Here is a 72089-nt window from a genome sequence, read left to right as displayed (position 1 = left end):
TGAGCATTATGAGTAAGAACCCCCATGATAGGTATGCAAGGAGAAGGAAAAGGAGAAGGTAGTTGGCAAGGCCAAATAAGTGAGAAAAGGGAAATTAACAGTTGGTAAGTTAAACAAATTAGTAAAGTAATTTTGTAGTAAAATAAATTCGAAGTTAGTTATAAAAGGGAAAGAATATTGCATGTGGCTCTGATAGTGCTATTCAGATAGAGGAAAAGAAGTTACTGCAATTTTTTTTTTTTTTTTTTTTGCGGGGCAATGGGGGTTAAGTGACTTGCCCAGGGTCACACAGCTAGTACGTGTCAAGTGTCTGAAGCTGGATTTGAACTCAGGTACTCCTGAATCCAGGGCTGCTGCTTTATCTACTGCACCACCTAGCTACCCCTGCAAATTTTTTTAAACACTTATTTTCCTCCAATTACACGTAAAGACAAATTTTAACACTCATTTAAATAATTTTTGAGTTCCACATTCTCTCCCTCCCTTTCCCTCCTTGTTCCTTGAGATAGTAAGCAATTTGATATAGGTTATGCATGTGTAATCATACAAAACATATTTCCATATTAGTCATGTTGTGAAAGAAGACACAGAAAAAAAAAAGAAGAAAAACATGAAAAAATAAAGAAAGTGAAAAATAGTATGCTTTTATTTGCATTCAGATTCTATCAGTTCTCTCTCTGGATGTGGATAGCATTTTTTATCATGAGTCCTTTGGAATTGTCTTGGATCTTTGTATTGCTAAGAATAACTAAGTCATTCACAGTTGATCATCATACAATATTGCTACTACTGTGTATGATGTTCTCCTGGTTCTGCACACTTCATTTTGCATCAGTTCGTGTAAGTCCAGGTTTCTCTGAAATCATCCTGCTCATTATTTCTTATAGCACCATCATATTCCATTACGATCATATGCCACAACTTGTTCAGCCATTTCCCAATTGATGGGCATCCTCTCAATTTCCAATTCTTTGCCACAACAAAAAGAGCTACTATAAATATTTTTATACAAGTAGGTCCTTTCCTCCCGCTTTTTAAAAATCTCTTTGGGATATAGACCTAGTTGTGGTATTGCTGGATCAAAGGATAGGCACAGTTTTATATCCCTTTGGGCATAGTTGTGAATTTACTGTAAACTTTTCCATGTTTTCCATACTCTTTTAGAGTCTTGTTTTTTGGAATATCTATGGATAATCACATCTTACCTTCTTTGTTTTTATTGTTCATCTTTTTTCAGTTATGTCCATCTCTTCTTTGGAGTTTTCTTGGCAAAGATACTGGAGTGGTTTACCATTTCCTTCTCCAGCTCATTTTACAGATAAGGAAACTGAAGCAAACAGGGTTAAATGACTTGCCTGGGGTTACACAGTTAGTAAATGTCTGAGGTTGTATTTGAACTTGATGTAGGAGGTGAAAAAAAGGGTTAACAGAAAAACCAAAGACCCAAGCTTTAATTCAGATATTAGCTCCAAAAGGGAGTTAGACCCCAGTTAATGGATAACTTACAAGTCAGCATACCAGGTTCTCGTACCCACTGTGATCAGTATCCATAAAAACGGGTCAGGTCAAATAACAAAGGAAATGACAAGGGTATAGAAATTCTAAAGAAAAATTATTATATTTTGAAACTAGCCATGGGAATCAGAAAGACATGTGCAGAAAAGGCCAAATTTGCCCCAGATTCACCTTATGACATGTAAACCCCCAAAACATACCTCCACTGAAAAAAGTACCTGCCTTGGGGGTTGGCTTAGGACCCCAGGAGCTCCAAATTAGGATAAGCCCTCCCTTGTAAAACTCCTAGGTGGAAAATATTATAATGAATAGGACAGGCCCTCCCTTGTACCTCCCCAAGGTGGTGATTATTATAATGAGACTGATAATCAATTTATCTATACTATAAATATAACTGTCTTTTCTTTCACTATTCAAGAGATACCTTTCCACTTTTCTGGTTCTCTCCCTGTGATCACTCACTGCATTGCAATAAAACTTGGTAAACTGAGTCACTGAGTCTTATAATTCTTTTGGGACGACTCATGATCAATTTGACCCCAAATTTCCTGCCCACATTATTATTTGGTGCCCCATGTGAGGACATTTTAGACTCAAACTCTTCTTTTTCTTTTTTGTGAAATTTGAGGGGTGAGATCTTGCTAAGGTAAGTTTGGTATTTGCTTTTAACCTCCTGTACACGGGGGGGGGGGGGTTGCTCATTTGGGAGTCCAGCTGGCTCACCAAAGCAAGTGGGGGTATTTCTTGTTGGTCCAGAATCAAGTGATTTACCCTGAGGGGTTTCTTTTTTTCCTGAAAAGGGAAAAAAGGAATTGCCCTGTTAGCAAGACCCAGCAGTCTGGGGGACGCCCTGCATTGGGTTCTTTGCTGTTTTAGGGACACCCACATGGATGCAGGTGCAGTGTTAGTAACCTCTGGGAGGTTACAGATGGATTAGGAGGCTAGCATCCCTAATGACTCCCCATTGGGGTGTATCTTGAAAAATTGGGATTTGACAGATTTGAAAAAGAAGTGTTTGGTGTTTTATTGTAACACTGTTTGGCCACAGTATCAGCTGGGTGACCAAGAAACCTGGCTCCTGAATGGTACATAGACCTATTTTGCAGGAGGGAGGGGAAATGGTCAGAAATTCCCTATGTATTGGCTTTTATGTCTCTGACACAGGATCCAGAACTAAGGGAGCAATGCTGAATGTGTTTGGTAGCTTCACAGGTCACTCCACCAAAGCAAGGCTCCACGGACAGGGGGTCTGGAGATCTTTTTGGGTGGAAGCAGATCCTTTGTCTAGATTCAACCCTGGGGGTGGTCTGGGTGTAGAGATAGTCTCTTTGTCCAAGAGTGATGTGATGTCACTCTGCCAGCCCTTCATTGGAGTGAGCTTACTTTTCTTTGTAAAGTTCATCTCTCATTAATTGTTAATCAATCAGAGTTGATTGCCACCTTCAGGAACACCCACTTTTCCAAAAGCATATAAATCATGACCCCACCACCATGATGGTCTTTGGTCCCAGAGAGACAGTCAAATGACCATTTCTTTTATTAATAAAATGCTAGAATTATTATTAAAATTATTGGTTACCCAGAAACAATGTCTCAAAGTTTTTAAACATCATATTAGAAAGTAGTTGTTGGGGCCGCTAGGTGGCGCAGTGGATAGAGCACCGGCCCTGGAGTCAGGAGTACCTGAGTTCAAATCCAGCCTCAGACACTTAACACTTACTAGCTGTGTGACCCTGGGCAAGTCACTTAACCCCAATTGCCTCACCAAAAAAACCAAAACCAAAAACAAAAAAACCAAACAGAAAGTAGTTGTTGAAGTTGATGTTTTATTGCAATACTCTTGAGAAGGAGCAGGTTATAGTGAGAACATCGCTTCATCACTTGCCTGGGGTGTTGCATAGGGGTGCACTGTTTCAGAGAACAGAACTATAATGTTATGACTAGGAGTTGGAAGGTTTAGTTCCAGACCTATGTCTGACACTTACTAGCTGTGAACCTCAGGCTTAATCATTCTTTGTAAAAGTGAGGTAATACATAGTTTACACCATGCCTGTCTCTCAGGGTTGTGAAGATCAGTGAGGTCCTAGAAGTATAGATTTATTCTGGAAGGGGACTTTAGAAGGAAAGGGAGGGAGGGGAATAAGCATTTATATAATGTCTACTATGTGCCAGGTACTGTGCTAAGCACTTGTTAAGGGCTAAAATTCTAGCTTGTCTGTCTAAAATATCTAATGAGTGGTCGCCAATAAATTATAAGCTTTAGCAAGAGTTAGACTTTTAAGCATTTATTAAGGAGAATAAGAATTTGGTAAAGAGAGAGAAAGGCCTAGATTCCTATCTATTAAAGGGAGAGCACATTTCTAGTTCCGCTCTCCACCAGAGTCCAAAGGAAAGAGAGTGTGACCGAGCCTCCAGTCTCTTCCTTCTTCCTCCCACTAGCCCGCATCACTTCCTGATGCCAAAGAAAAGACTCCTGGTCTTGCCCTCAAAGACCTTCGCTTCATGGGTGGAACTCTTCTACAGTAAGTCTCCAGCAGGTGGCGTCATTCCAATCATTACACACTTTTTGCAAATATTATTTTGTTTGAGCCTCACAATAACCCTATGAAGTAGGTGGGATTATTATTCTCACTTTACAGTTGAGGAAAATAAGGTAAACAGAGGTTAAGTGACTTGCCCAGAGTGACACAGCTAATACATGTCTAAGGTTGGATTTGAACTTAGGTCTTCCTGACGACAGGCCTAGCATTGTATTAATTGAATTATCAGCTTCCTTAGAGGTCATCTAGTTGATTTACCCTGCCCCCCCATTTAAAAAATAAATGAACAGGGGCAGCTAGATGGCGCAGTGGCTAGAGCACTGGCCCTGGATTCAGGAGGACCTGAGTTCAAATCCAGCCCCAGACACTTAACACTTACTAGCTGTGTGACCCTGGGCAAGTCACTTAACCCTCATTGCCCTGAAAAATAATAATAATAATAATAATAGAAGTACAATGACTTGTTCAAGGTCACACAAGTTACTTTGGATGTGGCTAGTCTAGGTCTTGACTGTGGTTTAGCTTTGGAGGAGTCATGTAAATAAATCCTTTGTTCCTTATACTTGGTTAAACAAGAGCAGAGAATAAGCTCTAAGTTGGACAGAGATCTAGGGTAGATGCAAAAATATATGCATGTATATACACACAATGAACACAAGAGATATGCACACACATATGTATGCACACACAATGCACACAGGTATACTTGCATACATGCATGCATAAATGCACACATCACACACACCTATGGATATATGCACACACATACACACATGCATGCATACATGTGTACATGAACAGCTCTTTCAGGTCCTCAGAACCTCCCTAGTCCCACTAGGGCCAAATAGTGAAGCCATGATTAGAACCCAAGTCATATTTGTCCCCAAACTAGGGTTCTTTGCAGCCCCACCCTGGGACAGATCCCCAGATAGCCCATATGAGTGTGAATGTTATCATTTCCCTCTCTAGGGCTGGCCCTAAGCAGCCACTCAGTAAGGTGCCATCCCTATGGTGTGACATGAAGGCAGCTGTTAAAATGAAAACATCCCGTGGGAGGAGGGTGATGCTGAAAAAAGGACAAACGCGGCATTCTTCACAGTTTCACCCGGGAGCTCCCAGGGAACTATCTCCTGATTGCCAGGGAGCCTGATGTTCAGCATTAGCAATTCCAAATAGACAGCCAGATCTCCCCCCGAAAGAGAGGAGAGGGGAGACACTGGCAGCCTCTCCGCCGGCTTCTGTCCGGATGCCAGATCGGGCCTCTAGTTCAGGCTGGTGGCGCACACAGCCTGGATGGCCCGTTGGAACAATAGGCGGAACACTGTGGAAAAGGGAGCTGCTCTGGGTCCCGCTCCCTCGCTGGAGATCTTGCCAGCCTTAGCCAAGGAGCCCCGTGAGCTCCCAGCCCAGAGGCTCCTCAGTCATCTGACAAAACTCAGCAGACATACACAAATCACTGCACACCCGCATTGGGTTCGGTGTTGAACTGTATCCGATTTCAATTGCTTGTAGGGATTTATATTCCAGAATAAACACACTCATAAAAACTGAGGAGAAAGAACAAAGAGAGGTTTACTGAACGCTTGTACTCAGTGAAAGAAGGGAGCCCCCAGACCCCCCAGACCCCCTGTACAGAAGCGGCATAGAGCAGAAAGGGGGAGTGGCACAGTTGGAGAATATCTGGGAATAAGTCCAACCTGGGCTCTGGCACAGACAGGGCTGGACCGGGGGCATGAAGGTCATGCTGGAGTCACCGTGTCCTGGTAACGGGCTGGGGCAAGGGCTCAGTGAAGCCTGGCCAGGGGAGGGGAAGCTGGCCAAAATGTTCCCTTTGGGGCTTGGGTTGTAAACCTAACTCCCTACGTGGTGCAAGAGGGGAAATGTAAACATGTTGTATGGAAGTGATCCCCTTGGCCAGTTAGGGCCTGAATGAAAATTAATAGCTGTGGGAGGCTCCCTGGTGGAGCTTTCTCCTTTTTTTTTGGACTTTATTATCCGTTTACAGTGGGAGAGGTTTCTTTACTCAGGACAGTATTCTTGTGCCACAGTACTCTGTTTTATTTTTAAATTTAGGTTTGGTTTTGTGTTTTTCCCAATTGAGAGTTTGTGATGGACTGAGCCATAGCTCTTGGGATTGCCCCTGCAAAAATCGCTTTTTCCTTTTGCTCATATTCACTGCAGCCATGATTTGGAGTTGGGTTTCTGCTCTGAGCTTGGTACTGAGCTTGCCAAACAAAGCTTTGGTTCATTTCTAGTTTCTTTTGTTGTTCTTGCACTCTAGTTTCTTGCAGTGCCTTTGAAAATCGAGTGACTCGGTCTTAAAAGGCATGCCACTAATTGCCCACTTTCCAATCCAGCTTCTTCCCTCCTCTTACTTGGTTGTGAAAGGAGCAATTTCAGTGAATAGGCACACAGGTTTTTAAAAATATCTCTTTAAGTGAATTCTCTATGAATTTTGTGTTTGTGAAAGATGAGTTGCTGCCCTGTGGACTTCCCTTGCTTGCTGTGTGACAAAAACACTTTCATTCTCTTTCCAGTTCCGGTGTGGACGGTGTTTTTAAATGGTTTGTTGGGGGCAGCTAGGTGGTGCAGGGAATAAAGCATTGACCCTGGGTTTAAGAGGACCTGAGTTCGAATCCAGCCTCAGACACTTGTGTGATCCTGGGCAAGTTACTTAACCCTCATTGCCCCCCCACCAAAAAAAAATGCTTTGTCTTGGAAGAGATATTATAGACTCTTAGAAGTTAAGTTCTGATATAAATTAAAGATCTTTTAAACTTCATAACCTGCACCTTGTAATACCATAACCTGTGGCAATGAGATGGCACAGGTGGATAGAGTACTGTACTTTGGTGGGAGTGAGGGGTCAGAAAGACCTGAATTTAAATACTGCCTCATAGATGTGTGACTGAATAAATCACTTACCTTCTCAGTTTTCTCCTCTGTAAAATGGAGTTGATATCAGGGTTCCTGCCTCTCAAGTTGTGACAATGAGATAACTTATATAAGGTGCTTTGCAAACTTTTAAATGCTATATAAAAGCTAACTATTGTCATTGTTATGACCACCACCACCACCACCACTGTTATTACCAGAAATAACTTGCAAATGTTACTGGTTGCTTAGAGCAACTATTTGTACTTAGAGTAAAAGTATCTCCATTCTCACTAGAATAAATGCACCGGCCCTGGATTCAGGAGGACCTGAGTTCAAATCCAGTCTCAGACACTTGACACTTACTAGCTGTGTGACCCTGGGCAAGTCACTTAACCCTTATTGCCCCACAAAAAACAAAACAAAACAGAATGCAATCTTTCCTTGTCTTCCTATGCTGCACTGTTTTTATCTATGTCTTTCTAGAAAGCTTTCATAGAACATCCATATAGTGAACTGGAGGGTTTTTCTCCCATTCTTTTGATACCTCAGAAATACCAGCATAGCAACTCAAACTTTCCAGAGAATGGTTTCCCTCACTCTTGTTCATGTAACTGATCCCCCTCCTTTACTAGGACCATGCTTCCTTGATGAAGTTTTTTAATGGCACACCAAAAGTCCTTGTTGGTAATATGTGGCAGCCTCCTTATACCCAACATGGATCCTTTCATTTTTGTTTGGGTGACCATCAATTTTGAGGCAGCTATGTGATATAGTGGATAAAGCACTGGGCCTGGAGACAGGAAGACCTGAGTTCAAATTGAGCCTCAGATACTTATTAACTGTGACTCTGGGCAAGTCACTTACTCTCTGTTTGCCTCAGTTTCCTCATCTAAAAAGGGGAAATAATAATAGCAGCTATTTCACTGGGTTATTATGAGGATCAAATGAGAAAATATGTATATGTAAAGGGTTTTGTAAATGTTAAACGACTACAGAAATGCTGGATATTATCATTAATAGCTAGGTGGCCCAACTAAAGAGAGCCCCAGACTTAGAGTTAGGAAGATTTTAGTTCAAAATCAGCCTCAGAAACATAGTAGTTGTATGAGCCAAAGAAAATGGAGATAATAATGATACTTACCTCCCAGAAGATAAAATGAGATAATAAAGCACTTTACAAACCTTAAAACCCTATTATATTATTAATCCTCTGAGGTCATGTTTATTGGGAAATGTCACATCCTACAAGCCTCAGATGGGATGAGAGTTAAGGAAGTAGGTGCTGTTCTAGTCTTTTTTCTAAAACAGTAAGCTGAAAGGAAGGTTTCGATTTGGAGATTAATACTCATGGGGACTCATCCTACTGAGGCAGAGCTATGTGACTACACAATCTTGGTTACTGCCATTTGTAGCAAGAGAAGACAGCAGAGAACCCACGGGAATTTCTAAAGTTAATTAACTCTACCAACCAAGCAAGGTAAATAGATTGCTTATAAGAATTAGAGAGAAACCACTGGGTGACTGAAGTAAAAACAAACAAACAGACAAATTCCAAAAAGCACTTTTGAGGAAATTCTATAGACTCTAATATTAGGAATTGCAATGTGTTAGAAAGACATAGCCTTTTCAAACCATGGGATAAAACCAAGGTTCAATCACTAAGTGATTGGTAACAGCTAAGGATCAGTGAATAGAACACCTAATTGTACCTAGACATTTGCTTTCTTTAAAACCATGTTCCGTATGATTATCTAATTTCCACATTATTATTGGGCTTAGCTGTTTCAATAAAGTATTACAGCTTTCATTTTAAAATATTGAGTGGAAAAGTATGTTAATCTGAAGCTTGCCTATGCTGACCACAGACCACATAAATAAGGTCCCACCATTTTACCTGGTGGCAGTTTACCTTAATTGCAGAAAAAGTACCCTAGGGAAAATAAATGGACGTAAGTGCTAAATTTTCCAACTTAAATATGTAATATGATAACATTTACATTCCACACAGTCAAACAGATGTTTCTCTGTCTTTTCTTAAGAGAATAATACACCTAAGAGAAAGTAGATATTGTCAGCCATTTATTGAAGAAAAAAAAATCTTTTCCACAAGTTGCCTTTAGCAGTTAATAAACATTGACCACAGAATCCCCCTAATACCTCTGTGATGTGAGGTAAGAGACAGACAGTGTAACTCCATATTACGGTTAACTTCTGCTTTCCTATGACATCTCAGCCATGTGTCTTAATGCCAGTTAGTTCAGCACAGTTCCAGGAGATCCAGGGTCATTAAATTGCTGTGGAAAACTTATTATATTGTTACAGAGCCTGAGTCCATATCTGACACAGGTATAACTAATATTTATACAGTCATACTGAGATGTGTCACGGAACCTCTAGAAGAGTATCTAATAACTATAGCAGGCTTAGAATCAAGTACATGGAAAACAAAGTTAAAATGGTTGTAGCTGCCATCCAGTTAAATGTTTTTTCTTTGAGAAGTTATGTGGATTTAGATACCCAAATGAAGAAAATGTAAATATAATAGGATACGTTTTTCACAGTAGCTTAACAAAAATTACTTAACCACGTTTATATGTTGTTATTCCTCTATTTGTGTAACTCATATCAGAGGAAGGGTCTGAGAACACTATGGGGAGTAGAGTGTGAAAGGAGAGAGGAGGAGACCCTCTCACAAATTAGACTTATTTCCCCCCCATAGAGGGAAGCTTGGGAATGTAAATAATTCTTCCAAGAGTGGTCATCAGCCCCCCCCGTACAGGAACTCAGTCTCACAAGATATCAGATATAGAGGAGGTTTTATTGCTGCTAAAATAATGTACCCTAGACCTCATAGAGAATCAAGAGAACCTATCTATTTTACAAGTAAGCCTATGTGTCCTCCCAGAAGCCCATATAGTCCTCATTTCTTATGGTATCATCTTAGGTATGGCTTCCAGAAAGGACAAAGAGAGATCTCTTTCCCTATCGCTGTGAATCATGCCCCTCCCAAAGGTAAAGGACTAGGGATTCACTAGAACATCACGACTGGTCATTCTAGTGAGCCTGTCTTCTCTAAGGACCCATAGAGTTCATGTGATTTACAGTAATGCTCTGGGTAAGGCTCAAGCAAGGGTCAAGTTCAAGGTTTTCTCATCATTTCCCTGGAATAGCTATGTTTCCCAGTCATTTGCCATCATGGCTCTATATTCTGTCAGGTTCTTTTTCTTTCTGGGGAATGAAGCATTTCCCTCCACAGATATTATCCAGCAGTTACCTCCATAGCAGATGCCTATAACTCAGAGCCAGAAGCAGCAAACTATTGCTAACTTTGAAATCTAGAAAGATTTGCATTTATTAAAAAATTTAGACAAACTTTTATACTTCAGAAGTCTGTGCTGACAAGTCAAATGAAAGAAAATGGTTTCAGAAAAAATCAAAATATTATGAAAAGAATCCAGAAATGTTATAAATGTTCTTTCTCATTTGAAAGGTAATCACGATCTGAAATGATGTGAAAAGAGTGTGCCTGATCAAAGTCAAGTCATTGTCAACCAAGTTAAAGGATGGGATCTTTGTTCTGATGTTTATGGTGACTTCTTTTTTTGGGGGGCGGGGTGAGGCAATTGGGATTAAGTGACTTGTCCGAGGCCAGATTTGAACTCAGGCCCTCCTGAATCCAGGGCCTGTGTGCTCTATCCACTGCGCCACCTAGCTGCCCCGTTTATGGTGACTTCTTGATGGGCTGTGAATTTTCTTTCCCCTGAGTGTTTATTGGTTCATTGACACCAACTTAACAGTAATTGATTGATTCTGATGAGTTTCTGAACCATTGTGCTATACTCTTTAAAAATAAAAGCTAGAGACAGATATCCAGAGCTGAGAAATACCAGTGTGGGAGGAGGAATTGTACAAAGTCACTCAAACTTGGTTCTTTGGAAGGGAAGCCGACCCATCTGTGAGAGTCCCTCCAAGGAACCATATATCCCCAGATTTGGACTGGGCAAAACTAGGCATGGCAAAGGCATGAGTTGGCAGTGGTGGAGCAACAGTGGTGGAAGATAGAGGAATTTCTAGACAAGCTGAGGAATTTGAAAGAGACCTTCTAGACCTGCACTTGTAACATGAGTCATGTGGACTATACAGTCCTAAAGGGAAATGGGACAGCTGAAGTTCTCAGTTCCATCTCCAATAAGAGCTCCTCAGTAGGGGGCAGCTAGGTGGTGCAGTGGATAGAGCACTGGCCCTGGATTCAAGAGGACCTGAGTTCAAATCTGGCCTCAGACACTTGCCACTTACTAGCTGTGTGACCCTGGGAAAGTCACTTAACCCCCATTGCGTCGCCCCCCCCCCCCAAAAAATGCTTCTCAGTCCTAGGGAAACAGAATTCTGGATGTCTATATAAGCCCCTATTGGAGGCAGTGTGGAGAGGGATGTCTCCATAGAGGTGAATTGCCTAACTTCTTGGCAACCCTGGGGGCTTCTTTCTTGGTTCAAGTCTAAATATATAGGTTTCAAGGATAATAGAAGTCCTTGGGGACAACAGAGACTCACTAGGGAAGAAAAGAGAGGTTTTTTTTGGTTTTGTTTTTAATTTTTTTTTTACTGTTTCTGGGGATTCTCTTTGAGTCCTTCTGAGTCTTTGCATTTTGTGTCAGGGCAAAGGAAACCTCTCCTTTATTCATTGTTTTATTAGGCTGAGTGCTCTCATGGAAAGTGAAGATTCTTTTACTTTTAAAAAAGAAATATGTAGACATAAACTCAATCATGTTCTACCTACGGGGGAAATTCTGGAGCATGAGTCAAGGACACATTAAAAAAATTTTTGTTTCAAGGACACATTTTTGAAAGATAATTTCAAGATTGAATGAATCCAACCTGTATAAATATAGTGCTTTGGTTCTAGGTCATGGATTATAAGTAGGTACGTGTATTTATACATACATGTATATAGATTTACACATATATGTAGATAGAGAAATAGAGAGATAGATATGGAAACTCTGAGGAATGTATATGTATCCCTCTATAACTGGTTTGGTACAAGGAGTCAGTCCTAGCTCAAGGACGATGTCCCAGGAATGTAGTTTCTGGCAATAAACTGCTACTTCAATCAAGAAACAAACATTTATTATGTACTTATTATATCCCAGGTTCTGGGGATTCAAAATCAAAAGGAAACCAGTTTCTGACCTTCGGAAGCTTGTGGTCAGTGGGCAGACAACATGTACATAGATAGATATATGCAAAATAGATACAAGATGATTTTTTTGTGTGTGTTTGGAAAGTCACTAACTAATAGGGAGACGAGGAAAGGCTTTTTTTAGAAGATGGTACTTGAGATGAGCTTTGAAGGAAGCTAGAAATTCTAAGAGGCAAATTTGAGGAGGGAGTATATTCTAGACCTTGAGATCTGAAAGGGAATGCTGTATGAGGAAAAGCAAGAAAATCTATAATCTAGGTGTAGGGGTGTCATCTCCAAAGCTGGAAAGGTAGGAAGGATAAATGCCAAATAGAAGAGTTTATATTTTATCTAATATGTAATAGGGAGCCATCAGAGTTTACTGAGTAGGGGAGTGATGCCCCTCAAACGTGCCTGGGATTATGAGAGGAGGGTGTAGGATTTTGCTAACCATAGGGAAATAATCTGGGCAGAGGGGAACAACTCCATTGATGATGGCAAGTGAGTTCTCTGTCTTGGTGGTGTCTTGGTGGCTCAACTCAGTGGTCAAGTGACTATATGTCTGCTCACTCAGTGGTCATGGGTGCCTTTGCTAGGCATTTTCTGACACATGTGATGCTTTCTTCTCTGAAGGCTAAATGTTTTGTATGACCTCTTCACAATTGCTTAAATCTTCCCATTGGGGGCCCAGAAATTAAATACCTCTTCCTTTTGGGGAGAAATATCTCTACAAGATTAATCAGCTATACACTATACAGCTAGGGCAAATTATAACTGGCTTCCAAGTGATAAAATTGACTTCCATCTTTTGTTCAGTTCTTTTCAAAAACCACCGATAAATGAAGCTTGTAGTGTTACTCACAACCCCACCTTCCCCAACGGACACAGAAGAGATTCTAGTATCTTGCACAGACTCCCAAGAGAGCCACAAAACTCACAGAAAAGGGGTAGGAACCCAGACCCCGACATGACCATAACTTGTGGTAGTTCACTAAGCACCATATCCGAGGTCTCTATTCACCACTGATAAATAGCCCCAAAATGATGCCCTTTGGGCTCAGTCTTGGAAAAACTCCAGCAGCCTGTTTAAATCATGGGGGCTAGCAGACTCCTGCTGCTTGTGTTTTATATGATGTGTATAATTACCTACCTGGAGGGTGTAATCGCTTGCAGGTGGCCTCAGGCATTTCAAACCCATATGTATTGCTTCCTTATCCCCAGTCACTCCATCATTCAGGGATAAGGCTACTTCAGCATTTTAGCTGTCCTATCATTGCTGACACTGGGATCTGATGAAAAGTCAGACTTTAAAGCCAGACTATAACAGCAGGCAAAGGAGGGGAAAATCTGAAGGAAGGCCCTCATGTCACAAAGTTCAATACTTCCAAGAAGGATTCAGCTGTGCTTGTACCTTATGGATTAACTTACCTATCTTAGCTTAAAAAAAGCTTTAGCTAGATTTATAAAAAATCTCTAATACTGTTGGCCCACTTGACTAGAATTGAATGAACAAATCTAACAGGGACTGTTCTGTGTTTCCCTTGTATTCTCATAGAGCCTAACATGGCTCTCTACAAATAGTAGACACTAGGTGGTGCAGTGGATAGAGTGCTGGGCCTAGAGGCTGGAAGACTCATCTTTCTGTGTTCAAACCTGGCTTCAGACACTGGTTGTGTGACCCTGGGCAAGTCACTTAACCCTGTTTGCCTCTGTTTCCTCATCTGCAAAATGAACCAGAGAAAGAAATGGCAAACCACTCCAGTATCTTTCCCAAATGGAATCATGAAGAGTTGGACACAAGTGAAAAACAACTGAATAACAATAATAAATGATTATTCAATTAAATCAAAGGATTTTTAAAAATCTTTTGTGTAAACAAGGACTAAAGGAACTTAAATGGAAATTAGGATTTTAAGATAACTGGAGTTTACTTGGAGGAGGGAATGGACTGAAACAACCTCTGTCCAATAAGTATAAGCCAGATATTTTTTTAAAAGGGATTCTGAGGGGCAGCTAGGTGGCACAGTGGATAGAGCACTGGCCCTGGATTCAGGAAAACCTGAGTTCAAATCTGGCCTCAGACACTTTACACACATACTAGCTGTGTGACCCCGGGCAAGTCACTTAATCCCAATTGCCTCACCAAAAAAAAAAAAAAAAAAAGAGAGAGAGAAATAAAAGGGGTTCTGAGTTGTCAACTCACGGTAATGAACTAATGTGTTGATTTACCAGCAATATTTGATTTTATGATTTTCGTCTATTGTGAGTATGTTCTGTATGCTAGTTTCAGTGCAAGAGATTATTGATGGGTTGCCAGTGTGTTGTTTAAAAATCTAAATGTGGGTTCTAATCTCTCCCCACCCCCCAGTTTTGGGGGGAAACTGGCTAAAATCACTGATAAATTCACCAAGAGTTTAGGCTTTTAAGATATAAGATAGTAAAGAGAGAGAAAGATTGAGAACAGATTTCTTATAGCATGGAAATCCTAGCCTTCCTAACCTCCCATGTGAATTCCTGCCACCAAGCTGATGTCTCAAACCCAAAGAGAAAGTAAGCCCTCCACCAGCATCCGCTTCCTACTTCCTGTCTCCTCCCAGAAATGGGAGGCTCCTCAAGTTGATTGACTGGTAGCTTTGATAGACAGTACCCGTGAGCAAACGTCACTTCCTGATGCCAAGGAACTTGACCACATGGCTTGCCCTCAGACGCCTTCTCCTCATGGTGGAGCTTTCCTACAGTAACTCTCCAGCAGGTGGCGTCACTCCAATCATTACACCAGGGAGAAGGAGATAAAGAAGAAGACAACAGAGAAGGTGAAGAATGGGGGAGGCAGTGAAAAAACAGAAGAAAGAATTTACAAACAGAATGAGAGAAAGTAGATGAATGTGGTGAAGGAAAGCAGTCTTCTAAACTCATGTCCTTTTACTAAGACTGTACAGAAATGATTTGCTCCAAGATGGTTTAAGGATTGGGGGGCGGGAATGACGGGTTAGGATCTCTGTCCCTTTGATGGAATTAATGAAAATTCCCATCTGTTTTACAGGAAACATTGCCAAAATAGAGGAAGGCATAAAGACAGCACAATATAAGATGATATAGTAAAAGGGCACATTTTGGGGAGTTGAGTTCAAATCCCAACTCTGATACAACCCATGTTACTTGGGCCCTAATCATTAACCTCTATGAGCATGTTTTCTTATCTATAAGATGAAGGAGGTGGACTTGATCATCTCTAAGACCTTTGTCAGCTGTAAATCTAGTAAAAAGAACCCTGTCTTCATTTCAAAGAGAACAAGCCTCTTTCTGGTAAACCTCCACCTTACTGACATTCTGATGTCCCTAAGTAGCCATAAGACCTTGGGCAAGTCATTAGGGCCTGGGTTTCCTTGGGGCATGAGATTAACACTGTAACTTTAGGCCCCTTCCAACTCTGGAAGCCTATGATTCTTCTTCTATTTTACCCTGTCTCCAGCCCCCAAACTCTGGAAGCTGAGTTCCAAGGCAACAAGTGTGGTGAGAGACCACAGCTGGCCTGCTATAATTAGGTTTGAGGAAGAAGCAGACCCAACCTTCTTGAGTTCAATTGTGCTTCTGTTGCCTTAAATTATTCTCATGATGGGATGAGGTCATTTACGTAAAAAGGCTTCACAAACATTAAAGCATAACGTAAGTGGGAGTTATTATTATTCTTACGGGGATTTGATGGGTCCCCATGTAAATTGTGGCCTAGTAGGAAATGATTTTGCTCTCAACAGATGCTGGTTGGTATTCTGTGATTTTTTTTTTTTTGCAAGCTAACTTGCTGTTAAAGAAACCTCTAGGCAGAAGCAAATATCGAACTGTTATAATAAAATATGTGCATATTTTAGGATGGGAAGGAGATTTCTTTATTTTCTATTTATTCCTTTGTTTGTTTTGATATACATTCCAAACACCAACATAATATACTCAAATGAGTTTGCAAATTCTAACCAATTTTCATTTGTGTGATCCCAATAAACAAAAGATGCCACTGAGGGAGGCCCTAACTTGCTTTTGGATGAGGAGTATGGATGGCATATGGCAAGGAAGAATGAATTTCCTCATACTAAGTAGCAGTGGGTTATTAGCAAGAGATAGTACATGCTCACTGATGGCGCTGTGGATAATGGAGAAGTGGGGGAGGGGAACTGAGTTCCTGGAGCTCTGAAGTATTGCCCTGCTGGCTTGGCACAGGAAACAGTATTCCTGAAAAGCCGATGATCATTGGATAGTGCTTAGAGCGAGTTACCACAGCCCTCAAACATTAGCTCGTCCCATGGAGGTTTAGAAAGAGGCTCATCTTGAATTGGCTGGGGGACATTCTGGCAATTGCTGCTAAAACATCTCGCCAACCTGAGCGGCAACAGAACGGGAGCAGTGCTTTAACTCAGCCACAGGATTATACCAAGGGGAACGCACAATGCCGATGTTGTTCATTTCCAAGCTTGAATTAGAATCAGATAGTGAGGGCTAGGAGGGATGCCGAGGAGGCGTGTTGTTTGGTCTTTTCAGTCATGTCTGACTCTCTGTGACCCCATTTGTAGTTTGCTTGGCAGAGACACTGGAGTGGTTTGCTATTTCCTTCTCCAACTCATTTTACAGATGAGGAAACAGAGACAGACAGGGTTAAGTGACTTACCCAAGGTCACAAAGCTAGTAAGCTTCATAGGCCAGATTTGAACTGAAAAGTTGCTATCTAGCTATACTGTCTAAAAATCTAATGAGTGGTCGCCAATAAATTAGAAGCTTTAGGAAGAGTTTTAGACTTCTAAGCATTTATTAAGGAGCATAAGAACTTGGTGAAGAGAGAGAGAGGCCGAGATGCCTACATCTATCTATCTCAGGGAGCCAGCATTTTTGCTCCACTCTCATGAGACTCCTAATGAAAAAGAGAAAACCACCCCTTCTTCATCCCACAAGCCTCCTGTGAAAACTGGAAACGTCCCATCCCCACACACACAGCTCCAAGCTAATTGGTTGGTAGCTTTGATCGACAGTACCCACAGGCAAACATCACTTCCTGAAGCCAAGGAACTAATCTTCCAAGCCACATGGCTTGCCCTTAGACATCTTCTCCTCATGGCGGAGCTTTTCTACAGTGACTCTCCAGCAGGGGGCGTCACTCCAATTGTCACAGAACTCAGGTCTTCCTGATTCTAGGACTAGCATTCTATCCACTGAGCCACCTAGCTGTACATAGTAGGTGCTATATATGTGCTTATTCCCTTTCCTTACTGCTAATCTAACTCTGAAGCTCATTTGGACATTTACAAAATAGGACTACTTACTTAAGAATTGTGTTATCTAATTGAGTTTTTGTCAAATGATAACCTATATGTAAAGAGCTACAACATCAATGTAAGCCCTTAATGATTAATAGTCATGGCTAGCATGGCCTGATTGTTGGTGGATGATTCATCATGTTAGGCTTCAGGAAGGCTCTGCAGACACCACAATTATCTCCAGACCTTATAGATGTTAGAAATTCCACATGAATACTCTATTATACTAAGCATAGAGGTTATTGGCCTTTTCACAATTTATTGGTTTACTCACTTATTCTATAACAATTTGCCACACCAATTGCCTTCTCTATGCTGATGGAGTTTTGTTTTGTTTTTTGTTCAGATAGGTGATTTCACAGACATAAGAAACTTCCATTGTGGACACTCCTTCCACCCATTCAATTTAACAACTCCCATATCTTAAGCTAGGTTGTACCATGTACAGTGTCAGCCTACAATCAGAAAGACATCTTCCTGAGTTCGAATGTGGCCTCAGACACTTGCTGCATGACCCTGGGCAAGTCACTTAACCCTGTTTGCCTCAGGTTCCTCATCTGTAAAATGACCTGGAGAAGGAAATGGTAAACCACTCTACTATCTTTGTCAAGAAAACCCCACATGGGGTCATGAAGGGTCAGACATGACTGAACAACAAAATAACTTAGGAACCTTCAAGAATTGTCTAGAGTGGGGGTCTAGAGTGTCTTTCTAGTTTGGCTCTCTAAGTACCAAATGATGCTTCCGTTCATGAAGATTCAAAGATAAATAAGACACACTGAAGGGGATGTGAGGATAAATAGCTGGTTGAAGGGGGCAGTTAGGTGGCTCAGTGGATAAAGCACCAGCCCTGGATTCAGGAGGACCTGAGTTCAAATCCAACCTCAGACACTTGACACTTACTAGCTGTGTGACCCTGGGCAAGTTACTTAACCCTCATTGCCCCACCAAAAAAAAAAAATAGCTGGTTGAAGTTTGCCACAAGGAGTTCAGCCAAAATGCTGGAGAACTGATGCTTTCTCCTGATGTTGTGAGGATGTCCAAGAATATGAATCCCTCTGTGAGGCATTTAAAGCTCTTTGCACCCTGGCTCCTCCCTGTCTTTTTAACCTAATTATCCACCACTCCCCTCCATGTACTCTAAGATCCAGGAAGTCTAGCCTATTCACGTTTCCTGTTCCTATTCCGTCTGGGTGTGTCCAATTTGTGGTCTCTACTTGAAGGCTGGACAGTAGACTCATTCTTTTTTTTTTTTCCCCACATTGCCTCAAATCCAATAGATCTGGGCAACATTCTTGTTATTTCTAAAAATTTGGCTCCCAGGATTTTTGTTTGGTTGTGGTTTTCAAAGATTCCAATGATTCTTCAATTATCTCTCTTTGTCCTCTGTTCCAGGGTCATTGTTTCTTTTTCTTTCTTTCTTTCTTTCTTTTTTTTTTTGGCAGGGCAATGAGGGTTAAGTGACTTGCCCAAGGTCACATAGATAGTAAGAGTCAAGTGTCTGAGGTCAAATTTGAACTCAGGTCCTCCTAAATCCAGGGCTAGTGCTTTATCCCATTTGTTTCTTATAGTAGATGTCTAATAAGTTCTGCTAATCCTTCAGTCTTTTGACTTCCTTCTAATATTTCTTTTTGCCTCATTGAATCATTGAATTCTGTTTGCTTCATTTTATTTTTTAATATGTTCATTACTTGGGTAAGGCTTTCTACCTTTGCTTGTAAATTGTTTATTCTCTTTCCACCTGCTTCAATTTCATTATTTATTTTTTTGCTCCAGCTAGTCCTTCATTTCTTCCTTCCACTATTGGAGACATGGTGATTAATTCACTTTTTTTTTTTGGAGAGAGGTGTTTCTACTTAGAGTTACTTCCTTTGAATTTTTTTTGGGGGGGCAATCAATCCTTTATTCCATAATAATTCTCTGCACACTAGGAGTTTTGTTTTTCCTGTTTACTTATGTCTTCATCTTCAGTACTTGGACTGGGACTTTATGCCAGGGCCAGGTTCTGTCCCCACCCGCACTCTTGGTTGAGGTTGTTAAGTCTTGGTCCTATCTCACTACAAGCAAAAGACACCGCTGTACTGGGGCTATGTCCTCTCCCACCTAAAATCTAGATGCTGCTGTTCAGCTGCATTTCTAGATGAGGGATCTGATCCTGGGCCTGTCTCCTGTACTATTATCCCTGGTAGACAATCTGCATGGGGCAGCTACCACAGTGTGCAGCTTCCATCTGCCCCCTGGGCCATTCATTTCTTGTTCTCCCCCCTACCCCCTTCTAGGTCCCTATTTACTTCTTTTTTTTTCTTTCTTTCTTTTTTTTTGGGGGGGGGCAGGGCAATGAAGGTTAAGTGACTTGTGCAGGGTCACACAGCTAGTTAAGTGCCAAGTGTCTGAGGCTGGATTTGAACTCATGTCCTCCTGAATCCAAGGCCAGTGCTTTATCCACTGTGCCATCTAGCTGTCCCTCCCTATTTACTTCTGCAGGTTTAAACTTCATCCCTTAAAGTGTTCCCAACCAGAGATCATGATGGTTTCAGGCTCATTTCCTGGTGCAGTCCCTTATGAGGTTGGGGAGATCTCAGTGGTATTTCTCCTCAGTTTTGCTGAATCTTTATTTCATATAGTTTTCTTCTTTATCATTAGTCCTTATTTCTCAGGAGAGCCATACTTGCCCAGGATTTCTTACAGTTATTTATACCAGAAGTCTCTTCTCAAGCATTCTTAATCACCTCCACCTGCAAAACTCACCTAATTATGAATGAATTAATCCAACAAAATAGTGAATAAGAAAGCCCTGGTGCTTTTGGTAGGACTAAGGAAGAGGTTGTGTGTGTGTGTGTGTGTGTGTGTGTGTGTGTGTGTGTGTTGCATGTAGAAAGACAGAGACAGACAGAGATAGAGAGACAGAGACACAAAGAGACAGATTGGAGAGATGAAGAGACAGAGACAGAATAGAGACAGAGTCCTTCCCTTATTGGATTCTTTTCACTTGCTGATACACTTCAAGGTATCTACAGCTTACCTGTGTTTTATTTCCATTTCTTGCAAAGTAGAAATGTGATTTCTGGCATTGTGTTCATTTTTACAAAATTCTGCTGTAATAAAGCATAAGAAACTGCTGTGCTATAATAGAAAGAACACTCTACAAAGGGAGTTGAAATCTGAATTCAAGTTCCCACCCTGCCACTAATTGGCTTTGTGACCTCCTTGACCTTTCTGGGCCTCAGTTTCTTCATTTATAAAATTAAGGGACTTCAGTTAGAGCCTTAAGGTGTCTATCAGCTCTGATATTCTTAGAAGACTATTTTATTGTGGCGATGCAGCTACCATTCTTACAGTGGAATTTTTACCGTGATGAACTTATCAACGTTAGCTTTTCAATTGATCAGCCCCTACGTTGGGCCAGTGAAGGGCTCTTCTCTAGCGGCCTTCCATCCTGCCTTCTATCCTTCCTGTACTATCTGTTGGGCCTCCTAGCCTTAATATAAAGCTATTTCCTTTCTCTCCCCACCATACGGTATAAAGCATCTGGGAGAATAGTGATAGATGTTGTGTATATAAATGGAATGACATTTACCAGCAGAGAGGTAGGCAGTGGCCTTAGATTACTAAATCTTCATTACTTTTACGAAATATGCCATGAAGTAAAATAAATAATTCATGTGAAGCTGCACTTATCAAAACATACAAAGTTCGTTTTGTGATACAACCGTCATTGATTTTTATCATTGCTAATTCTTAATTATTCATTGAATGTCCATAGACAATGCTCTCTGACACTACTGAGAACTAAAGAGGCTTCTTAACTGAAACAGATCACAGAGTCTCAAATGAAACTGTTGTCTGGAAGGAGAAACTAAGGTAAAATTGTTTGTAAGTGACATTTTAGACACAAATGTTTGAGATCAAAGGCCTCATTCTTTTTCAATAGGACACCTTCCGGTTTTGCTCTTCTCTTTTCCCCTGGTAAGGTTAAATCTGGTGGTGACAAATTGACACAGGACAGGGAGAGTGTTCTTATGTTAATGAGTTGAGAGCTAACAAGGAGAAATCACAATTATAGATTTAGAACTGAAAAGGACTTTACAGGATAGCTAGGTGGTACAGTACATAGAGCTCTGAGCCTAGAGTCAGGAGGACTCATCTTCCTGAGTTCAAATAAGACACTTACTAACTGTGTGACTCTGGACAAGTCATTTAATCGTATTTGCCTCAGTTCTTCATCTGTTAAAAATCAGCTGGAGAAGGAAATGGCAGACCACTGCAGCATCTTTGCCAAGACGATTTCAGATGGGGTCACAAAGAGTCAGACACGACTGAAACAACAACAATAATAATTGCATAACTTAGCTCACAAAGCAGCTACAAGGTTCAATTGAGATAATAAAATACTTTGTAAACCATAAAGTATCATCCAAGTATCAGATGTTATTAATATTATATAAACTACAGATTCCAGCCCATAGAAATCAGGGCATGATGGGCTTTCATCCCATCTAGGGGGATATTGATGCAGCCTCTTTGTGGTTCCAGCACCTCTCTCCCATTTTGTGACCCATAAGCATATGGATGGAGAAGGAAGAAGATAATGAGTTCTGTTTCAGACAAGTTGTTTTGCATTCTTTGTTTTCTTAGCACTTAGCTAAGCGGGAGCACTTTATAGGGAAAGGATTAAGATGAAGGAAGACTGGGGAGGGCTTCTAAAGAAGCCAGGACATTGGCTAAAACTTGAAGGAAGCCAAGAAAGCCAGGAGATGAAGATGAAGAGACAGAGCATTCCAGACATGGAGGACGGCCAACAAAAATGATGAGTCAGGAGATGGAAGGTTATGTGCCAGGAACAAGGTGGAATAAGGGGGGAAGAGGAAGGTATAAGAAAACTGGAAAAGGTAGGAAAGGGGCCAGGCTCTAAAGGCCTTTCAAAGGCCAGAGAATTTGACCCTGGAGACAATAGGGAGCCACTGCAGTTGCTTGAATGGGGAGGTGACATGGTCAGACTTGCACTTTGGGAAAGACCTGGATTTGAATCTTGGCTCTACCACTTACGAAGTGTGTGATTCTAGACAAGCTACCTGCTTAACCTCAGCTTTCTTCTCTGCAAACAGGGTAAATAATATTTGTTTACTACCTACTTTATAGAGTTATGGTAGGGAGAGCTTTTTCCTGAACCTAGAGTCTGGATCAGAGGATCATGCACGTAAGGTGGAAGGAGTCTTAGAGGTCATCTAATCCAACAGCCTCATTTTCCATAATTAGCAAATGGGAGAGCTAGGATTTGAACCAGGTACCCTGATTCCAAATACAGTGATATTTTAGGAGTCATTTGTTGTTGTTGTTGTTGCTGTCATTTAGTCGTGTCCCACTCTTTGTGACCCAATTTGGAGCTTTCTTGACAAGGATACTGGAGTGGTTTGCCACTTCCTTCTCCAGCTCATTTTTACAAGATGAGGAAACTGAGGCAAGTAGGGTTGTGACTTGTCCAGGGTCACACAGCTAGTAAGTATCTAAGGCCAGATTTGAACTCAGGAAGATGAATCTCTTTTTACTTTGTCACCTAGTTGCCCTATGTAGGCACCTTCCATCATAGATCTGCCATGTTGCCCTGGTCCTAGTTGCAATGAGCCCTCAGTGACTCTTATTGGTAGCATAGAATCTTTGTCTACCTTTGATAATCCTAGCTGGGCAAGAGAAATACGCAATCTAGGAGATCCTACACTCAAGAGGTGCCCAGGCACTTTCATCATAGTAATCTCTTAGAATTAGAAGTAAAGCAGCATGTAGTGGTAGGTACCAGAGCTGGTTGGTGAAGGCCAACCACCAACACTATGTCATCAAGCCATGACCTTGCCTGGGAGACATTCTTTGGGGAGGTTCGGTATCCTAGCCCACAAGGATGCTGACATGGCAAGGTGTGGTCAAAATTAGCAATAGGGGTATGTAGGTGGCACAGTGGATAGAGCACCTGCCCTGGATTCAGGAGGACCCAAGTTCAAATCTGGCCTCAGACACTTGACACTTACTAGCTGTGTGACCCTGAGCAAGTCACTTAACCCTCATTGCTCTGAAAAACAAAAACAAAAACAAAATTAGCCATAAAAATGCCTCTTCTCTCTCCCAAGGATGATTCCTTATCTCAAGGCCAATTTGTTACCTGTTAAAGACAACATGGAGGGCCTGTAATCCTAAAAAAGGTCAGATCTAATGTAATCAAGGGTGGGATTGATCTGTGTTCTTCTGTTCTTCTTCTGGCTATGATGAATATATGTAGGCTAAGGGCCACCTTCACACTCTTGGTGGCATAAAACTAGGCAGAGAGCAAATAGCCTCTTCAGTAACAATGGACGTGGGGACAGCTAGGTGGTGCAGTGGATAAAGCACCAGCCCTGGATTCAGGAGGACCTGAGTTCAAATTCGGCCTCAGACAGTTGACGCTTACTAGCTGTGTGACCCTGGGCAAGTCACTTAACCCTCATTGCCCCACAAAAAAACCCAAACAAACCCAAACAAACAAACAAAACCAAAAATCAAAAACAATGGACTTTGGCTTCTCCAGCTGGTATGGTGGTTATAGTACTAGAACTGGGGCCAGTGGAGCAGGGTTCAAATCCCAGCCCAGAAGGTAAAGATGAGGAGAGACAGCATTCCAGGGATGGAGGACATCCAGCAAAAATGCTCAGAGTTGGCAGTTAAGGACAAGTCACTTAACTTTTCTGAAATATTATTTTCTCATTTATAAAAATAGGGGGTTGGAAAAATATGGGGAAGTGAATAAACATTTATGTGCCAGACACTGTGCCAAGCACTTTACAAATATTGTCTCATTTTACCCCTTTAACAGCCTGGGAGGTGGGTGCTGTTATATGATGCCCTTTTAACAGTTGAGGAAACTTTAACAGAGGTTAGTGAAATGCCCAAGGTCACACAGCTAGTAGGTATCTGAGTATGGATTTGAACTCTGGTCTTCCTCACTCCACTCTCTATCCACTGAGTTACCTAGCTGCCCCTATAGGGCAGTAGGTGCTATTATTGTCACCATTTTACAGTTGAGGAAACTGAGGCAGTTCAGTGATTTGTTCAGGTTCACAAAGCTGGTGGGTGTCTGAGCCCAGATTTAAACTCAAGTTTCCTGATTCCTGGCCCAGCACTTAATTGCCTCTAACAGCTAATTTCTTACCTCTTTGGGATACTGTTTTTTCACATATAAAAAGACCTCTAAGGTCCCTCTCCAGCTCCTATCAATCTTGGAGACTGTAACTCCCCTCATACTGAATCTTATTTGGTCAGACCAAATCTACAATACCTGGTAGATCCAGCTGAACCTTGAACCTCTCCAGGACGGCCCAGCACCTATTGATACCTATGTCCTCCTCCCTAGTAGAAAATATCATTTATATTTTGTTTGTACATCTGTGAAGCTGTTAGGTGGCTCAGTGGGTAGAGTATTGGGCCTAAAGTCAGGAAGCCCTGAGTTCAAATCTGGCCTTGGACACTCACTAGCTGTGTGACCTGGACCAAACAATTTAACCTCTTTTTTCCTTAATCCACTGAAGAAGGAAATGGCAAACCACTCTGCTATCTTTGCCAAGAAAACCCCATGGACAGTATTGCTGTGCTATGGTCCATGGGGTTGTGAAGAATCAAACATGACTGAACACACACACACACACACACACACACACACACACACACACACACACACACATACCCTGCAAGTCCTTGCAAATCTTTCTGAATTCCTTCCCCCCCCCAAAAAAAAACCAACCCTTTCACGACTATTCTTCTCACAGCTGCCCCAGAGTCTCCATTCATATCCCTAGGGATTCATTGATGAGGAGAATATGTGTGTGTGTGTGTGTGTACACACACACACATATCATATATATATATGTATATATATATATGTATATATATGCAAAGAGAGAGAAAGAGAGAAAACAAGGGAAATTATTTTTTTAAATAGTCAGTCATGATCCCCTCCTTAGAAGTAAGTCTTGGAAAGAAAAGATATGCTTTCTTTTTATTTTTTATTAGTTTACCTGATTTAAAAGAAGGATGCCTTATTCAATTTGACTCTAGTGTATTAATGCCATTTAAAAACCTATGGAGGAGGGGCAAGTAAAGGCTCTTTGAAAATTATGTTATATTTTAAAAACTAATTTCAAGCGTGTCAAGACAAGAGAGCTCCTTAGTCTAGCCATTTGAGTAGGCTGTTCAGCTGAAAGGGAATTCTCACCTCAGGAACTCATTGATCCAGGTCAACAATAAATATTCTGCTCACACCCCACTTGTGATGGCCAGGATCCCTGCCTTGCCCAACAGGGGAGACTGTTTCCTATGATAGATAACATGCCAATTCCAATATGGACCCCGCTTAATTTCTGTTTTATCACTAACGCTACCTATACCTGAAAGCTTCCTTACTGGATCAAAGTCCATATACAGACAACCTCATCTAACAAAGGGAAACAAGGTTACAGCCACTGTGAGAAGGTTGCAGTATTTCCCTTCTGGTCCCTAAATGCCCCCATCTCCTTCTGCATATCATATTTTACCTATTGTTCATGTCTTTGCAGGAATTCTTTTTTATTGCAGTAGTGAAATTCCATAATAAATGAAGGGTAAAGTCATTGTAGGGTAAGGGATTTCTGAAGAGAGATGGATATTCTAGAATTTATATCGTAATGACACTAGTCCAGGTATCATATGTGATTTCTCTGGGCTAGATGAATGGCTCTTTGCTTGTTTCCTAATGAAAATGATGGGCATCATCCCTCAAAATTAGTAAATTCAATTTATCACAATTTCTTTTCCCTGTATAAAAGTGCAGTGGAAAGATAAACAGATTTGAAATTAGAGGATCTGAATTTGAATCCTGCCTCTGCAATTTACTCTCTGTATAACCTTAACCAAATCATTTATCCTTCTGGAATCTCAAGGTGAGGGGCTGGTTGGATGACCTCTAAAGTCATTTCCAGCATTAAGTCTATGTGTCTATTTAAGTCTATCCTAAACTCAAGGTTTTTTGTTGTTGTTCAGTCGTTTCAGTCATGTCCAACTCTTTGTGATTCTATTTGAGGTTTTCTTGGTAGAGATACTGGAGTGGTTTGCCATTTCCTTCTCCAGCTCATTTTACAGATGAGGAAACTGAGGCAAACAAGGTTAAGTGACTTGCCCAGGGTCACAAAGTTAGTAAGTGTATGAGGCTGAATTTGAACTCAGGAAGATGAGTCTTTCTGACTCCAGACCTGGTACTTTATCCACCAAGTCACCTGGCTGCCCATACTCAAACCTTGCCTATTCTATTAAAACCTTTTCTTGTCCCTTCTGACCAAACTAACCTTTTCCTGTCAAACTTGAGTAAGAAGTTTCCCTTCAGGGGCAGCTAAGTAGTGCAGTGGATAAAGCACCAGTCCTAGATTCAGGAGGACCTGAGTTCAAATCCAGTCTCAGACACTTGACACTTACTAGCTGTGTGACCCTGGGCAAGTCACTCAATCCTCATTGCCCAGCAAAAAACCCCAAAGCAAACAAACAAACAAAGTAGTTTCCCTTCATTGTCTCTGCTTCTTTACCATTCACCACCTCCTCAACCTTATGCAAATGACTTTCATTTCTTCCACTGTACTATAACTACTCTGTCAAAAGTGACCAAGGGGTCTCTTTTCACTCCTTCTTATGAACAATTGGAGTAGGCAGCTGACTATTTGAGACTGGAGGCAGAAGAAAGATTAAGGCTATATACATAGTGCGTGCGTGCACTCATATATACATACACATGAGCACATATGAGTACACACATGCATGTATTGTGTACTGTATATGTGTGCATATTCATGTGTGAAGAAACAAATAATTATGCATCAGATATAGAATATAAACTACATATAAATTATGTATCCATTAAACAGTCATTTGCATAGGGATTTATCTTGCATGTATATATATCATATAATACATACATAATGTATACAAACTATATTTCTGTATGTTTCACAATCCTATGCATAGAGATTTATCTTGTAGCTTGTTTCTTTGTGATTGTTTGTATATTGTTTCCCCATTAGATTGTGAGTTCCTGGAGGGCATGCATTGTTTGGGTCCTTCTGTTCCCAGAACTTAATGCTCTGCCTGGTACATAGAAGGCACTTAATATTTATTATCCATTGAACTGCATCCCCTGATTTTTATTTTTGGGGGGGGGCAGGGCAGTGAGGGTTAAGTGACTTGCCCAGGGTCACACAGCTAGTAAGTGTCAAATATCTGAGGGCGGATTTGAACTCACGTCCTCCTGCATCCAGGGCTGCTGCTTTATCCACTATGCCACCTAGCTTCCCCATCCCTTGATTTTTTTGTGAGCAATAAGAAACTAGGATTTGAGAGACAAAATTTCACTGTGCACAAAACATTTACTAAATGAGGGACCCCCGTCATCTAAAAATCCATGGGAAGGTATCCAAGGATGGTCTGTGATGTCAGGTTTATAGTGCTGGACCATGACAAACTTCCCCACTTGCCCAGCCTAGATCTTGGGTTCTATCCTCTACATTTGTTATCCATAAAGAGAACCCATGTTGATGTCCCCGGGCTCCCCACAAGGAACAAAGGAGGAATATGCCATAGAGATCATGGTGAAGATTGGAAAGATGAAGGCTAATAGTTCCATACAATTCCAATTAAACTTAGCATGCCTTCTATGGTCTCTACTGCCTTTACAATGAGGACCCAGAACATCTTAGCCTTGGCAAAGGCCTGTAGGATTTCATGCTTCCTTTTTTTTTTTCTTTTTTAGCTTAACAAAAAAAAAATCATCTTGCCTAAAGCCAGAGGGAGGGTTGGCATCTTCACAATAAATATGTTTAGAATTTTCATTTCAGATTCATTGTTGTTTAAAATCTTGGTCTTTGTGGCTTTCGGTTCTCTTGTCGGCCATCAGGAGAAACAACTGGTGGAGCAAGGATCGGAGTAAAGGGGCCAGATAGCTTTTCCATTCAAAAGTAGTGGTGTGAGTGCTGCCTTTGGAGTGAGAAGATGTAAGTTTGAATCTCGGCTCAGCCCCTTTTCTGCCAGTGTGAGTTTGGGCAAGTAACTTCTCTCTTGGTCTCAGTCTCCTCTTCTATAAAATGGGACTGAGAGAACTAGATCATCTCTGAGATCCCTTCCAATTCTACATCTAATAAACCTATGAACCTACATGTTGGCATAATGAAAGGAGGCACTGGATTTAGAGTCAGAGAGAGACCTGGGTTGGAAATCTCATCTTGCTGTTTATTACCTGTGACATAAACTACAATCTCCTCAACCTATAAAATGAAGGTATCATTCCCTTCCCATCAGTCTAACTAACAGACATGAGTTTTAAAAGTTCTCCCTGGGGGCAGTGAGGCGGCACAGTGAATACAGCACCGGCCCTGGATTCAGTTGGACCTGAGTTCAAATCTGGTCTCAGACACTTGACATTAGCTGTGTGACCCTAGGCAAGTCACTTAACCCTCATTGCCCTCCCCACCCCCACCCCCACCCCCCCAAAATGTTCTGCCTACTGGAGCTTTATGAAAAACAATGGACTCCCAGGAACTTGATTGTGGAGTGAGGGCCTTACTTTCTGAGTCACTTGGAACAAAGGCAAGTTAAGTATTTCACTTGCCCCATCCCCCAAAAGGAACCTTATGACCTAGTTATGCCAACAATGTGGTGTCTAAGGCCCCTTAAAGATCTTCAGTGATATTAGGCTTCATTAATAGAATAATCAAGCTTGTCCAAATCCCATGACCTATTCCTTCACTGGCCCTCTGCTACACACAAAATAGTCACACCCAGGATCTCACCATGAGACTCTGATAATCTTCTATCTCACCATAACATTCTCCCTATGACTCATCTCTCCTAAACCTATTCTTTTGGCCCTCTTTGAGACCTCTTAGCCTACCTCCCCTTTAGTATTTTCATAGACCATTTACTATTGTTAACTTCATTTTCCTCCAAAACCAATTTCAGCCCAACAGTTAAATAATTCAACTCTATGCTGTCATCAGCTTTCAAATCCCCCATCCTCTCATCCTGTTGCAATTCATTCCTTGCCAAACCTCAGCCCTGGATTAATTCCATCATTCTCCTCCTCCACTCTTACAGGAGGAAGTCACACAACTGTGCTACCTAGACCCTCAGTGCAGCAAAGCAGTCCTTCTAATCCTCCCTAGTTGATTCTCTATCTCATTTCCCACAGAAGCTATTTCAAATTCTCTTTCCTCATACCTCCCACAGCACCCCCTCTCTCTACTCTCTTACTAGAGGTCTTCTATTTTACTTCACTGAGAAAAATGAGGCCATTTGTCATAAGTTCCCTCTTTCTCCCTTCTCTTTATCTCAAAAGATTTTAACATCATCTCTTCACTCTCTCCTTGCTTCCCCTAGTTCCTGATAATGAGGTAGCTTTTCTCCTTGCCAAGGCTAACCCCACTACATATTCCTTGATCCTATCCCTTTCTATCTTCTCCAGCAGATTCACTCTCTCTCTCTCTCTCTCTCTCTCTCTCTCTCTCTCTCTCTCTCTCTCTCTCTCTCTCTCACTCTCTCTTACTCTCTCTTACTCTCTCTTACTCTCTCGCTCTGTCCCTCCCTCCCTTCCTCCCTCCCTCTCTCTCTCTCCACCCTATCCTGATCCTTTTATCCTTTTCCTATTTACTGGTTCCTTCTCATCTCCTTCAAACACATCCAAGCTTCTCCTATCTTACTCTCAAGCTATCATGCTATATTTTCCCTCCATTTCTCAGCCAATTCCCCCCCCTGCCCCATCCAAATGCTGTCTACGTTCATTAATTTACTTCCTCTCTTCTGCCATTCCTCAACCTCTTTGTAACTTGGCTTATGACCTAGTCATTCAGCTGAAACTGCTTCCTCCAAAGTTAACAATTATCTTTTTTTAAGGGTGTCTCTGTTGATATATGCTTTTACATAGCCTAAATTTCCCCCATATTAAAGTAATTTCTTATATTAAATACTTAAAAAGAAAGAAAAAGAAGAGGAAAAAAATTAAATAAAACTGGTCAACATTTTTTTTGGTTGGTAAACATATTTTTAAAAATCTGATGTTATATATAGGTGAGGGAGGGAAAGAGGGATAAAAATTGGAACCCAAAACTATGAATAAAAATTATAAAACCCCAAAACTATAAATAAAAATATAGCTCATTATGAAAATATATATATTTTTTGAAAATTGGAAATAAAGCTGGTGACCACAAAAAAATTATTTATTTTACTTCCTGTAATCCCTTCTATCTCTTATTTGGTCATAAACTCTTCCCTTATCCATAAATCTGACAGGTATATTTTTCCATGCTCCCCTAATTTACTTATGATATCACCCTTTATTTCTAAATCATTTATACATTCTGACCTTAACTTGGTATACAGTGTGAGGTGTTGCTCTATGCCTGGTTTCTGTTAACCTGCTTTCCTGTTGTCCCAGAAATTTTTGTCAAATGTTGCATTCTGTAAAGAATTAATTGTTATTTGAGGTTTTTATGACCCCATCTTTTGACTAGAATTTGAAAGAAAAGCCTCGGTGTGCACTGGCCTGGGGCTCTGCAAACCACAAGGTACTCTCCACCCACTGATTGTAGCCGTTGCCATGGCGCTGGCACCTCACATCATCAGCACTCACCAACACCTACATGGGCCTGGCAAAATTATAATGATTGGAAACCTAGTGAGGGCAGTCATGTGACTGTCAGAGCTGCTAGCTAATTGACTGGGGACTGTGTGGGGGTGCTGGGAGAAGGGAAGTTTGGTTGTTTTTTTTTCTGGTATTCTGGCTGGAACCTGGAAGGCGACAGGAGCTCTGCTGTGTATTCTCAGCTGATTCCTGGGTGGTGGTATTTTTCAGGTTGTATAATTTCCCTATCCCCATTTTATTTCCTTTCCCTTGATCCTACTGATCCTGTTTGTGTTTGGTTTTTTAAGTTCATTCTTGTTAAAATAAATCCTGTTCTGTTTTGAGGGAGGCTGCTGGTCTCCTTTCTTGCCCCAATATTGCGGCGAGCTGCTTAGCTAACACTCCCCAATTAAAAATTGGTCCCCGCAATTCTTACTGACTGCAAAAGCTTGAATCTTTGGGTTTATCAAATACTAGATTACCATGGTCATTTGCTACTGGGTATTGTGTACCTAATCTATCACCCTATTTCTCAGCCAGTACCAGATTGTTTTGATGATTACCACTTTGTAATATAGTTTGAAATCTGGAATTGTTATTCTGCCTTCCCTAATATTTTTTCATTGCTTCCCTTGATATCCTTGACCTTTTGTTCTTCTAGATGAATTTTGTTACAATTTTTTCTAGTTTTATAAAATAATTCTTTAGTAGTTTGATTGGTGTGGCACTGAATAAGTAAATTAACTTAGGTAGAATTGTCATTTTTATTATATTGGCTTGGTCTACCCATGAGCAAGTATTATTTCTCCAATTATTTAGATCTGTCTTTATTTGTGTAAAGTATTTTGTAATTCTGATCATAATTGTGTTCATATAATCATATACTCTGAAGCATTTTATATTGTTTATGTAACAAAACCATATTTGTGTTATAAAAGAAATTTGGTAGGACTCCTTCTTTACCTATTTTTTCAAATAGTTTATATAGTATTGGAATTGTTTCTTAAATGTTTGGTAAAATTCACTTGTGAATCCTTCTGTTCCTCTGATAATTTAACAAATGGTTCTTGGGACCTGATTCCAGCATACCCTTCTCTCAGTTCTCATCCTAGCTGACCTATCAAATGTATTTTACATTTCTGACCAGCCTCTCCTTATGAATAGTCCCTCCTCTCTGAGTTTCCATGACACTGATCTTTCTTGGTTTTCCTCCTAATGTCTGATTCTCCCTCTAAATCCCCCTGGCTAACTCATCATCCATATCATTCCCCTAAATGTAGGTATATCCCAAGGTTTTGTCTTAAGGACTCTTCTCTTTTTTGTTCTCTCTCTCTCTCTCTCTCTCTCTCTCTCTCTCTCTCTCTCTCTCTCTCTCTCTCTCTCTCCCCCTTTCCCTCTCCCTCTTCCTCTCTCCCTCTCCCTCTCTCTTCCCATGGATTTAATTATATTCTCTATGTCAATGACTTCCAGTCTTTCCCCCGAAATTCAGTCCCACATCATCAGTTGACTACTGGACATTTCAGACAGATAACCTGCAGGCATTTCAAGCTCAACATGTCTAAAACATAAGTCAATATTCCCCCTCCCCCTCTCACAAACTTCCAAACTTCCCAATTGTTGAAGGCACCACTATTCCTTGAGTCTCTTAGGCTTGCAATCTCAGAGTCATCCGCAACTCCTCACTCCTCCTCCGCATGTTCAATTAATTGACAAATCTTACTGTTTTTACCTCCATATCCCTTGCATCTTATGCCTTCTTTTTACTTACATAGCTACCACTTTAGTTCAGGCTCTCATCACCTCTCACACAGATTTCTCAAATAGCCTGCTAATTTATCTTTTAACCTCAAGGCTTCTTTTCCCACTCCAGTTTATCCTTGACTTAGCTACCAAAGTGATTTTCCTTAAGTGAAGATCTGACCATGTCACTCCCTAACTCATTAGGCTCTTGTGGCTCCCGAATGTCTGTTATATAAAGATGAATATAAAATGTGTATTTCTCCATTTAGTTTTTAAAGCCCTATGTAGCCTGACCTCAGTGGATCTTTCCAGCCTCATTGTCCATTTCTTTTGCTTCCATACTCTGTGATTGAGCCAGATTGGCCTTCTCTCTGTTCCCACACACATACATACACACACAGAGCAGTCCATCTCCCTTCCCTATACCTTTGCAGTGCCCCCCCCCATGCCTAGAATGCACTCCTTCCCAACTCATGGAATGAATTCTTGTCTTCCTTCAAGACTCAGCTCAGACATCATCTTCTGCAAGAATTCTTTCCAGATCCACTCCAACTGCTAGTAGCACCTTTCCTTCCTAACTCTCTTTGTATTTGTTTTTTGTGGGTGTGTGTGTATATGCATGTGTATATGTATATTATATATAATTCATGTATCTCTCTACATATACATATGTGTATACATACACATACAAACGTCTCCCCATTGTTGTTATGTATATATGTATGTTATATATCCCCCATATGTTATCCCCATATCTTATACGTTTCCCCATACATATGTTATATGTCTCCAATTATACATGTATGCATGTGTATACACATTTACATACACACACACACACACATACACACATACTTATCTCCCCATTAGAATGAAAATTGCTTGAGAGTAGAGATTGTTTCATTCTTTGTATTTGTATCTTCAGCACCCAGGACAGTGCTTGGCTCAGAATAGGTACTCAATGAATGCTTATTGTGATTGACACAATACAAATAGACAAATTGGGTCAGAATTAAGCAGGGGGAGGAAAGCAGACTGGATTGCCTTCGGGATATTGCAAAGCTTCTCTAATGACTACAAACTTCTTCTCAGTCAAAGGTGCACTGTTTTAAAATACTAATATTTTACTATTGTTGTTTAGTTTTGAATCATGGAACACTTCCATCTCCAAAGAATTAAAAATGAATATCTCATAAAAGGCATTGGAGAGAAACATGGTGGATGCAAACAGACTGTTCAACATTTTCCAACATGTAACCAATGTGGAATATCAAAGAAGAGCCACAGTGAAGGATGTTGTTAAATATTAGAGAAATTTATGATCAAAAGTGTGTGTGGGGAGGGGCTGATCATATGGTTAGGCCAGCCTGAGAGCTCCACTGGTGTACTGGTGATATCAGAAGAAATCAAAGAAGGAAGACCTTAAGTATATTGGGTGAACCCCATGTGCAAACATATTAGAAGGCATGGAAAAGAGTTACACAGAATAGGTGGATATGGATAGGTATTTGTATTGCATCCTATCTTTTCCAATAGATCACCCCCCTCTATTATAACAAATAATAGCTTTAAAGTTTGCAAAACACTTTAGAAATATTTCATTCTATTTTCACAACAACCCTGGGAGGTTGGTGCTACTATTGTATCCTATCAGATGAGGAAACCGAGCCCACTGATCGTAGGTCTGATCTCCTTAAGGATATCCTTTCTATTATTTCTGGTGATAATTACCTGGTTGTATGTTTCAACCATGTAACTGTAAGTATCACCATCATCAACAACAACAACAACATCCCTGCTATCTCATCTTTTTGTATTTTTTTGATGAGATTCAGTTAGAAACAGGCTGAGGACAGGTCATTATCCTTCTAAAATTCTTTTGTATTTAATGTCTTGTAAATTTCACATGTGTTTAAAATGACTGGTTTTTATATCTGGACAAGCATATTGCAATGTGAGCTCATCTTTAGACTCAATGAAAGAATCTTCCAGACCACTCTGGTAGCAGATATGAAAATGTTATGGGGGGAAAGCACGTGGGTCCTTAGGATTCCCCTGTAAAGAATTACACTCTCATGCAAGTCCTATTTAGGAATAGAAGAACAGGTTTATTTGGGTATAAGAGAAACTGGCTCGGAGGAAGGTTTAAAACGCTTTCTTCCTTGACTAGTCTGGGGAGTGCCCTTTTATAGGGCTAAGATGGTGTGGGTAAAATGTCCCTTATTAGGTGATGGGTTGGAAGTAGTCTGGTGGTGGGTTGAGGTAGTTTGATGATGGTTCACGGATGATCTGGTGATGGGCAGTAACTCTGTTCTGGTGGGAAGCAAGCTGTCTGCTGGTGGGCGGTTTCTTTGTCCCCTTCTGGTGCAACCACACCTAACAGAATTATCTCATGGAGGTGGTGAGGAGGACTAGAATGCAGGGTAGTGGTCCTGGAGCTAGCTCAGTTCTATCCTGTGCTGCTTATCTCTTTGGGTGTGTCTGTCTTTTGGTTTAGTTTCAAGAAGAAGGTTCCTTGATCTCAAGGGAAAACTCCTGGGGTTTCAAGGAAAAAGTTCCTTGACCTCCTCAGACAACTTCTGGGGTAACCAGGGCCCATAATACTCCCATAACAGAAATAAGAATGATACAGACTTTATCCTGTTCCTACATGGTTTTAATCTCCTGGTAGCACTCTGTATTTTGAAAACTTTTCATTCCATGTATTGGTAGGGTTCTAGTGACAAGGACCTTAGAAGAGGTCTAATAATAAAAATAATAGCTACCATTTGTATAGTGCTTTAAGGTATACAAATATTATCTCATTTAATCCTCATGACAACCCTGGGAAGCATGTGAAATTATTAAACCCATTTTACAGATAAGGAAACAAAAGCAAAGAGAGGTTAAGTGACTTGCCCAGTGTCACACAGGTAGTAAGGCCAGATTTTAAAATTAGGTCTTCCTGACTCCAGCAAGTGCTCTATCCACCGTGCCACTTAGCTGCTTCATTTTATAACAAAGTGAAGTACAAAGTAATCAAAAGACTTGCCCAAGGTAATTTTTTTTTTTTTGCAGGGCAATGGGGGTTAAGTGATTTGCCCAGGGTCACACAGCTAGTAAGTGTCAAGTGTCTGAGGTCGGATTTGAACTCAGGTACTCCCGAATCCAGGGACAGTGCTTTATCCACTGCACCACCTAGCTGCCCCCCGCAAGGTAATTTTTAAAAGAGATGTTAAATGGGAGAACTGGGGGGGGGAAACAGCACATCTAATTCCAAACTCAATACTCTTTCCACAACACAACAAATCCTCATAGTATGATGACATTTATTAAAAATGTTATGAATGTTATTTCCAGAGTATTGTGAGCAATAGTTCTCTCTATAATGATGCCCCATTCTCAATACAATTATTTGTTGATTCTTCAAGGTATTTCGGGTTTGCATTTTTAGCACATGGATTTTCTCTTTGTTAGTTTATAAAGGATATAGACCTTTTGGTGTATGTCTAGTCACTGATCATTTCTTAATAGGTATACAATAGATGGTAAATTTTTGCAACCTGTGATATATTATAGTTTTTACTATTTCATTCCCAGTCTTAGTTGATTAGTTATCCTGGTGCCTAATTAAGAATAACTTTTCTGTAATTTCTGATAGCAATGACCTGATCTCAAGTTGAAATGCTGTTTCTGTAAACAAATATTGTGACTCAGCCATTTGTACTAAATTTCTGAATCTACATATTGTTGGTTATGTTCATGTGGAAGTTGCCCATGGGCTATCTTTTACTTCCGCTCCAGCCCTTATCTGTTTCATAGGCTCTAGAGAAAACTAAACAAAGCAAAACACTTTGTAAGGGGCTAAAATTCTAGCTAGTCTGTCTAAAATATCTAATGAGTGGTCGCCAATAAATTATAAGCTTTAGCAAGAGTTAGACTTTTAAACATTTATTAAGGAAAATAAGAATTTGGTAAAAAGAGAGAGAAAGGCCTAGATTCATCTATCTATTAAAGGGAGAACGCATTTTTAGCTCCGCTCTCCACCAGAGTCCTGAAGAAAAAGAGAGCGAGAGTGCCAGCCTTGCCCCCTCTTCCTCCCACAAGCAAATGTCACTTCCTGAAGCCAAAGAAAAGCCACATGTCTTGCCCTCAGGTGCCTTCTCCTCATGGCGGAGTCCTCCTACAGTAAGTCTCCAGCAGGTGGCGTCATTCCAATCATTGCAACTTTGAGGTACATCTGATAAGTATTTGTCAGGTTTAGGAGGTCTGTTTGTTCCAGTAATATTTCTAGAAAATATAAACCTGTTTATCGTGTGCTCTGAGAAATTCTATCAATTCTTTCTCTCCCTTTTGATGAGTGTTAATCTTTATCTTCCTTGTGATAAGTTTTTGTTTCATTAGCATTATATGAATTTGTGTTTGGCTATATTCTAGATCCATCATTGTCCAATTTGCCATGCCAAAAGTATATATTAGGATTTGAATTGCATAGATGTTAATTGCTCTAACTAATTTAGCTTTGACTTCAGGATGCTAGTCAGTCTCTTAATATAAACAGGCCTTCTCCTTGATACTCTTAAACTCAGTGGATCTTATCTGGGGAGGTCCCATAGAAATATTTCCTTCATCCATTGGTTCAATTTGGCCTCCAGATTCAAGCTCAAATTCTTTATTCTCTATTATTCTTTGGCACACATTAAGAATTTAGCACATATAAAGTCCAAATGGCATTTTGATGTCGCTAGAAAAAATTTCCATGAGATGAAGTAGCTGTTTGATATGCTTTCAGTGGGCACATAACTTTATGTCATTCATATACATCAAGAGATTAATAAGCTATCTTGGTATGACTTTCTCCATGATTTGAAAGTCATATTTGTTTCTATTCAGGAGTGATTATAATGGATTTAAAGCTAGGCAGAACCATGGTGGACATAAACTGTCTTCCTAAGAGATGCAGAATTATATACCAATCGTTTGTGATGTATTAGTGACATGTTTAAAATAAAGAACAATTTTCCATGGAGACATCAAATACTCCAGCATTCTCATTATGCTTGGATCATGTAGTACATGAATAAGCAATGAGTATAAATTAATTCAAAGGCTTTATGATAATGAACAAAAGTGGTATAAATATTATAGCATTTGGGGGTATCTTGTTCAATAATCACCAAATCAATGTTGCTTATTCTTTACATCCATGAAACTTTTTGGCTCACCCTTTCTGCTCCTCAGCCAATATGTTACTTTCTTGTAAGTATTTGCAGATTTTTTTTGAGTGATACAAGCTGTGAATGCTTTCTATAAAGTATATAGGTACTTGCCCTATAAATGGAAGGGTCATTGGGGTTCTTATCTTTTGGTATGTGTATATACATATACATACACACTTACATAAATACTCATATATACACATATTATTTAGTATAGTATATATTGATATTATTTGATTATAGATGTACAATATGTGTATATGTATACATACATGTATATATACATAGATAATGCCTTCTGTTAAGAAAGATGCCATCAGAGAGAAAGCCAGTAAATGCTTTGCTAGTAATTCATACATCACTGTGAAAGAGTTGAGTCAATAATTGTGGATCTTATCCAGAGCTGCCAAATTCCAGTTTTGCAGAAAAACCAGTGTTTCAATCAGCTCCCTTGACACAAGATTTTTGTTTCATGTTTGGTCCAACTTGAACTCTTCTTGGGTTGGACTTCTTTTGATCATCTAGATGACTAAAAATTGTCTACATCCTCCTCCTTCAGGGGTATTCTCCCTGCTCTAATTTATTTGCTTCTCAAGCTTCTAAAATATAGTTTAGGATTTAGGTTGAACTTTTTACTTCATTATTGTGCTGCTTTGACTTCCTGTACTGTCTTAACCTTTTCAGTCAGTCAATGAATACTTGTTAAACACTAACTATGTGCAAGTCATTGTGACAAGTGCCGAAGATGCAAAGGAAGACTCAAGACAGTCCTTGCTCTCAAGGAGCCCATGGTCTAATGGGGCGAGATAATACATGATCGACCATGTACAAGCCAGATGTAGTCCAGATAAATTGGAAATAATCAACAGGGGTAAAATAGTAGAATCAGTAGGGATCAGGCTTTCATTTTTAATAGTTGATTAAGGGTATTGAGAATTTCTGATACACTTGTTTTCTCTTTCCCTTCCACATATTTATTTCTCATTCTCTTTAATATGTGGTTCAAGTTTTCTATTGCATGTATTTGGGTAGCTATTGAGGAAATCTTCCAATTTCTTTAGGAAGATCTTTAATAGTTTTCTTAAATTGTTTCTACAATAGTGGCATTTGATGCCTACAAATAGAAGTATTTCTGCATAAGACCACTTTTCTCCCTATCCTTCTTATTTTGGCAAAAGTTGTCAGGGCAGCTAGGTGGTGCAGTGGTAAAGCACCAGCCCTGGACTCAGGAGTACCTGAGTTCAAATCCGACCTCAGACACTTGACACTTACTAGCTGTGTGACCCTGGGCAAGTCACTTAATGCCCATTGCCCCGCAAAAAAAAAAAAAAAAAAAAAAAGTTGTCACATATGCTGTCGTGGGCAGGAGGTGAAATATTTTTAGAATCTGTCAAATATTACAGAAAAATGCAGTCATTTATGACGTGCATAGCAGATAACAACCTTTCTTAATTACTCTGTTTTGTTTAATTGAAATGTTAGCTGTATTTATGCCATCAAGGGAAAAAAAGTTTTTCAAAATTCCAATCTGTGTGCCCACCTTCTTTTCAAAGTCATTAGGGACACCAGCATTATTTTTACCCTTTTTATTATTAGGCAGCATATCTGGAGCTCGTGTTAAGTGTAGATTTTAATACTTTCAAATTTTTCAAAGTCTCCTCTCCCCCCCGCCGATTCAGATTTAAGAAATTTCTCCCATTTCTACTCTTATTTCATTGAATCTAGATTTAGGGATGAAGTTATTTCTCATTATTGTCTTTCATTGAACTGTAATCCATTGTTGCAGGACTTGGAATTGAGGATATTGTTGACAAAAAAGCAGCATGAAGTCCTTGTCTAAAACTGGGAAGATGTTTCTAATTGTGATACGATTTAATACTGATGTATATAAGAGGACTGACATCTCCAGTCCATTTCATAGCTGGCTTACTTTAGCCATCAATGTCATCTGCATCAAAGTATTTCCTTCTTTGTACTCCCAGTGCTTAGCCTGGCATATAGTAAATGCTTTAAAAATATTTGTTTATTGATTGGTTAGCAGGTAGGATATTGGTATTTATGACTTCTTCCCATGTATCTTGCCTTCTCCTGCTGCTGTTGATCAGTCATTTCAGTCATGTCAAACTCTTTGTGACCCCATTTGGGGTTTTCTTGGCAAAGATACTAGAGGGCTCGGCCATGTCCTTCTCCAGCTCATTTTACAGATGAGGAAACTAAGGCAAACAGGGTTAAGTGACTTGCCCTGGGTCACATAGCCAGTAAGCATCTGAGGCCAGACTGAAACTCAAGAAGATGTCTTCCTGACTCCAGGTCTGATGCCTTATCCACCATGACACCTAAGACAAAACTAAAAGGTTGTCACTCATTCCTCTGTTTTTCATGTCAAGATGATTGGCTTGACTGTTCTGATTTGTACGGACATGCAAACTCTATGCTGCCCTATCTGTTTCTTAGGTTCATAGGAGCCATTTCATCCACACAGGCCAAGGTTCTAACCCAGTTAAGGATATTGCCAGAATCCAGTTGAGCAGCATCTCAATGCTCCTGCCAGGCCTTTCCAACTACTCTAAGAGTTCAGAAGAGCAGAGTCCCCACCATACATCACCCTGTCTGGCATCTTCTTACCTTGCTGTTGTACCATCCTTCCTCAACACAGAAAACAGGTTGGGCTTTGAATAGGTTGTTAATGTTGCTGATATTACAAAATATCGGTCTAGGTTTCACAAAATTATCCTATGAAAACCTGAAATGACCAACAAGGTTGGAACACATTTATAAGGTATAAAAATATGGCCCTAAAATCAAGAATCAATTTTCCAGAAAATCTAAGCAAGCTATTTTAAACAAAAGTTGTACAAAGGACAAGAACAGATTCATGTCTATTCTAAAGTAACACTAATAACAATAATAATGGTTAGCATTTACATAGTGCCTACTATGGTCCAGGCACTAGGCTAAGTGCTTTACAAATATATCTCATTTGATCTTCACAATATCCCTAGGAGGCAGGTGCTATTGTTAGCCCCATTTAATAGTTGAGGAACCTTCAAAAGAGGTTAAGCGACTTGAACAAGGTTACACACTTAGTATGTGTGTGGGGCTGGATTTGAATTCAAATTTTCCTGGTTCCATGTCCCCTCTACCGTGTCACCTAGTTAAGTGAGGAAGGGTAGAGGAAAAATGGGAAAATAATAATCTCAAGGTGCATCCCCTACATTTAACAAAGGGATGGTTTAGAGATTTTAACAGTTATTTCAACATTTCAAAAGCAGCACAGTATAGTGCAGGGGTTACCAATAATCTGTTTTCTTCAAACTTCTATCAACAACAAAAACAGCAAAAATGGGTTATGAACTCCCAGGGTAATTTACTATTTATAATATTCTTTTAAATTTATTCATTAAGTGCTTAGTGTAACTATAATGATAAATTTTGCCCCCCAAAGCTCTAAATCACTGAAGAAACAAACCTATGATGCTTCCAGAGTGTACATGCTTGTTGTCTCAGTGGAAAAATATATTTGTAATATAATTGAGCAATTACGTATTGCCTAAGGTACCATTAAATCATTTTTAGTGTGAATGTCCAAAGGGAACACGAATGACTAAATGGGAACCACTGGGATGGTGAAAAGAGCACAGATTCAGAAGTGAGAGGACCAGGATACAAATCCTAGTTTACTAATTACTCATTGTGTGACCTTGGACTAGTCACTTAACTTCTCTGGCCCTCAGTTTTCTCATCTGTGAGTTAAAGGTATGGCTTCAGTGATCTCTAAGGTCCATTCCTATGATTCTATGATCCATCATTTCATGACTGTGGCTACTTCCTCCTCCTCTATGCCTACTTTACTGCCACCATGTTCTTTTGCTATAAGTTCCCACTTCTTCTCTTCATAATAGGTAATAGAAAAACCCTACCCTTGTTTCACTCAGTTCTAGAGGCTCAAAGGAGAAGAAAACAAAGGGTCAAAGGGGATAGAGCCCTTTCATAGAGCACTTTTGGCCTCTGGGTCTTCCTGCAAGGACCTTTCCTCCTGGGCTACAATAAACTAATCACCAGGAAGCAACCCTAATCACTGGGAACCAATTAGAGAAGCTCCCTGTGTTCTCTCTGAGATAGTATGGGGTACATGGCCAGGCATATCTTTCTCCAAGGAAGGTGCCTCCTTCTGACAAAATTCCACACTGTAATCTCATCAAATGAATTGGGGAGATTAGTTATTAATCACTCCTGATCATTCCTCCTCTCTGCCCTCCCCCAACCCTGCCATAACATACAGAATAAAAACTTGAATAGTGGTAAAGAAACTGAGCTTAATAAGCCATGTGTCAATAATTTAATTAAGGGGCAGCTAGGTGGCACAGTGGATAAAGCACCAGCCTTGGATTCAGGAGGACTTGCGTTCAAATCCAGCCTCAGACACTTGACACTTCCTAGCTGTGTGACCCAGGGCAAGTCACTTAACTCTCATTGCCCAGCCAAAAAAAATTAATTAAAAAGTAATGAATATACATTTTGGTCACATTCACAAAAATTGAGCATGTTTTTAGTCATAGAGAAATCCTTTACAAATTGAGAAAGGCAAAAATTCCAAATATCACATTTATAATCCATAATACAATAAGTTTAGAGGTTAGCAATGATAACATGGTGTCAAAAAGTACAGACCAACTATAACGGAGAATCCTATTTTCCTTAAAACTCTCTGGCTGCCAAACACTGAATACTGTTGACTTTATTTACTGTTGTTGAAGAGGTTCTGAAGAAACATTTAAAGTCTGAAGCACTGTCATTTAAGATTTATTTTTAAAGCTATGGCATAAAATGTAAAACAATTCCCTCTGCATCACAGTTTTTTAATGGAACATACTCTAGCACATTGCAGATTTTTTTTTATAATAAAAGGCAAATGTGGGCATAGTTATAGGCTCAATTCTACACCCATCAACAAGTATCAAGGATTGTTTCACGTTTATTTGCATTCCTTGTATTAAATGCTGCTTCCACCTAAAAATGTGATTGATAGTGATTAGATTGTGCTCCAGAAAGACTGCTGGCAATGTGCCTATTGCACAAGTGTAGCCCACATGTTAAAATAATGGAGTGCTATTTTTAAGAAAAGAAATTCTATGGAAACATTTCTCCGTAAGATATGTTACATACACTACTAGTTTTTCTCCACCGATTCTTTTAGAAGTCAGTGCCCTCTTTACCTTGGAATCTTATCAGTATAGATCTCTGTAAATAAACAGAACTTTTTTCTTGAGAGAGATAAAGTCTGGACCTGTGACTTCATTAGGAAAGGGAACTCCTGGGTAAGGAAGCTCCTTCTGCCCATGGAGAGAGAGAGAGAGAGAGAGAGAGAGAGAGAGAGAGAGAGAGAGAGAGAGAAGTGAGAGGAGAAAAAAGAAGGAAGAAATCAAAATCTTACAAAAGTATCTTTACAAGTAATTGGAAAAAATAAAATACTATTGAAATGTAAAATAAATAAATGGATAGAGAAAAATAAAAAAAGGAAGGAGAAAGGAAAGAAGGAAGGGAGGAAAAGAAAGAAGTAAGGAAAAGGAAGGAGGAAGGAAAAGAAAGAGGGAAGGAAAGAAGGGAAAGAAGGAAAGAAGGAAAAGAAAGGAAGAAAGAAAATGGGGAAGGATGAATGAAAAAAGGAGGAAAAGAAGATAGAGGAAGAAAGAAAGAAGGGGAGAGGAAACAAAAATGAAAGAGAAAAAGGAAGATAAGGGGAAGGAAGAGAAGAGAAAGGAAGAAAGGGGAGAGGAAAAAAGAAAGGGAAAGAATTAAAGAGGGAAGGAAGAAAGAAAAAGGGGAAAGATAGAGGAAGCAAGAAAGAAAAAGAGAGAGAAAGGAGGAAGGAAGGGTGGATGGATAAATAGATGGATAAGAGGACTTTGGTTCATGCCTAAATTGTTTAATATGGAGGACCCTTGCATCCTCCAACCATGTGGGTAGTAGTAGATTCCCTTTACTGGCTTCATAGACAGAATGGGACAACAGGATGGCTCTTTTAAAACCTTGAGGCTGGGACAGTCTCTTTCTTGCTTCATTTAGAAGATGAAGATCATAGTTCACCCAAAATGTGTGCCATGAACTGAACCCAAAGAGAAAGAGCTTACCTTCCCTGTTCATTATTACAGTTCTGAGAAATGGGCTTGAGATTATTTCTGTTCTGTTTCATTTGTACTCAGTTGCAGGTACCAGCAATGATCTTCCTGGGACCATAAGTTCAAACCAGGGAGATCCTGGAGCCAGGATTGCAGGCAGGATGTTGCATTCAGCCAGCCCAGCAGTGGAGCTCTGAGAAGCCAGGACGCTAGGACTTGAACTTGAGGGGAGATTTGGACTTGGAACTTAGGGCTGTGTTCTATAAGAACTGAGTTAAGCTGTTGGTATTTTTGTTATACCTTTGAAGTAAATATTTCTTTGCAAAAGCTAACTAAACCGTCAGTAGTTAGATAGAATTGGGTTGCAGGGGACCCACCCCTTACACTTGAAGGAACACTACCAATGGGAGCAGGAGCAGAGAGCCTAAACACTCTTTTTTTTTTTTAAGTGAGGCAATTGGGGTTAAGTGACTTGCCCAGGGTCACACAGCTAGTGAGGCCGGATTTGAACTCAGGTACTCCTGACTCCAGGGCCGGTGCTCTATCCACTGCGCCACCTAGCCACCCCGAGCCTAAACACTCTTAAATCTCCTTAAGGGTATTAGAAATCCCTGGAGATAGATGAAATATCTTGCCTCTGGGCAGTGATGGGCCAAAGTAGTAGCCCATTTAGTGTCACAATAGAAAGAGAAAGAACGGAAAGAAAGAGAGAAAGAAGACAGAAAAAGAGAAAGAGGAAAGAAAAGACAGAAAAGTTGAATAAAGACACATGGATGTTGGGGGAATTTCTAGGTCAATAATAATATTGATACAAATTAATTTTTTCAATCCCATAAAACTTCCACATGTTGAGAAATAATCTTAAACAGTAACTCAATGCCAAATAATAAAAAAATTCCTATAAAGGGGATAGAATTGGGTAACCAATCCAGATATTCCATGAAGCCATCAGAATAGAATGGGGGAGCCCTGTGCTACTGTAGGAAGAGTTCCAAAAGCAAATGAGGAGAAGCATTGTTCCCTAATGGAGAACTTCCCGACCTCAGTGTTGAGATGGTAGAGCTGTCCAGCAATGTTTAAGTCTTTGGACTACTTTCTGGCTCCTCGGGTCATGGGCTAGAGTGTCTACTTCTACTTTTCATCTTCTGTCCCTGAAAGTTGGAGGCAACATCTTGGTTACTATATTCGAAACTCTATGCCAGGTATGAGAGTTAATGTAGGTGTCTCCTCTCCCTTTCAAGAAACAAGTCAGCTTTGAATCAAGGTAGTCCATCCCTGTTGGCAGAAACCCACTTCCATCCCCCAAATAATCACATAATGTTAGAGAATGATGGGGCATTGTAAGGTTAAATGACTTGTCCAGCATTGGGAGGGACATAAGCCTATGTCTTTTTTTTTTTGTCTTGGATAATTTTATTGCTAAGAACCAAGTCTATCACAATTGATCATCACACAATGTTGCTGTTAGTGTGTACAATGTTCTCCTGGTTCTGCTCACTTCACTCAGCATCAGTCCACTTAAGTCTTTCCAGGTTTTAAAAAATCTGCCTGCTCATCATTTCTTTTTCTTTTTCTTTTTGAGCCTATGTCTTCTTAACTTAAAGTTAACTCTTTTTTTTGTGAGGCAATTGGGATTAAGTGACTTGCCCAGGATCACACAGCTAGTAAGTGTCAAGTGTCTGAGGTCAGATTTGAACTCAGGTCCTCCTGAATCCAGGGCTGGTGTTCTATGCACTGTGTCATCTAGCTGCCCCAAAGTTAGCTCTTTACCCACTTGACTATTCTGTCTTGCATATGGTAGGTACTAAATACTTAAAACTTAGAAGCTTTAAGAAAACTGCACTAAGGCTTTTGAGACAGCAGATATATGTTTGATCAGTTGTTGAGATGAAAGTAGTAAGTCAAAGAAAAATTGGGAAAGAGGTTATCAAAATTAGGGCTGAGGGGGCAGCTAGGTGGCATGGTGGATAGAGCACTGGCCCTGGATTCAGGAGTACCTGAGTTCAAATCCGGCCTCAGACACTTGGCACTTACTAGCTGTGTTACCAGGGGCAAGTCACTTAACCCCCATTGCCCTAAAAAAAAAAAATTAGGACTGAAATCAATAAAAGTGGACAACAAAAAGCAATTGAAATAATCCCCAAACTGTTTGTTTTTAAAGACTGATTTAAAAGGGGTGGGGGTGGGAGACAAAAAAATTTGATCCAAAGAAATCAGAGAGAAATTCAAATTATCAACACTCTAAGTGACAGGCAAAATTACAACAAATGCCCCCCAAATTAAGACAATCTTCAGAGATTGCTACATACAAACATGTGTTAATATATTGCTAATACAACCATGTGTTAATATATTTGAAATTTTAAAAGAAATGGATGGCTAGCTTCAAAAACATACAACACAGAAATTAACCAAAAATAAAATAAAATAAAAATAGACCAATCTGAGAAGGAGCAATTAGGGCAAAAGTGCATCATTTCTCTAGAAGTTGCCAAGTCCAGACTAATTCATAAATGAATTCTTCTAAAACCTCAAAAAACAAGTAGTTCCTATGTCTCCTATATCTCATGTAAAACTAGTTTTAAACAGGAAGAAAGTTTGCCATTCAATTCTCAATATGAGGTAAATGTAGTTGTGATGGCTAAACCTGCTAAAATAAGGCTAAAAATGAAAACTATAGTCCGATATCATTGATTAATACCAATGCAAGCATATTAGAAATTGGCTAGTAAATACAGTAAGAATTATTTTTAAAGTTTATAATGACCTAGAATGATTTATGCAAGGAATGAAATAATCATTCAATATCAGCTTAAATCATGTCAATGTGAAAAAATACATTATGTTTTATAGAAGTCAAAGAAAAGGTCTTAGATAAATTTAAGTTTAAAAAAACACTAAAAAGTATAGTAAGAAAAAAAAAGTGTGTTAAGAGATGGGTTTTTCTTAATATGAGAAGGCACTTAATATCTGAGCACCTAAAACAGCTTTCCAACACTTGGCATAAGGAGTTCCCTCACTGAGATTTACCTAATCAACTCTGATCCCCCCCAAAATTTAAAATTATCTATTTATGTATAGATATATAGCTTTATATAGACAGATGTATAGACATATAGACATTGATTTATAGTCATATACATTTATAATAAAAAAAATTGATCCCCTCCAATTTGTGCTGTATTTTGCTGTTCTCACATTGTCTTCCCCATCAGACTGTGACCTCCCTGAGAGCAGGGATTATCATTTGCCTTTCCTACCCCCAGCACTCAACATAATACCTAGCAGGTGGTAGGTGCTTAGCAAATGTTTATTGACCGACTATTTGAAAACTAGAATTAACAATTATATGCAATAGGGTATCTCTCTCTCTCTCTCTCTCTCTCTCTCTCTCTCTCTCTCTCTCTCTCTCTCTCTCTCCCTCCCTCCCTCCCTCTCTGTCTTTCTCTCTCTTGGCATTCCTACTAAAAAAGTGAAAAGCAAGATTATCCACTGTCACTATTTGGCATACTTTAAAAAAATATGAGTTATAAAAATATAATATTAGATGTTTATATGAATCTATCTTCTCACCAGTATAGGTAATCTCTCTGTTGGTGGAGATCTCTATAATTATCAACATGTCAAATTTTTCCTTCTTCCACATATCCTTCATAGAATTTCAAAGAACCAAAAATAACTGGACTGTAACATAATTGGTGAATAGCTGAATAAACTCTTGTGTATCAGTGTCACAGAGGCCATTAACCATGATTATACTGGGTAGCTAGATGGTGCAGTGGATAAATCACCAGCCCTGGATTTAGGAGGACCTGAGTTCAAATATGGCCTTAGACACTTAACAATTACTAGCTGTGTGACCCCGGGCAAGTCACTTAACCCTCATTGCCCCACAAAACAAACCAAAACAAACCAACAACAACAACAATAACAACAAAACAGTGATTATACAGAAGCAGTTAGATGATGCAATGGCTAGGGTACCTCTAATCGAGCCTCGAGCATTTATTAGCTGTGTAATCCTGAGCAAGTCACTTAATATCATCTGCATCAATTTCCTCATCTGTAAAATGGTGATTATAATAGTACTTACTTCTCAGGGTTTCTATGAGAGTAAAGTGAGATCATATTTGTTAAGTGCTTTGCAAACTTTAAAGTGCTATGTAAATGTTAGTTGTTATTATTATTATTGTTGTTATATGGCAGTTACTAGTTTGTGAATAAAAAAAAAAACCTGTTCATATCCTTTGTCTATTTAATCTCTTAAGAAATGTTTCTTGTATTAGTGACAGCTACATCTTCAATCAGCACCTTCATGTTTCTCAAAACAATTAATTTCTTTTGTTGCGGGAAGGGTGGGCTATCAGGTGCTTGCCACATTCAGAGTCTTCTGAATGTCTTTTTAAATATATTTGTGACATACAGGCATGATCCTGTATCAAATCAGAGCAGTCTAGATGGCTCAGTGTGTCAGGAAAACCCAAGTTCAAATCCAGCCTTCGACACTTAATAGCTATGTGACCCTGAGCAAAACACTTAACCTCTGTTTGCCTTAATCCACTGGAGAAGGAAATAACAAATCACTCCAGTATCTTTGCCAAGAAAACCTCCTGGACAATATGGTCCACGGGGTCATGAAGAATTGCACACAACTGAACAGCCATCACAACAGTCTGATCCCTAAAAAATCTTTGCAATCATTATTTTTAAATCTAAGCATAATGTACTTCAGACAAGCAGCAGTGGAGGGAGTGACCCTGAAACAAAAATGGCTCCTGCTCCCTGTTCTTTTTTTTTCCTACCTGCTAAAGTATAAGCATTATTGCTTCTCTCTAAATTCCATGGCCTAGAGAGAAGCTCTATTTGCCCCACTCTAGTTAAGAGTCTGATCTCAAAGCATATTTTCCACCATGGTTTTTATTCTCCTTGTGTATATATTTTCATATTTAAATCACTGAGTAAAAAGACACAGGTTGACTTTGTTCAAAAGCTCTTGCCAGATCCTTTATAACATTTTCCTTCTTATCCTCCTCAATCGATGCTAATGTGCAAGCTACAATGTTTTTTCATAGTGTTTATGCTAATTGTAAACACAGCTTCCCATGAAATATTATTTCTTGCTTCCTTAGGGCATATAATGAAAGCAAGTGGCAGCAGAGGGTTGGACACCAGGTGACTAATTATTTTGACCAAGGTAATTCATGAAACAAGCAAAATTACAAAATGGCTCTGAATTCAATGAAGCCACCATTTTTTCAACTGTAATGAAATGACATGAGATGGTAAAGGTTACTAAAATCACATTATTCTCAAACAACTTACAAACTGGTTATGCTCTTAATTTATGCTCTGTCCAATGATCAATGGATTGACCCATTCCTAGAGAAACTGAATAACATCTATATTGACCTTTTTTTTTTGCTATTAATGAAACCATAAGCCATATAAAAGTCATTGACAGCTCCAGTAAAGAGTTTGTAATATCCCTCTTTTCTGGTGAATGATTCTATAGCTAGAAAACTAAGATACTCATCAAAACATTCACTGAAGTCACAAATTCCTTTAGCTAATTTACCGGGATAGAAAATATATAAAATCACCCAAAAATCATCTGTATTTTTATATGTCACTGTCAATCTCTCAACCTTAATAGGAAGAGTTCACATTTATACTTGTAATGAGGTCCTGGTACATGTACAGACCCCACCATCTTGCTTGACTGATGTGACTTCTTCACATGGAAGATACTAGGAGCTTGCTTTCCAAAGAATCATCATAATGCATAAAGAAAGAATCTTGTGGAGACTTTAGAGGATTTGTAGATATTCCATAACTGGCTTCTACCCATGTGGTTAGGAGGACCCTTTTTGATTGGTTATGGAGCCCAAACTGTTGGTGTCTTCAACAAAATCTGTCAGCATCAACTACCTCGTCGCTGTCATTTTCATTTGGGGGAGCTTGGTGACTTGTTTATGGTGTCTGCTGAGAGACCATGTGCTCAGGGTCTTCTCCCTTCTGAGGTCATATAGCTCCTGAGAAATAGGCCTTAAGTTTTTCCTTTGTTCTTTTCCATACCATTCAAAGAAAGTAGACTCTTTGATAATGGTCATGAGAGTGAGACATGGGTATCCAGGAATCAGAATCCAGGCTGGGTTTTGCAAACAACACAGTATAAGGATTGGAATGACACCACCTGCTGGAGACTTACTGTAGAAAAGCTCCACCATGAGGTGAAGGTCTCTGAGGGCAAGACCATGTGTCTTTTCTTTGGCATCAGGAAGTGATGTTTGCTTGTGGGAGGAAGAAGGGGGAACCTGGCGCTCTGACTTGTGCTTTTTCCTGAGGACTCCAGTGGAGAAGGGAGCTAGAAATGTACTCTCCCTTTAATAGATAGATGAATGTAGGCCTTTCTCTCTCTCTTTACCAAATTCTTATTCTCCTTAATGCTTAAAAGTCTAACTCTTGCTAAAGTTTATAATTTATTGGCGACCACTCATTAGATATTTTAGACAGACTAGCTAGAATTTTAGCCCTTAACAGATGGCTGACCACGAAGAGGAAAGCTGAAACCTCCATCTTCAGATCTTCCAGTTGGGTAAGAAATTTGCCCTACCCTGTCCCTTTAAACTGCTAAGTACCGGCTGTTTTCCCTTTAAATTTTTTTCAAATGGACCTTTTAAACTCCCTAATTATCCTATTTTTGATTTTAGTCTGTTTAACCAGACAAATGGGAGATAAGATCATGTTAATGCTTTGTTTTTGTGGATTTTCTATTTCTATTTTAATTTTTGTTAGAAGAGCCAGCAAGGTGCTCACACAAGGAAATATCTCCCCCTCTCTCAGTCAGGCTTTTTCTGAGAAATCTCTGATTCCTGCAGCTTTTCCAAGTTCTAACACTCATTGTTGCTCTAATTTTGCATGCCTGGAGGCAACGACCCAACCTCTAGAAGCTTTTAATCCCCTAGCTGTGGGGGAAGGGGAACCCAGGCCTGAGTTCAAAATCAAGTCTGATTCAAATTGCCCCGGTCCCTCCCCTCCTCTCTAGACCCCACCTTCTACCCCTCCCTTGGCCAAGCTCCTTGATTCCCCTGCCAGGGAAGTCCAGAGATCCAATGTGCGTGTGCAGCTTTCTCTACCAGCATTTGCAGTTTCAGGCCCAGCCCTTCCCCAGCCTGGCTGTGCTTCTGACTCGACCTTAGAAAGCCCTTTAAATTCCAGATATGCTTGTTTTGTTCATAATTTTGCTAATCTGCTTTTGTCTTTAATTAGTAATCTTATAAAGCATTTGTATTATGAAAGGACCTACAGACAATATAGAGGGGTTAAAGAAGAAAAACTTAAGTTGAATAAGAATGACAATCATAGTTCAAGACTCCGCTTCTTTTGCCATGGAAGGGTACATATTTTACAGAAATGTAGAAGTAAGCAGCAAGGGATTGAGATGAGTATTGGGGATTTTAGATACCGGAATCAAAAGTATTCTAAATTCACTCAGAGTAATAGTATCAGTTCAGAGGTTACATAGGATTTCTATGCTATTACATCTACATTTTGAAATTAATGGTATGGGTTTATTTTCATAGAGATTTTCATGCTTTTGAGATTGTGTTTTATACTTAGTTTTTTTTTTAAAAAGAATATTTGTAAAAGCTTTTTATAGTCATGTGATCAAGTTTATATTTTATAATACTCTTATTAATATTAAATTCATATTCATTTAGATTTCCCTAGTTTGAATTTCATTGTCTTTTATTGTTCCATGTGTATTTTCTTCTATTCATTTATTTATCTAATTTTGAAACATTGCAAGATGGTTTTGATTTCATAATACAATGTTAATTCTAGGAGTATTGTGCTCCCATATTCTGAGTTGTTTGTTTTTGTTATTTTTTTCTCTCAACTGATTATTTGATCAAACTCTTTAAAGCATTTCCCTGGCAAATTGGTTGCCATGGCAAGTGTAAATTGATTCTAGAAGTATTATTTTTGGTAATCATATTCCAAAAAGAAAAAAAAAAGAGGGGAATATTTGTGAGTTTTCTTTTTTCAAAAAAAAGATTTTCTTTGAGATTGTGTTGTGCTTTAACTTGTATTTAAATATGTTTAGATTTTTCACAAAAGTAACTGTATACTTAGTTTAAAAGGGGGGTATTATTTGAAATTATTGCATAATTGTATATTATATTCTGAGTCAAGATGTATTCACATTTTTTGCGATCATTTATTATCCTCAATTTTTAAATCCATATGAGACTTGGATTATAGGAACTTATCATTTAAGACATTAATTGCCTTTATTCTGAGTTATCAGATGCCAGTTGGCCAAGATGCCATCCAATCACAAGAGGAATACTTGCAAGCACAGACATTAAACTGTCACATGAGGGGAATCACGCACAAAGTCAAGGTATGACTGAGGGAATGGCTTTTGACAGATGTTGAGGCTGGATTCTCTTGGTTTAATTTTTGGTTTTTTTTTCTTTTCCCCCACAATATTGTACAGATGGCTGGAAGTTTTGATCCCACCTATCTCATTCTACACCTGGCTTCTATGCCCCCTCCTATATGCCTGATGCCATGGACATCTCAATCCCATGCATCTGATTAAGTCTGACTCAGTTTCCTCCAATATGTTCGGTGACATGAACATATATTCCATCCACCTATTTTAAGCCTTGACATCTGGATTTGGCCTTGACATCTGTTACCAATTATATTAGATTTTTAAATTTCTCATAATGGCATGAGGATAATTAGGCAGATGATGCAAAAAGTGATGAAACAAAGATAAAAATTATTTTTAGAAATTAATATCGCAGCAATTGTCTTCTCAATTTACCCTTCATAAGGGGGGACTACAGTAATATTAAGTTTTAAAGAATGTTTCCATTTTTGTTTTATTATATGTTTCATGTGTAACAACTAAGATTCTGAATTCCCTTAGACATGTTTTTGAGACTTTTCATTGTTTGATTTGATTATTGACAAAGCTATTTTAAAGTTATGTTAAGCTCAATTCTGTAGGAAATTTTCCTGGCTGATTACCAGCATCCACATATCAACCCCTGAAAAGATTTCCATTCTATGACTACACCCAGAGGACATCTGAGAAAAAACTTTCAGAGACTTTAAATGAACAGTTTTGTGTATTTTGGGTTTTTTTTTGTTTTTCCTTCTGTTATTTTATATACCATCTGTAACATGTACTCTCTGCAGAGGCCCTCCCTTTGCAGGCCAATGTCAATGTGCCAGTTTGTGAGGACAAAAAAGTGCCACTCAAGATTTCTTCCTGGTTCCCCACTTAGGTAGGACAACCTAATTCCTCCTCAGCTCCCACAGACACCCCTGTAGTCTCCCTCCCAGACAGCCTTTCAGCCCTCTCACCAGACTGTGAACTTAGTTCCAGAAGACACCCAGTGCTGCAGCTGATTCAGAGGTTCGGGGGTAAGTTTCTCTGGCGCAGCCTGCCTGGGGCTGGATCTGTGTCGGTGCAACCACAGGGTTGGATTCCACTCCCACCCCAGTACAGCAGACCCCGCCTTCTGAACTTCTAAGCCATCTTTGGCTGGAAGATAATCTCAGCCTGTCTTTTTGTGGGTTCTGCTGCTCCAGGAGTTATCTTATGGATGTGTTTGGAGTTTTTTGGAATAATCGTGTCAGGAGCTCTGAGCACTTACTGCCTTTCCTCTGCCATTGCCTGAGAAGGCAATGGAAAACCACTCCAGCATCTTTGACAACAAAACCCCAAATAAGGTCACAAAGAGTCAGACATAACTGAAATGGCGGAACAACAACAGCCTGACTGCAAATCCAGAAATCTTTCCTCAGTACCACACTGCCTCTCAAAAAAAAAAAAGATGCAACTTACAAAGAGAAAAATGTGATTTATTATGACAAAATATTAAAGATTTGGACATTAACCTATACAAGTCAGACCAAAGTGAAAGCAAAGGATGAAGCGAACAACTGAAGAGGTATCCTTTGTTCATTGTTAGCTAGAGCCAATATAACAAAAATGTCAATACTTCTGAGGTTAATTTGTAGACTTAATGGAATTACTTAAGACGCAATGCATTATGATGTATAAAGAGCCAGCCTCAGAGTTGGGATGATCAACTTCTGACACACATTGGCTGTGTGACCCTGGGCAAACAAGTCACTTAACCTCTGAGTGTTGCAGGCCACTCTCTAAGATTTTGAGTTCAATCAGTCAAATTGCAGAAGAGTTGCTTAATCTGCATTAGTAGAGGGGGCATCATCACTGAGAACAAATTGCACCAATGAAATCACAAGTCTGAACAAAAATAAAAGGGAGGGGAAGATTGAAATATCAAATTATCAATGGATTACTTTATAAAATTAGATACAATAGTGAGATTTACATGAGAAAGAAATAGGCAATCATATCAAGAATTATGAACAAAATTTGATGATGGGACTTCCCTGCCAAATTTCAAAAATATACCATAAAATAATAATTACCTAAACTGTCTTGTATTATCATCTAGTACTAGTTGAAAAGTTGACAAATAGATCAGTGTTACAGAATGGGGAATCTAGGAATAGATCCAAGCTATAAACCAGAGACTAGTGTTTGATAAATTCAAGGATATAAAACATTGGTGAAAGGAATCATTTATTCAATAAAAATTGTTGGGAAAATTAGAAAGCAGTATGACTAAAAAAAGGAGTTTAAACCTGTATCTTACATTATTTTAATTCAATCACTTTTTTTTTTTTTAGTGAGGCAATTGGGGTCAAGTGACTTGCCCAGGGTCACACAGCTAGTAAGTGTTAAGTGTCTAAGGCCGGATTTGAACTCAGGTACTCCTGACTCCAGGGCCGGTGCTCTATCCACTGCGCCACCTAGCTGCCCCTAATTCAATCACTTTTGATTGGATTAATGATATACATTTAAGATTTTTTAAAAGGGGGAAGTAATTAGAGATAAGAAAATAAAAGGAAAAAATTGTTGGAGACAAAAAAGATGGATTTGATTATATAAAAATTAGTTTTTTTACAATAACAAGTAATGTGTCCAAAAAGACTAGGAAATAGAATGGAGGGAAGCCTTGTAAAAATATGTCTGCTAAAAATCTGACATAAAGGATCCATAAAGAATTGATATGAATTTTCAAGGTTAATACCCTTCTACCACTGGCTAAATGTTCAAAGGATATGAGCTCATGATTTTTAATGAAATAACACAAGTTACTAATCATTTCAAAAATTGTTCAAATTATCTGGGAAGCAGAGAACTGCAGATTAAATAACTTTGGGAGGTTACCTCATACCCCTAAAATATCAAAATTGTTCAAAGTGAGAGGATTCAATGTTGGTGGTGCTAAGGAGCAATAAATATATTGTAGGAAGCAACCTGGCAATATACAATGAGTTACAAAAATTATCATTCTTGTTGATGCAGTGAACCCACAACTAGGACCATATCCTAAAGATGCAATTTAAAGGAGAGAAAATAGTACGTCTTTGTTTTTAAGCTAATTAGTTTATGTGGCATACTCTCTGGGTTATTTTCCCAACTTGTATTTACAGGTTCACTGATTGGGTCTCCTGAGTGTGTCTACATCTTCAGTTTTGTGGGTCTAAGTTTATGCTATTATAGCTCTTGAGTGCTTTCTATTGTACTTCTATTAATAGTTATTAGACTCAACTTTTGTTGTTGTTCAGTCATTTTCAGTTGTATCCAACTCCTTGTGACCCCATTTGGGATTTTCTTGGCAAAAATACTAGAGTGGTTTACTGTGGTACTTAAAAAGGTTCAAATATATGTGTCTTTGTGTATATTATATCTATGTTTGACACATGTATAAAATATAATTATATATCAAATAAAATAAAAAATTAAAAGGTTTGAGAGACATAATTTCTGGGTAATTTAATCATTTTATTAATAATGCTATCATATTTATTAATAAAAGGATGGTCATTTGGCCATTTCTTTCTTAGACCAAAGACAATCATGGTAGTAGGTTCATGGCTTATATGCCCATTGGAAGACAGATGTTCCTGAGGGTGGCAAAATCAACTTTGATTGGTTAACAATTAATGAGAGAATGAATATTACAATGATGGACTGGACCTGAACTTTGATTATGTCATTTACTTCTAAGTTGCCCCCAGTCTTGGGCAATCTAGTCAAAGAATTTATCCCCACCCAAACCTGAGTAGGGCACAATGGCTTCCTGACCTGAGTAGGGTCTGGATAGAGAAGAAAGCTCAACATATAGAGATTGAGGTCTTGAAATGAGGAGAAGAGAAAAAAAGGAAGAAACCTGAATCTCCCAAAATCATTGGTTATTAATAATCACTGGAGTGGTTTGCCATTTCCTTCTCTAGCTGATTTTACAGATAAGGAAACTGAGGCCAACAGGGTTAAGTGACTTGCCCAAATCATACAGCTAATAAGTGTCTGAGTCCAGTTTTGAACTCAGGAAGATGAGTATTCTTGACTCTAGGCCCAGCACTCTATGCTCTATGGCACCAGCTATATAAACTCATTTAGACTCAACTAGCTCAAAGCAAAGACATTTACGGAAATGGCATAGTAATAACAATAACTACAAAACATTCCCCCCATAGACCTGGGGCACATTCTCCCACTAGTATACATAGTGTGTGAGAAAAATGGACACAGACTTAGTGAAGCTTATGTGTGGGGAATATACGTGGCCAAGGCTACTCACCTCCTCCCTTGTACTGTCAGCCTTTGATGCCCTTCTCTACCTGTGTAGCCTTTCCATGCTGTACCCCCTTATACATTGCACATTGGTTGGCTTGGCTCTGCCTCTCTGTTAGACAGTCTAGATGATATTTCTGTGGAATTCATAGCTCTCTCCTTTGTTGCCAAAGGTCTTCTTTCTTGATATTGTTTCAACACTAGGGGTCAGCTAGGTGGCGCAGTGGATAAAGCACCAGCCTTGGATTCAAGGAGGACCTGAGTTCAAATGTGACCTCAGACACTTGACACTTACTAGCTGTGTGACCCTGGGCATTGCCCTGCCAAAAAAAAAAAAGTTTCAACACTGGATCTTTGTCTTTAACCACTGTATATGCTGTCCATCTCTTGTCCATGAAAATAGCTTTTAAATGTCATAAAATGGAACCTAAGAAAAAGATTTAAGATTGAGAAGTTACTTTCTTACCTTATTGAGGCATGGGATGATCCACATTAGGCCTAATGTCAGTCTATTGAGCTCTTTCTGTATCTCAAGTCAGCCAGTAAGGGATTCCCAATCACGGCTATTGCTAACCAAACCAGTTAAAGATGTTTCCCATTAAAATGCAAAGGGAATACAACTTAGATTCGAAAATTATTCCTGAACTGTCTCACCATCTTGAATAGGCAGTTTGGAATCACTGTGTGTATGTGGTTTCTTGAACATTGATGTTATGCATTCTACCTTTCAAAAAAGTGAATATATGACCACAAACAGAAGTTGAACAAGCCCCAAATGACTTAGAAACTATAATTTTCAATACTGCACAAGTACTTTCAAAATGTCATCTGGATTTATCAGCTTATTTCTTTGCTTGAAAGTGTGTCAGTGTGAATGCTTGAACCAGTAAAAAATGAGAATGTCACCCATAAATAGTATTTTGAAAAGAATCAGTAAGCCTTGATATGTACATGAGATGAATGAGAAAACATGCTTGGCACCCACAGCTCTGTACTGACATATGTTGCAAAGGCAAAGAGACACAGTTGGGTACAGTTAAGGGGAAGGCAAGATATGTCCAAAAACCCTAAGGTCACCTGGGACTCTCCTGATGAAGCACATTGGACCATTCTCCACCTTTCCATTGGACTGCAGACATAACCAGCCAAGACTTTGAAGTGGCTAGTGCTTTCTCTTCCCATCATTTTCATGTAGACCCCAAGAGATCCCAGGAAATAAAGATGGCACCAGCTGCCAAACAACTCTGCTAGATGACAACATCGACCTCTCCAATGAAAAAGATGTGGTTATGAGTCTTTGAGCAATTTTTAAAAGCAAACAGGCTCTTAATTTTTCTAGTGTCATGAACATCTTTTGGCAGTCTGGTGAAGCCTATGGACCCCTTCTCAGAAATAATGCTTTTAAACACATAAAATATATAAGATTGTAAAGAAAACCAATTATAGCGAAATCATTATCTAAAATATTAAAAATACACACACACACACATACAAATTCATGGACCTCAGATTAACAACTCATGTCTTAAAGAAACATAGAGGTTCTGGCTTGAGAACCAGGAAGATATTGGTTCAAGTTCCATCTGTAACACATCCTGCCTATGTGATCCTGGGCAGGTGACTTAATATCTCTGTGCTCAGGGCCAGAGATGTCAAACACTCAGCCTCATCCATCCAGCACAATTCCGGAGTGTCGTCTGAGCCAGATTAAAATGTAATTATGAAATATGTAACAAGAGAAATAAAAATACAATAAAATATAGAAAATATTACATTCTAAAAGTGTCACTATACAGCCCACAGGGAGCCAGACTGGTGGCACCTGTATCTATTTAAGTTTGACACTACTTCTCTAAGTAGGTCTTTAAGATGACAAATTGCAGAGAATATGCTCATTTCTTTTCATTTGCCTTCTTCATCAAATTAAATGGATGCAATAAAGAGCAAAAGGAAAAAAAGAGAAAATTCATTTTTGTTATTTGACAAAAATGCAGCTAGGTTGAGCAGTAGACAGAGTATTGGGTCTGGAATCAGGAAGATTCATCCTCCTGAGTTCAAATCTGGCCTCAGATACTTTCTAGCTGTATGACTCTGGGCAAGTCACTCAACCCTGTTTGCCTCAGTTTTCTCATCTATAAAATCAGCTAGTGGGGCAGCTAGGTGGCACAGTGGATAGAGCACTGGCCCTGGAGTCAGGAGTACCTGAGTTCAAATCCAGCCTCAGACACTTAACACTTACTAGCTGTGTGACCCTGGGCAAGTCACTTAACCCCCATTGCCTCACTAAAAAAAAAAAAAATCAGCTGGAGAAGGAAATGGCAAACCATTCCTTGCCAAGAAAACTCCAAATGGGGTCACAGAGTCAGACACAACTGAAAATGACTGAACAACAACTTGCCAACCTGTATTGGTAGAACGGATTTCCACACCTGAGAGTTCCCTAGAACAATGAAATTACTGGTCTTCTCCCTGTTCTTAGTAGCATTACATTGAAGCAGCAGTATTTGGATTTATGTTCCTGTTTCTGCTATACTTGTAATTTTTTATTGCTTTGTTTTTCTATTTGGAAAATGTGATTAGTCATTAATAGTTTGTTATTGTGCTGATGCCGGAGATGATGATGGCTATGGTTATCAGAGTGTGGATGTATGCACGTATGCATGCATGCGTGTGTGTGTGTGTGTGTGTGTGTGTGTGTGTGTATGTGTGTGAGTTTCTCACAGAGGAGACCTCTATGCCTTTCCTCACATTGCTTCCCCTGCCTATAAGTCTTTGGGTCAATCCAAAGCCCAAAGGTTCTCTTGAGGACTGACCGCTTAAGCATCTCCTCCTCCATGGATCTTTCCATGCCTCACCAGACCCACAGAGAGCTTTCTCTTATTTGGATAACTTTGCAATACACTCTCACTGCCCCAGAGTCTGTCAGATGCTTACTACACAAACTCTTCCTTAGCTTGAATCTTGCATTTAAGGTGAAAAGCCAAGGTGATCATTGAAAAGAGCATGGGACTCCGAGTAAGATGACACAGATTCAAACCCTGCCTCGAGCATTTAGGTGACCACCTGAAAGTCACTATGTCTCTTGAGCCTCAGTTTTCTCATCTGCAGAATGAGGATAATGACACCCACCCTACCCATTTCTGAGAGTTGTTTTGAGGATCATATGAGATAACTGTAAGTAAAGTGCTTTATGCAATGGTATACAAAGCTACCGAGACAATTTTCATCTACTTTACACTTTGGGCTGTTGTGGGTCCTTGGAGCAGGTATTCTTAACTGCAGAGTTGCTGTTGGGCAAGAGATGGAAAGCCAGTGAAATGGATTACCCTTCATGAGACAGGGATTTCTAGGATCTCAGATATTACGTATTTTTTCTCTGTCTCCCATTTTCCTTTCCTGTTCCTATCTCTTTCTTCCTTCTTGTAAGCTCCTTGGAATCAAAAATTGCCTTCTCCCTCTTTTTGTATCCCCAGTGCTTAGCACAGTGGCCTAGCACAGAGTAGGCACTTAATAAATGTTGATTGATTGATTGGTTTTATCCTCCTTGGTTAGGAAGTCCCCTTCTCCCTTTTTCTCCTTCTAACCTCTTTGGAGAGGAGATTTGAGAAAAGGAAATACATCTTGAAGTACTTTACTTCTTATGCTAAGCCTGCCTTCCTTGAAAAGCTTGATAGACAGACAGTTTGGGAAAGACAGCTCTCTTTAAGGAGGGGGAATGGATAATGAATTGGGAAGTAGAATCATGACAAGCCCTGTTCTGAATTATTGTTTCCTTCTGCCCAATTAGACAGGCGTAGGTGATCTGGGAAAGTGCTAAAGCCAGTTTAGTTTCATAGGCACCAAGATGGAGATCGATCCCTTAGAGCCAGCTGGAAATTGTTGAGAAAGCGAACAAGTTGAAAGTTCATGCAGCTGGAAAGCTCATAATATAAATGCCTGGCTTTTTCATTTATGACTTTAGACTCTTTTACGTGTGTCTTGCCTGTTTGGTATTCATCTCTGCAGTAAGCCAGTGGAGATGTAAGCTGACTGTTGCAACTTGAGCCAAACTGACAACATGCATTTTTGTCAAATAATGAAAATGAATTCTCTCTCTCTCTCTCTCTCTCTCTCTCTCTCTCTCTCCTTCCCTCCCTCCCTCTCCCTCTCTTTCTCTCTCACTCACTCCCTCTCTTCCCCTCTCCCTTCTTTTCTCTCTCCACCACTTTCACTTTCTCTCCCTCCCTTCCTCTCTCCTCTCTCTTCCTCTCCTTCTTTCTCCATCTCTCTCTTTCTCCTTGTCTTCCTTCTCTCCATCTCCCTCTCTCTCACTTTTTCTCTCCTTCCCTCTCTCTCCTGTCTCTCTCTTCCTCCATCTCTCTCTCCCTCCCTCTCCTTCCCTTTCTTCTCTTCCCTCCCTCCCTCTCTTCCCCTCTCCCTGCTTCCCTCTTTCTCTCTCCCACTTTCACTTTCTCTACCTCCCTTCCTCGCTCCTCTCTCTCCATTTCCCTCCTTCTCTTCCTTCTCTGCATCTTCCTCTCTCTCACTTTTTCTCTCCCTCCCTCTCTCTCCCATCTCTTTTTCTCTTTCTCTTTCCCCCTCTGTCCCTCCTTCCCTTTCTTCTCTCCCCTCCATCCCTTTCTATTCCTTTCCCTCTTTTTCTCTCTCCTTCCCCCTCTCTCTCCCCTCCTTCTCTCTCTCTCTCTCTCTCTCTCTCTCTCTCTCTCTCTCTCTCTCTCTCTCTCTCTCTCTCTCTCTCTCTCTCTTTCTCTCTCTCTTTCTCTCTCTCTCTCTGTAAACTGAAGAGGTAACAAAAGAAGCATGAGATCTAAGCAGGGAGAGTCAGGGAGGAGACCAGAAGGCCTTGTGAAATCTTACAGGGTAGAAAACTTGGAGTGAACATGAAGAGTAACTCTCAGTAATTTTCTGGATGGGCAGATTCTGGCCTGAAGTTCCTGGAGCCAAAATAGGAGAAGGGGAGAAAAAAGGGAGAAGGAGGGGGCATCTATTTAGAGAGCTGATCCTTGGGTCACAGGCCTAAATAAGAAGGCTAGTAAACCAGAAAGAACAATGCTTTAAGGAAAATGTTATTGGTTGTTGCATTGAAGCCCTTTGTCCCCACCGTGTCCCTTTCTGTGTACCTACGCAGGCAAAGACACACATACACAGAGGCAGACATCAACCAAGAGTAGTTGTTTTTTTTGTTTTTTTTAAGTGAGGCAATTGGGGTTAAGTGACTTGCCCAGGGTCACACAGCTAGTAAGTGTTAAGTGTCCGAGGCTGGATTTGAACTCAGGTACTCCTGACTCCAGGGCCGGTGCTCTATCCACTGCGCCACCTAGCCGCCCCAAGAGTAGTTTTTAATGAAACTGACTCCCTGACTGATTGGAGACATGATGCTGGAGCCCCCACTCCTAGGGTTTCCAGACCTTATGTAATACTTCTCATTAAATGAAAGGATCCTGTTCTCCATTTATTCAGACTTTGTGCAAAATCTAAGCGATCATAGTTCTCAATTTGGATTGGTTAAGGGTATAAGTGTAAGAAGTAAAATGGAAACCCATTCATTCATTTTGTGTCACCCCAGAACCCAGGAGGGAAATATACCAACTTGGTCACTGGGGTAGCAAGTGAATCTATAAATTCATCATAAGGAGAAGTGATGGGTAGTGGTCTGGAGATGTGAAGTTGGATCATTTTATCTTTTTATGTAAATGGGTCACACCTGCAGTCCTCTCTTCCTTCCTGACCCAACACCTCAGAGTTGGAGGAACTTCAGAGGTATTCAAGCCTCACTTGCCACAAGGCCTGTTTCTGTTTGGAGTTCTTATGTGATGATGTAAAATCATCACATTCCAAGACCCGTTGCATTCCCAGCTCAAATAACTAGGATGTTTCTTTATTTTCCTCCTATAGAGACAAAATCCACTCATGACTCCCAAGCAAAACCACTTTTGACAGCTCATAATAGCTAACATTTATATAATGCTTACTATGCACCAGGTACTTTATTAAGTGCTTTGCAAATAGTATTTCCTTTGTTCTTCACAACAACCCTGGGCAGGTAGGTACTATTTATTATCCCCATTTTACAGTTGAGGAAACTGAGGAAAACAGAGGTTAAGTGACTTGCCCAGAGTCACACAGCTAGGAACCATCTAAGGTTAGATTTTAACTCAGGTCTTCCTGACTCCAACTCTAGCACCACCCAGCTGCCCCAATAATAGCTAGCATTTACACAGCAACTACTATATGCCAGGCACTGTGCTAAATGCTTTACAAATATTATCTCATTTGATCAACTCAACATTTATTTATCACTTCAAGGTTTGTAAATGCACATTTTATGTATTATCTCTTTTGATCTTCACAAAAATAATGTGAGGTATCAGAGGATCTCATAGAACTAGACCAAGAGGGTTCTCAGAGACTATTTAGCCCAATTTCCTTAGTTTGGGTGCTATTATTATCCTCTTTTATAGATGAGAAAATCAAGTTTCAGAGGTATTAAGAGATATGCCCAGGATCATAGAGTGAGGAAGTATCCAAGGCAGGATTTGAACTCAGCTCTTCCCGATTTCAAATCCAGCACTCTGTTCAATATTCCTGTTCAATATTCCACACTGATTTCCCCGGGCTAATGACTAGCACACATCAGACTTATTTTCCAAAGGGACTGTGGGTAGAGACAACTCTTTTAGAGGGTTTCTTCTTATAGTCCTGACATCAGAAATGATTTTGTGATATGAAGGGACTTTGTACATTTTATGAGAATTTATTATTCCCTTGGTTCACAATTCCAACTTATGAAGCCGATGAAAACTACTAAGCCCTATACCCCATGCACCATCACACAGTTAAATTTTTTTTTTAAATCAAAGAGGAAAGTTTTATGGCAAGTTTGAAGAAGAATGGAAATCAAATCAAGATTTCAAAAATAAACAGACGCTGCCCAGTGAATAACAGCATCCCAGAGATCTCAATGGAATCCCAGTCATGAAGAGTCATGTTTCCCACAGGTGTCCACCAGGCTCCAGTCCTCCTGAAATTCTTCAGAGGTCCCAGAAAGTGGCCTTAGGAATTGAATCGGTGTGGCTCCTCCTGTAAAACATTAGTCATCTAAAAAGGTGCTGCCAGCTTCAGTCAAGCTTTCTGCATGGTCCAGGCTTTGGGTGTGGTTTCTGCTACTACAGAAGTAACTGTGGAAAGAGACATCAGAGGTCATCTGGTCTAACCCCCTAATTTTGCAGATAAGGAAACTGGATGCAAAGAAAGGTTAAATGATTTGTCCAGTCATACTAATAGTAAATAGTATAATAGAGAAAGGATTTGGACTCTAGTCCTTTGTTGGGACCCAGTACAAGCGACTGATGCATTTTGTTTTGTTTGGTTTGTTTGTTTTTTTTTTTGGAAGCAATCCAGGTTAAGTGACTTACTCAGGGTCCTACAGCTAGTAAGTGTCTGAGGCCAGATTTAAACTCAGATCCTTTGACTCCAGAGTTAGTGCTTTATCCACTATACCACCTAGCTGTCCCTGGATGATGCTTTAAAAAAATTTACCAAAATTTTTTATTAATCTAATGAAACCACTTGTTTCACTACTTCCTTGAAGCTTATCGAGTCTTTAGGTCTCACATGGCTGAAAGGCAGGGGCTGAGCCAATGAATGACAAATCATGAATGAAGTGGCCTGGACCTACTAGTAAGGGATAGAGTGGCAGGTGATTGACAGTCACTTGATCAAGGCCTTGTGGAGGTGGAGAAACACACTACAGAGAATAGTTCTTACATCCCTATTGAAATTCCCAAAGGGATTTGAATGGGAAAAGAAAGTTGCCCAGGATAGAAAGTCAACTCTGTTGCCTGAGACTGAATCCAAACTCTCCAAATCCAAAGTCCAAAGGAGCACAGTCCATTTGGTACCATAGCACCTGAGTCTACTTTCATCTATAACCATATGCTATCCTTCACTTCTTTTTTTTCTTTTTCTTTCTTTCTTTTTTTCTTTTGCAGGCAATGAGGGTTAAGTGACTTGCCCAGGGTCACACAACTAATAAGTGTCAAGTGTCTGAGGTCGGATTTGAACTCAGGTCCTCCTGAATCCAGGGCCAGTGCTTTATCCACGGCACCACCTAGCTGCCCCTATCCTTCATTTCTTGACTTAATTTCTTGGACCTTGCTTATTTGGCAGTTCTCACACATGGACCAATGTTTGTGAAACATTAACACCCAGAGTTCTAGGAACCTCTGTCTGGCTTCTACCTTTTTTCCCCCTATCTTTGAATAGAATTTTATTTTTCAAAATAAATGTAAAAATAAATTTTAACATCAATTTTTTAAAACTTTGTGTTCCAACTTCTCTTCCTCCCTCCATTCCCACCCCCCACCCACAAGAACTGAAGTTTTGTGGGGGGTTTTTACTGTTTTCTCTCACAACTTGCTAATATGGGAATTTTTCCATGACTTCTCATGGCTTCTACCTTTTAAAGAAGCTTGACTCATCTCATACAACAGCATGGTACATGTAGTCCCTTGCACCTGGGCCCCTCTGAGACCTGTTACCATTATCTGAAGTGGGATAAAGAGTACTTTGTTTCTTGGTGGCATTTCTGAAAATGGAGAATATTCTTCAGAGATCTCTGAATCTTTGGTTGATTAGAAGTTAATGATAGGGGCAGCTAGATGGCGCAGTGGTTAAAGCACCGGCACTGGATTCAGGAGTATCTGAGTTCAAATCTGACCTCAGACACTTGACACTAGCTGTGTGACACTGGGCAAGTCACTTAACCCTCATTGCCCCGCAAAAAAAAAAAAAAAGAAGTTAATGATGTGTGTCCCAAAGAAAAAGTAAAGACTGTGTTTACCCATTTCAGAGAAAGAAATTTAAGAAAAATAAGCTTTTGGCTTTTTGATGGCTTGAGATGACTAATTTCTCTGCTCTCATTGAAAAAGACTTTGGAAGATGGTTTGATTTTACATAATCAACTATCAGAAAAGTTGATGAAGCGTTCTACTCTAATATATTCAGTCTACACACATCTAAACCAGAGAACTTTGGCTGGTGTTTCACTGATTCAAAGAGCAAGTAATTAAGGTTGGAACTAGATAGAAAAGTCCAGGCTTCAGGACTCAGGTACTTATTAACAAGACTTTCTTAGGGTTTAAAATTATTAAGTTTATTGACATTTGGATCAATATATATAATTTGGTTACATACTATAGAGCTAGACTTTTAATTAACCATTGTAGGAACATGTATTCAAATTGGGAAGGTCATTTATAGCAATAATAACTCAGATGTGTTGTGCACTTCACTTATAATAACCCTGTAAGGTAAGTAAATATTATTAACTCCATTTTCTTCAGATAAAGAGACTGAGGTTCAGAGTGGTTGACAGCTCCTAGGCCTTAGCCTTGAATGATCCTTCTTTTCATCTCCTCCTCTTAGAATATGGACCATCAATAATAAGGTTGAATGAAATCATTACTGATTCCAGGATGGCACCCTACACCCAACCTCCATGCTTTTAAAGTGCTTTCTCCTCACCTAAATTAATTTGTATACTTTTGTATTTATTTAGCTCTGTATATATTATTTCTTTCCAGTAAGATATAAATTCCTTCATGAACAATGGAACAAATTGTTCTCATCTATCTGCTCATTCCACGAGGGCAAGTCTTCAGATGCTTTGGGTAGACATCCCTTAACTCACCAAAGGGTTTGAGACCTATTGGTCACCCTCATTCTGGTTTAGCCTGTCTGCCAAGATGGTCTGACCAGACTGTGGCCACTGTACATGTTATAGCTTCAAGTCACAATAGGAATCAGTTTGCGATATTGTCTTGTTTCAGACTCCTCTCTTTAGATATACTTAAGAAGTGCTAGTCAGAGTGCTGTCACTGTAGTATATAAAGTAGCATCAGAGAAGAGAGGCACTCCTTAACAGACATGAGGAATTTGGACTGAGCCAACCACACTCAAATCCCTTTTCCCTTAATGGAAAATGCTTATGAAACAAATAGGTGATACTAGAAACATAGCCTGTATACCTAATACAGTTTCTAGAAATTGAACCTGTGACTTTAACCTCTTGATTACTATGTTATAATCCTAGTGAAGGTGGCTGAAGCAGGCACTGGGGAGAGCTCAGGGCTTGGTCAAACATCAAGGATGCTAAGGTCATCTACTGCATCCTGGACCGTTGCAAGTCATTCTGACTTTTGCCTTGTCAATGGACTCTGGAAGAGGAAGCAAGACTGATAACTTTGTGCAACTCTGCCTCACTTAAATACAATTTATATACAAGTAAGACACTACCCTGTGATGTCATTGGTCCTCTTCACAAACAAAGGATCATCACTACCACCAATATTATGAACTAAGAAGGTTGAGTCATGGCCCTGCCTTTCAATTTAATCCATTTCAGCTAAACTGACTACACATTCATTACATGACTCCTCCGTTTAAGGCCCTGTACTGGGCTCTCAAGATACAAAAATGAAAGACAATTATACTGTCCCTGTCCTAAAGGTGCTTATAGACTAATAGGGATGATCAGAGGAGAACAAGGGTAGACAGGGGGAGAAATATACCATGTAACCAAATAATCCTGATGCAAGGTAGAATATGATAGGAGCCAAAGAAAGAGAAAAACAGTCATCTGAGAAAACTTGAGTAGGAACAGATAATTTTCAGTGGAGTGGATCAGGGAAGACTTCATGGAAGAGTTGGCACCTGAATTAGGGTCATGAAGGATTTCAATAGGCTTAGATGATGAGGAGGGAGTGAGTTCTGACTATGGGGGCCGAGCCTATATGAATATGTGGGAAAGCATACAGGATGAGATGAGGGGACAACTATTAGTTCACTTTGGCTGCAACCAAAAGTACATGAAGGAAAGTGATATGAAACAATAATTAATAATAATAATAGTAGCAAGCATTTACTGTATTCCATGCACTGTGCTTTAAAAACAGTATCTCATTTGATCCTCACAACAACCCTGGGATGTAGTAATAATCATAATAACTAACATTTATATAGCTCTTAGTATGTGCTAAGCTCTTTAGAACCATTATCTTACTTTATCCTCACAACAGCCCTGAGAGGTGGGTGCTCTTATTATCTTCATTTTACAAATGAGATGTGAGAAACTAATGGGTTTTGGGGGTCCCAAAGGCCCCCCATTTAAGGGCCTAACTCAGGAGCCTTGCCTGACCTCTTTTAAGGCCAGCTCAGAATCAGTAAAGTTGGACCTCAGACTCTGAATAGAGACAATGGAGATTAAAACCGCAATTACCTAAAAGCCTTTTCCCTCAGAGGGACTATCCTCTGGACTCTGACCTCAGCACATACTGCTCATTTTAATATGAACCACCGTCAAGTCCAGTAAACCAATAGATTTGAATGATGTTAGCCAATTAGCTTTGAGTAGTGTGTAAGGGCTGCCTCTCCTCTGGACCACAGGTAGCTTATGCTCTCTCACACACTCTCTTGGCCTGGCATGCTGGAGGATGCAGTCACCTGGCTCCACTCTCTCTCCTGTCTATCCTAGGTAATGTAGGGCTTCTGAACTTTCAGAGCCATGTGCTCTCTACTAACATTTAATATGCTTTAATAAATGCTTAATGCCAAAGACTGGTGCTATAGCTTCTTTTTTTTTTTTAATTTTCCTCAAATCAATTTATTTTAAGATATATTTTAGTGAGGCAATTGGGGTTAAGTGACTTGCCCAGGGTCACACAGCTAGTAAGTGTTAAGTGTCTGAGGCCCGATTTGAACTCAGGTACTCCTGACTCCAGGACCGGTGCTCCATCCACTGCACCACCTAGCTGCCCCTGGTGCTATAGCTTCTAATTTACAAGTAGCAACATATTAGAAACTCCAGCTAAGTTCCCTAAAATCTAGAACAGAGACAGGGACCCCCATATATTTTCAAATGACACAGAAGAAATGGAGTCAAACAGGCTGGATGCAGAAACATCTATTAGGGAGCAATTATAGTAGTCCCAGTCAGAGGTGATAAGGGCCTGAACTAGATTGGTAGCAATGTGAGTGGAGAAGAGGGGAGAGATATAAAAGTAATTGCCTATCTTCATGAAAAAGCCAAAAGAAACCTCCCCAACCAGGAAGTCCTGCTCTTCCCCAGATACAGGGAGATGAGAGCAGCTTTCCTGGGGTTGGGGAAAGCAGTAGGGTTTCATGCAACCTAAGACTACCTCGAGTTTGGGAACTCCCCTCTTTCTGTGACTTGGCTTAGATCTGCTACAAAAATCAGCCACGTCAGCAGGGATGTACTTTGATCTTGGCTGGTTTTAAGATCATCAGCATTAGAAGATATAATGACAGCGTCCCCTAAAGACCTGATTTCAAGCATTTCTCTTGAAGAGGACTGGAAGGAGCTAAACATGAGGCATGGGCTGAATAGCTACCACATCTGCAAGATGCTTCCTGTCTGCTCCCTTCCCTATAATGTGGCATCATCCTGGGCCCTCAGTTCTAGCTGGGAAACATTTCTCCTATTGTAGCTTTGAACACAAGAGTGTGTTCCCCTAGCCTGCTGCTCTTACCAAAAGGTATTGCACTCTGTGTAATATCATGCCCCCCTCCCTGGAAACTGAGCACCCCTAAATTAGGACTCTTGCCATTGCTACATCAAAAGTGGGACTAGGTTGTTGAAGGGGATGTGAATTGAGTCAATCAATCTGGAAAAGAGGGAGGGAGATGGAAATAAGCATTTATTAAGTGCCTACTATGTATATTGTGCTAAGTGTTTACGATATTATCTCATTTAGCCTTCACAACAACTCTGATTGGTAGGTACTGTGACTATCCCCATTTTATAGTTGGGGAAACTGAGGCAGGTAGAAGTTAAGTGATTTTCCCAAGGTCACACAGCTAGTGTCTAAGCCCAGATTTAAATTCAGGTCTTTCTGACTCCAGACCCAACATTCTATCCATTGAGCCTCTCAAAAACTAAAACTGGGACTCTATTTTAAAAGCCATTAAACTGCACATATCCTTTGATCTAGTGATGACACCATTGGGCTTATACATCAAGGAAGTCAAAGAAGAAAGTTCTATAAATGCAAAAATTTTCAGAGCTGAATTTTTTTTTTTTTGCAAACACCACAAACCAGGGCTTAATTTATTGTTTTGTCGATTTTCCAGACTTAAGAAAGTGATGGAGAAAATGTGAGTAAGGCAGATTAAACTTTAAAAGTACTGCTTTTTTTTTTTTTGAGAGAGAGAGAGAGAGAGAGAAAGAGAGAGAGAGAGAGAGAGAGAGAGAGAGAGGGTTGTTAAACATTTACCAGCACATCCCCGGGTAAAGCCATAGTTCTTAATGATGAAATAAGTAGGTTAAACAAACAAATCTTTGAAGAATCTTTCCTCTATGCCCAAAGGGCTATAAAACTGTGCATACCCTTTGATCCAGCAATAACACTGCTACGTTTATCTCCCAAAGACATCCCAAAAAAGAGAAAAAGACCTATTTCTGCAAAAATATTTATAGCAGCTCTTTTTGTGGTGGCTAAGAATTTGAAATCAAAGGGATGCCTATCAATTAGGGAATGGCTGAACAAGCTGTGTTATATGATTGTAATGGAATATTATTGTGCTATAAGAAATGATAAGCAGGATGATTTCAGAAAAACCTGGCAAGACTTATATGAACTGATATATAGTGAAGTGAACAGAACCAAGAGAATGTTGTGCACCATGACAGCAATATTGTTCAATGAAGAGTTGTGAAGAACTTAACTATTCTCAGCAATACAATGATCCAAGACAATCCTAAAGGACTTATAATGAAGCGTACTATCCACCTCCAGAAAAAGAATTGATATTCTTTGAATACAAACTGAATGCTATTTTTCACTTTCATTCTTTCACTTTTTCTTTTATTTGAATCTTATTGTACAAAATTACTATTATGGAAATATTTTACATAATTGTGCATGGAATTGCACAATTAATCGGATTGCTTACCTCCTCAGGGGGGGAAATGGGGGGGGTGTAGAATTTGGAAGTCAAAACTTTTTTTGGGGGGGTGGGGCAATGAGAGTTGTGACTTGTGCAGGGTCACACAGCTAGTTAACTGTCAAGTGTCTGAGGTTGGATTTGAACTCAGGTCCTCCTGAATCCAGGGCAGATGTTCCACTCCACTCTACTGCTCCACCTAGCTGCACTGGAAGTCAAAACTTTAAATAAAAATGTTTAAAAAAATTAGGGGGTAAAAGGAATCTTTCCTATTTTTTATTCCTTTGATAGCCCCCTTCCAGTTTCAACTGTAAATGCCTTTCAGATAACTTTACTCAGTTGGATCTCTTTTTTTAACTAGTATTTTATTTTTCCCAATTACATGTAAAGACAAATTTTAACAGTCCTTTTTTTAAAAAAATTTTTGAGTTCCAAGTTTTTCTCTCTTCTTCTCTCACCTCCCTAAGACAGTAAACAATCTGATATGTTATATATGTGCAATTGTGTAAAACATATTTCCATATTAGTCATGTTGTAAAGAAGAAACAGACCAAAAGAAAAAAAACATGAAAAAAAGTGAAAATAGTATGCTTCAATCTGCATTCAGACTCCATCAGTTGTTTCTCGGGATGTGGATGGAATTTTTCATCAGAAGTCTTTTGGAATTGTCTTGGGTCATTATATTGCTGAGAATAGCTAAGCCATTCATAATTGATCATTATACAGTGTTGTTGTTACTGTGTACAATATTCTTCTGGTTCTGTTCACTTCACTTTTCATCAGTTCGTGTAAAGTCCAGATTTTTCTGAAATCTACCTGTTCATCATTTCTTGTATCGCAATAGTATTCCATTATATTCATATACCACAATTTGTTCAGCCATTCCCCAATTGATGGGCATTCTTGCAATTTCTAATTCTTTGCCACCACAGAATAGCTACTATAAATATTTTTGTACAAATAGGTCTTTTTCCCCTCTTTTTAAAATCTCTTTGGGATACAGACCTAGTAGTGGTATTGCTGGATCAAAAGGTATGCACAATATGATTGCCCTTTGGGCCTAGTTCCAAATTGCTCTCCAGAAAGGTTGGATCAGTTCACAACTCCACCAACAATGCATTAGTGTCCCATTTTCCCCACATCCCTTCTCACATTTATCATTTTCCTTTTCTGCCACATCAGCCACTCTGATAGGTGTGAGGAGGTGCCTCAGGGTTGTTTTTATTTGCATTTCTCTAATCAATAATTAGTTAGACCATTTTTTCATATGACTATAGATAGCTTTGATTTCTTCATCTAAAAACT

The sequence above is a fragment of the Dromiciops gliroides genome, chromosome 3, assembly GCF_019393635.1.
Source record: "Dromiciops gliroides isolate mDroGli1 chromosome 3, mDroGli1.pri, whole genome shotgun sequence".
Taxonomy (NCBI): domain Eukaryota; kingdom Metazoa; phylum Chordata; class Mammalia; order Microbiotheria; family Microbiotheriidae; genus Dromiciops; species Dromiciops gliroides.
Note: the sequence above shows the minus strand (reverse complement) of the source record.